Below are 72089 nucleotides of genomic sequence, written 5' to 3' on the forward strand. Positions count from 1 at the left end.
ATTTAAACAACAAGAATCGCTTGCCATTTGACTGAAATACATTAAGCAGTACAGTACAACACCATGTGACTATCTCTTGTAATTGTCAACAGATTGGCAAACTGACATATAATCCTGGCAAACCAGTATTTAATTGCTAAAATATGACTTTGTAGCAACTACAAGTAGGTCTGGCAATGTCAAGCTATCCCATACCATGTGGCTAGTCTGCTTTCGAAATGAAGTTTTATACCAGTTTGCAGCTGCCATGCTCCTCCTGAACTGCAAGTAGAGAGACATTACTAGAAGAAACATCATTAACTGGGGCCTGTGAGTTGCAGGAGATGGCATTGCACTTTCCTGTTAGTTTAGCCAGACTTTCCAAGCTACACTCCAAAATGAAGTCAGACTATTATTATTTATAGTCTCTACTGTGGTTTTATTTAATGGTAGGTTTGCCTTTGTTGAGCTCAGAAAACAAAACCTCTCACAGTTGGCAAAAGCTGGAAAACGAATCTTGTTTTCATTGGACTCACTATAAGCCAGAACTGGGGTGTTCACCTTGATATTTAAATAATTGGAGGAAGTGGTTACATCATGGGAGCCGAGAATCTTTTGTTCAATTCCCATCTCTCACACTGATTCATTATGAAGACCTTAGCCAAGTCAGTTAACTTGTGTTAGGGTATGTCTACACTGCAATAAAACACCACTCGCTGGCCAGAGTCAGCTGACTCAGGCCCATGGGGTTTGGGCTGCAGGGCTATAAAATTTCAGGGTAGACATTAGGGCTCTACATTGCAATTTTATAGCCCCTCAGCCCGAGCCCCACAAGCCCAAGTCAGCTGACACGGGTCAGCCCCTGGAGCCAGGGCTCCAGCCCAAGAGCGAACATTTACATTGAAATTTTATAACCCCAAACCTAAGTCCCATGAGCACAAGTCAGCTGACATGGGCCAGCCACAACTTAGACTTATAGACTTAGTTTCTCCACTTCTAAAAGGGGTATCACAGTGCTCATCTATCTATCAAAGGTGTTGTGGGATTTCTTTAATTATGTTTGCAAAGATGTTTTGAGGTGTCAGAGGCTACAGTGCTGAGATCTATATAAGTAACTAGATAGATCGATAGATAATAATGAAAGACACTAAAGACATACAAAGTATTCTTAGTTTCTTACTGACAGCTTTAATGGAAATCATTGTAGGTATCAAATATAAAAGGAAACAATGTAGTAGAAGTGAAAACAGTTAAAATATTAAAAAGTCATTTTTTCACATTTAAAGTGAAATATTAATTAACCAATACAAAATCTAGCATGTTATGAACTAATAAACAACTTACTCCTTTTTTAAATTGCAACACATTGTCTCACATAAAAATTGGGGTGGAGAAGGCAACCAGCACATAATATTACAATAATTTTATTTCTGTTGTACCAAAAGACTGGGGCAGACAATAATTTTGCCTGTCAGCTTGTGGTATAGAGGAATGACAGCTGCCCACTGTACTAATCGTTAAGAGATGCATCCTGGTTAGCTGTTTTACATATATAACATACCTATGTGCTTCGTACAAACAGAAAGCATATTTAATCCATAAAAACAAAAACCATTTCTGGAAGCACTTCCTTAATTTTTTGCAGAACTTCAGCAAAGTCAGGAATCAGTTAATTCTTTCATTTTTATCAATTTACAACAATGGCCAGCCATCCAACAAGCTCATTGGATGGAAAAGATCCCATGTGGACAGACATATAACACATATGGTATGAAAAAGTTATTATAACTTTTTATTACTTGTTACAGGTCGGCATGGGGAGAGAGAAATACTCATCCAGTTTAAAGTTGTCATTGGTATATCTTTTTATTTTAGTTTAATCTGTTATTTTCCAAACTAAACAAACCCTCTGGTGGATTTATTTTTGAAGAGCTACTGATACATATAAAAAGTAGGATCATTGACATTAACAGAGCACAACGAAAATATCATTAAGAACTGTCTTGTAGGTGGGTCTGCTGTTTCTCATGGAACAAATGGAGCATATATATTTGGAATTCTTATGTGTTGTTTCACTTTATGGCTCGCTTATAGTTTCCATCTCTTGGCATCAGTGGAACACTTCCCAGGATGTTTTAAGTCACAGCCTCATACTCCTCTTCAGTGAGTTGTCAGAGTTTCTCCATGTAAATTTGTAAGTTTTTCTTTTACCCGGCATTTCTCCCACTCAAGCATAACCCTGGGCTGACTTGTAATGTGTCCTAATTGTATAGAAAGCCATAGTCTCTTAATGACTAGCTATAACCTTTGCTGTGTGTGCAGGTTGTTAATCCCTTTTTAATAGCTGTATTTGTGTCAGATGAGGTCAGACATGAATTCTTATTTGCCTTTGTTCCACTTACAGAAAATCTTCTTTAAGATTCTTGGATGTTTTCATTCTAAGGAGTGGAGCCCCACACGATACAAATGTCCCTGTGATCACATCTGTGCACGTATGTGTGAATACAGGCCTATAGACTGTATGTGTAGGCATACTATATACTGTATGTGTAGGCATACTATACATTTATATATGTGTCTATCAACTGCTTGTTCTCTTAAACTGACCAGAAATAAACAACTAATTTATGAATCTAGTGAACACTAATGGCTCCATTCTGAAACTGATTTAAGAATGTCTCAATATTGTCTGCTTGGCTAGGTTATAGAAACTGCCTTTCTTGACATCAGACATGCATAACCTTGTAGGGCCCTATAACAGAGATTTTGCTGCTCATGATTAATATCAGGAATGTCCAAGATACTTTACATGGATGTGGATGTACATGGCCATGCAAAAGGATGAGAGTAAATTCCCACATACTGGGATTTACATTATGCTTTATTCCTCTACAGAGAAAAAGATAAAGAGCTGGGGACATTCTTCCACCTCATTCTCCATCTCTCCTTCATCCCTGGATTATGAAATTTATTTTGGAATCTACATTTATGTAGGTTCACAATTATCCTTGTTTAACCTGTTCCTACCATGCAGTTATCAACTCAGATTACATTACATTATGGTAAACCATAAATACAGCCAGGAGAGAGAGGAGGGGCAAGAAAAAGTTGCCCTAATCTCAAAGCACCATCAACTCTGCCTTCCAACTCCAGAGCTCAAGTCTACTCCACATTTAAAACAGAAATGGGTAAAGCCAGCAGCCATACATCGTTTCACTAAAATTAAGTAATAAACAGCAAGGCCTTAGCATAATGTTGTGTGACCTTGTGGTCTCTTTATTGGTGGAGTATCACAAACAGGCAAAGTCCCTGGAAAGCTGGATGGATGCTGGAGTGAGTTCAGTAAACAGAGCATGTATTTTATTACTGATGGGGGTACAGGGGCAGCTCCGCCCAGGCAGCTGGTACTGCTTCTTCCCCCAAAGCAGAAAGCACAGGAAACTCAGGTTACTTCTGAATCAGGGATCCTTGCCATCTGGGAGGAGCCATACCCTTTAGGTGGTGCCTAACTGCCTATGGATGTGCCACACAATAATTCTGTTACGGTAATATACAATCAAAACTCTCTATCTGCTTCCAGAGCAGGTGGGCGAGTTTATATCTGTTGCTGTTTTCATCGACTAATTGTTAATAGTAATCTTTTAACTGTTAAAATGGTGGTGTGTTTTTCAGTCACCAAACCTCAAAAAGGACAACAGCTCAGAAGGAGAAGCAGGAGCTCAGCATGCCACATGACCTTAAAATACAGTAAATTATCTTGTATCTAAATGACTAATGTATGTTTCTGATTGTGTCTAGTGCTGTGCAAGCAAAGCTTAATGTGGTGTTTCGATTACTTTAATAGCTTTTGTTAATAAGGCAGTTTTCTCTGATTTTTTTTAAATTTCATTTTAGAATGAAAAGGAGCCCAAACAATGCTGTGCGGGGACCCATTTTGCTGATATATTTCTTGAGTCTTTGATATTATTTATATATCTGTTTACTAAGAGGATTATGTAATAGTTGTATATGGTACCATAGATAGCCAATGAAACCTTATACAGAGAGTATGAACTTGAGGCCTGATTTCAGGGGCTGTCGATACATTTGAAAATCCTGCCAAAAATCCCTGTCGCAGAGAACTTACAGATGAGGTTAGGTATTTTATGACATGATGTAGGAAGAGATTACTTCGGGCAGAGGTTTAGAACTATATGAGATTTTTATGGCTGTCTGTTTGAGTTTGTGGGGTGACTGTGGTTGTATGTTTATGGTTGTGGATGACTGCTACTTTAAGTCTAGAAGAGGGACTGCTTGTGGTTACTGATTTGAAAGCCAGCAATGAATCCCAGAAGTAGAATCCTCTATAAAGTGAGGATTACATGAATTACTAAAAAATGCCTAGGGTTTATAATTTATATGGCAGGATGGGTTTTCCCACATGGCTCCACAGACCTTATGTTCTTCTTAGCTGTACAGTTCTCTGGATGTATGATGAATCCTGCTTGTGGACCTAGGAGGGGCATTCATTTACGTGGCTCTGGAGATTTCCAACAACATTGAACCTTTCCCCATGGAAACACACCATGCTGTGGGGCATCTTTCCCAACCAACTCGACTGAAGTGCATCTTGGGCTACCGTTTTATTATGCACTTTTCTGTCTCGAGAGTTGTAACAACAAAATGGATTTAAGACTCATTTTACCAACAAACAAAAATAAAATCTAAAATAAAACTAAACAACTCAAAATAGTACATAAAATGACAAGGGCCAGATAATCTTCTGATATACATGGCCTGACTAAAGCACATATTTTGGTTTGGTAGGCATAGCAACTGTGACTACTATACTGAAATAACTGTTTTAAAGTTGGTGAATTGGATTGAGAGATGGAAGATGTGAGTTCTCTTTCTAGTCTCTTTAGTGGAAATTTTAGTGGAAATTTGGATCAAGCCCAAAGCCAAAGTCAATAAGAGTCTTTACATTGAAGTCCATGGGTGTCTCTCTCCCATTGGGAGGCTTTGGTTTAGGCCTTTGGCCTCTCTTTTTTTCTGTTTCCCCATCTGTAAAAGGAGAATAATGATGCTTACTCACTTTTGTACAGTACTTTGCTACTTAGAAGTTCTATAACACTTTTCATCCACAGATCTCAATCACAAAATAATGATTTAAATTAAGACAGTGGACAAAATTGCATGAGCCCATTGCCTGGTTGTACAGACAGAGCTAAAGATGTCTCTCCCATTATGTGGCTATACAAGGACACCCCACAATAACACTCCCTGTATTCCCTGTTCTCTGGGGAGCACTGGGACTGCTCACTCTCACTCCCCCCCAAAAAGAGAATGCCAAAAAGGGGAGCAAGGAGGAGTGGAGAGGAAAGGAGGTCATGGCAAGACCCTACATGTAAATCAATGTAGAGGTAAGATCCTAAGATGATGTAAATAGCTGTAGGTCTGTTGACAGTGGAGCTAGACCAGTTTATACCAGCTGAGCATCTGCCCCAGGATAGGTAATATAAGAGATGGCAGCATGATCCAGAGAAGTTGGAAATTAGGAGTCAGGGTTCCAGGGTTTTAATCCTGGCTTGGCCACTGACTCACACAGCATGGTCTTGGGCAGGTCACAACCTCTTTTTGTCTTTGCTTCTTCTTATGTAAAAAGGGAATAATAAATGGAACATATTAAACTACTGCATGGAACAAAATGAGGATTAATTGATTAATGTTCACACAAGGCTTTGAAGGTGTAAGCAACACTATTATACATAAGTGATAAGTATCATTAAAATGTTGCCAGATACATTTGTTATATTTATGAAGCAAATTGCCTATGACAATGAAACTCTGGAGACATTTTCTGGGCTTCTTCTGCTTTGGGTAACACTGAAATAGTCTTTCTAATCCTACAGTCCTGTTGTTGACATTCCAGCCTCATGCACACCCATCGACAATCTTGGAGCATGTGTCCAGTACTTTTTTTTTTTTTTGCTCCATCTGGCTTAGTTGGCAGATATTAATATGCCTCTGGAAAGTAAAACAAACTGAATAAAAGGAATCCTAATATGTCAAAGAAAAAATTACTGACCTCAATCTGAAATAGTATCTATGTCATCTGACCTTTGGAAAGATGGATCCATAGGAACCCCAGCTACCAAGGAGTTAATACATGCAGTGTAGTATAAGTATTTGGTTAATTTGCTTATTAAAATCACGAAAAGCTTTTGGCTCTTTGACACCCAAACAAAAGGCAAGCAATTGAGTGACTTTTGACCTGAGCTTATCAGATGACTGGTGTAATGCTGTCAAACCCTCATCACTGCATTCAAGTAAGGTCACATTTTATAGGTGTTTATGACAGTTTAAGGTTCATACTGCCTATCTTTGTCAACACTAGAATGATGCAGGTCAACTGGCCAGGTTAATGAGCCAGAGCACAAGAGGAAAAACATGGGAAACAGACTAATATCTAAATTAAAAATCAAATGTAAAGAACCTGTAAAACAAACAAGTTCTAATAAAGGCTGGAAAATCACAAGTCACTGGAGCTGGATTGAATACTCTGACTTCCACTTGTGTAATTGTATGTGGGAGTTAAACAATATTTGGGCAAAGCAAAATTGTGGACAAAAATGTTACAAAATAGTTTGTGATACTTCCTGAGATTTCATTTTAGCCATGTTTGTGACCATAAAATAGTGTGCTTTCCTGAAATTTCACCATAACTGTTCTTTCACTGCAAAAAGATGAGAATTCACAAGTTGACACAAAATTGGTCCTGTTACATAGTGCAAATATTTTGTGAAAATTGAATTAGTCTCAAATTCACAGCAAAATGGGCATAGGCTCAGATTTTGAGCATTTCAAATTGAGAATATCTGTGCCACACCCAAGCACTATGGAAGTTAATAATGAACAGAAAGTGATCATATTTTCAAAATCTCTGACACTTTTTGGGTGACATTTTTAGTGTAAAAATAAGCTGTACACAAGATAAAATTATACTTAAAATGTATACAGGTGTCATTACTGACAGTTTCTGCTTAAATAGTGATATTGGTCTATTTCTCAGAGGGGAGGATTTTTACCAATAACTTAAACTTCTGAATTTATTTATCATAAAACACCAAACATCCCATTAACATTCAGTTTGAGCGAAAGAACATATTTGATAGTGGGTATACTCATATGGCTTTTTTTTTCATTCCAAACACCATTAATCATACAAAACGTTCATTCCTCTGGACTGTTTGTTCCTGGTAAATAAAGGACAAATTCTACTGGGAATAACAATATTCCATGAACTAACATTCTGGAGTTATAAAGTGAAATAATTTTTGATTGATAAAATGAAAACCAGGACATTTCAGATGTCCTAAAAGAAGTTCCACTGTCCCAATAAAAATGGGTTGAACAGTCACTTTACCCTTATAACTTGGGTCTCTTATAGACCTATCAATTTATCTTTCCCAGTGAAAATCACAGTACTATGTCATGGCTGAAAATAAAGAGATTTTTTCCCCCTTAGGTGAGTTTCTGGCTGGTTAATATGGTGGGTTTGTTTGTTTGTTTTTGTTTTTCCCTGAAGTGAAGATAATGGCCTTATTACAATGATTGTCTTAAAAGTTTAGTTCTTCCCCCACCCCTCACATTAGGACATCTTGGGTTTTTTTTAGTGTTATATAAATGATATTGAAGTGAAATATACCATCATATATAATTTTTCCATGACAGCAATCACTTAAAGTTGTAGGACTATATCCATTGTTCAGAGGAAGTAGTGTACAAAATAAAATCCTAGCTCATCATATGAATCATAAGATCCATTAATCTCTGTATAGGTTTGAATATTGTAAATCATCTCTTCCTGATTTTATTTATATACACGCACACACACACCCATACATTTAAATAATGAATGTAGTGCCACATTGGTGGCCTTGGAGACTTACATGAACCTACAGAGAATCTTACATTAAGCTCACCTAGTGTAGCTATTCAGCACATATCCCTGCACACCAATGTAGACATGCTGTGAGGCTCCATGGTGGGTGGTAGGGAAGCTCGTCGAGCAAAGAAAAAGAAGTGCCTCCATACTACTTGTGTGTCTCTCATGGGCCCACATAGTGAGGAAGGTGGAGATGGAAGTGGACCAGTGTTGGACCCATAGGAAACATATTTACATCAATCCCTATTGCAGCCCTGCACCCAAGTTGGGGTGGCCAATTTTTGCCTCCCTAACTTCTCCAGTCATCACTTGCATATAAGGTCTGATCATTTAGGGAAAACCTTTTGCAAACCTCTCTTACACATATTTTTAGTGATTTGGGCCTGAACTTAAAATCCTTAGGACCTTAACAATATTTTTGTTTTGTCTGAAATCTTTGGATTTCACTTTTGATAGAAAACAAGGTTATAATTTCATCTTCTTTTTTTTTGTAATGAATTGCATACATGTGGATTTATATGGGTTTTCTTGGAAAAATTCTAATAATAAATTATATAAAGAATATTTGAACATAAAGCTGGAAGAAATATAGAACAGTAGAAATGTATGGAAACTCACTGAGTTATTGATGAAATAGACCATATGTCCTCTGACACCTTGGTTTGATGGAATGCCTCCTTAACTGCTTCCTTAATGCATCCCGTTGTGCCTAGGTGTGGGATGACATAAGGTCTGCCTCACTCCTTTAATATGCTTTCATCTCTCTCATTTACAAGCTGTGTGTCCTTGTTTGTTTGCAAGAATATTGGAAGAGGGCAATAATGGGTAACTGTTCAAAAACTATTTTGGATGCACATACAACTCCTATGAATAGTCTTTGTTTTATGGCAACTAGTGCCAGGAGAAGGAGAAGAAAAGCCTCTCATTATTACAATAATTTTGCCAGAGATTACCATAAATTAAAGAAATCCAACTCTTCCCCTTTTCTCTTAATTGGAAGGGGGTTAAAGGATTTGCAAGTACTATTTCTATGCTAAAATATAGATTTTTTTTCCAGAAAGTTTCTTATAAACTCCCCATCTTGATATAGGTTCTATTTAACACAAAAGTTACAGGCTTCCTGGAGTCTCTGTACTTTGAATGATCTTACTTTATCGTGACAAAGTACTTTCCACTGGTATTTCCAATTATTATTGTCAGGATCCCAGTCGAGGATGGTGCCTGGGTTGGAGGGCACATGGTCTGAGTTCAGTCTAAAGGGTCAAGGCCAAAAGCAGCAGTCCACACTAGCTTCATAGGATCTGGTTAGAGTCAAGTTTGATGAACCGCACTGGGTTGGAACCAAATGAGTCAGCCAGAGTAGGGTTAGTAGTGCAGAGGCAAAATGAGACGAGCAGAGCAGGAAACCAGGAAGCAAAAGTGAGGCTAGGTATCAGGAGCTGGGCTGGGGTCAGGAACCAGGAGGAAGGCCATGTATCAGGAGTACACAACAAGACCGAAGACATTCCAGATGACTGGAAAAGGGCAATCTGGTGCCCATCTATAAAAAGGGAAATAAGGACAACCTGGGAAATTACAGACCAGTCAGCTTAACTTCTGTACCCAGAAAAATAATGGACCAAATAATTAAGAAATCAATTTGCAAACACCTGGAAGATAATGAGGTGATAAGTAACAGTCAGCATGGATTGGTCAAGAACAAATCATGTCAAACCAATTTGATAGCTTTCTTTGACAGGGTAACAAATCTTGTGGATGGGGGAAAGCAGTACATGTGGTATACCTTGACTTTAGTAGGGCTTTTGATACTGTCTCGCATGACTGTCTCATAAACAAACTAGGGAAATACAACCTAGATGGAGCTGCTATAAGGTGAGTGCATAACTGGTCGTAAAATCATTCCCAGAGAGTAGTTATCAGTGGTTCACAGTCATGCTGGAAGGGCATAATGAGTGGAGTCCTGCAGGGATCAGTTCTGGGTCTGGTTCTGTTCAATAACTTCATCAATGATTTAGAAAATGGCATAGAGAGTACACTTATAAAGTTTGTGGATGATACCAAGCTGGGAGGAGTTGCAAGTGCTTTGGAAGATAGGATTAAAATTCAAAATGATCTGGACAAACTGGAGAAATGGTCTGAAGTAAATAGGATGAAATTCAATAAGGACAAATGCAAAGTACTCCACTTAGGAAGGAACAATCAGTTGCACACATACAAAATGGGAAATGACTGCCTAGGAAGGAGTACTGCAGAAAGGGATCTGGTGTCAGTGGATCATAAGCTAAATATGAGTCAACAGTGAAACACTGTTGCAAAAAAAGCAAACATCATTCTGGGATGTATTAGTAGGAATATTGTAAATAAGACATGAGAAGTAATTCTTCCACTCTACTCTGCACTGATTAGGCTTCAAATGGAGTATTGTGTCCAGTTCCAGGTGCCACATTTCAGGAAGGATGTGGACCAACTGGAGAAAGTCCAGAGAAGAGCAACAGAAATTATTAAAGGCCTAGAAAACATGATCTATGAGGGAAGATTGAAAAAAATTGGGTTTCTTTAGTCTGGAGAAGAGAAGACAGAGGGGACATGATAACAGTTTTCAAGTACATAAAAGGTTGTTATAAGGAGGAGGGAGAAAAATTGTTCATCTTAATCTCTGAGGATAGGACAAGAAACAATGGGTTTAAATTGCAGCAAGGGCGGTTTAGGTTGGATATTAGGAAAAACTTCCTAACTGTCAGAATGGTTAAGCACTGGAATAAATTGCCTAGGGAGGTTGTAGAATCTCCATCATTGGGGATTTTTAAGAGCAGGTTGGAGAAACACCTGTCAGGGATGTTCTAGATAATACTTAGCCCTGGCATGAGTGCAGGGGACTGGACTAGATGACCTCTCGAGGTCCCTTCCAGTTCTATGATTCTATGAACAAGGTCTGTCTGAGCAGCAAGCTGGAGATGCACCTAGTTGCACAAACAGCCTCTAGGGTGTTTTATCTGGGCCTTAAATAGTATGCTTGGGTCAATCAGGGAACCTGGTAGGTTCTGCCAATCAGGACCTCTGTGGGCAGGACATCTTGTGGTACTTGAACTCATAGAGCTCATAGGCTGCTCTTCCCCACTTCACAAGAGTGTCCGGTTGTGGTGTGGACAAGGCAGCCACCCAGAAGTCTCCAGACTCATGGATCCTTCCTATTAATAAATTTATTAATTATTATTAATATTATTATTATTCCCAATCAGGATCTGACCCATTATGCTATCTTCTAAACAAGCAAGTAATATATAAGAAGATACTGTCCTGCGTTAAAGAGTTTATAATCTAATTTAAGACAAGATACAAGTGAGTTTGAAAAACGCTCAACACAAATTCAAAATGTAAACATACTATAGATAGGAAAATGGCCATAAATTCCTCTATCAAAGATAATATCTATCAATGTCTCTCTCACAGTCATGAAACATGTCAGACAGTATGTACATATTCAGTGGAATGCATGTTTTGTTGTTGTTGCTGTTGAAATTCCAAATCCCGTTTTTTTGTTGTGTAGAAGAATATATATGGACCAGGAAAAAAAGAGACAAGAAAAATGCTCCTGATTCAAAGAAATGAGGTATATGACTCCTGTGTGTTTTCTTTCTGTGATGAATCTCGCACACCTGGGGATGCTACTAATTAATAAATAGTAAAATAACACGGCCTTGGCTCAAACACCATCTTTTTCTGTATAAAGAATATAAAAATTAAATAAAACAAGCAAACACATTTTTTCTCTCCTTTTACAAGAAAATACAAGAGTGTCTCCTCTTGAGTTGATGATCACTGTAAGAGTGAAAACTGGAGGTTTTGTAATTAGGACATGAGATTGAGACTCAGGTGACCTGGATTCAAGTCCTGGCTATGTGGGACTTTGGCAAGTTACTTAATCTCTTTGTCCCTCAGTTTACTATTTGTTGAATGGGGATAACATTTCCCTTCTCTGAGTCTTTGACTTGCATATTTCGATTGTAAGCTCTTTGGGAGGGACTGCATCTTTCTGTGTGTCCATACAGCACTAATCACAATGAGGCCTCTATCTCAGATAGAGCCTCTAGGCACTATGTAACACAAATAACAATGTGTCTTGAGTCTAGATATGAGCCATTTGATGAGATAGGACTCAAAGGCCACATCCTTAACTGGTATAAACAGGCAAAGCTCCATGGGCTTCAATATAGCTACACTGGTTTACAGCAGCTGAGAATATGGTCCAAGGGTAAGGACCTTAAGTTTCAGCGTGATTCCCCTTTCAGGTATTGGAAAAGGTGGCGTGGAGTGGCATGAAGTAAATAAAATAGCCATAAATGTATCCCCTAAAAATAACACCTCTCCCAATTTCTCTTTCAGTCTTTGTAAAATGAGACATGTTGAATGCCAGAGAGGATTGCCTAGCTGTCTAAGCAGAATGGCTAAACTATCTGGACTACTTGGAACCACAGCTTGAACACGGACAGGCTTACCTCAGGCCTTCATTCTTCCAAATTAGATACACTGAGTTCCACATGGTTTACAGAGTGGAATTAACTCAGTCAATACCTTAAAAGAGCTTCTCCCGTCAACATAGTGTTGTCTACACCAGGGATTAGGTTGGTATAACTACATTGCTCAGGAGTTTTTCACACCCTTGAGCGACATGGTTCTACCGATATAAGTTTGTAGTATAGACCTGGTCTCACTCTAAAGGGAATCTGCCCATGAATAAGGGTACATGTATGTGTCTCTGCAGAATCAGATCCCCAGAGTCTTATCTTGTAGAAACTTAAGGCTGAAGTCAATGAAACCACCTGCACATTAAATTACATACATGCTTAAATCTTCGCAGGATCAGGGCCATAGTTTGTAAAATACTTTGGGATACTTCAGGATGAAAAGTGGTGTACATATAGGTAAGTTAGTTATTATCATCATCAGGAGCAACAAGAAAATCACCATTATTATTAAGTATATAACTGGATGTTCATAATGAGTCATGCTATTATTTTGTCTGTTTTTAAAACCTGTTAATACTGGAAGATTGTAAAAGAAATAAGAAAAAGAAAAGGGAATGCTACAGTATATGGAGATCTGCATTTAGTTTGTGCAAACAAATTAAAATCAGATATGGAAAGAAATAATTCCTCTAAGACAGAATTACTGAGTATACACACTCACCAAAATTCTCTCCTTAGATGAAGTCAGTCGGAAATGTGTGTGTGTGTGTGTGTGTGTGTGTGTGTGTGTGTGTGTGTGTGTGTGGCCCATTATATCTTTCCTTACAACTTATTATTAATATAAATCCAAAAACAGAGAGCATATCTATTGAAAAATCTCCAAAGACCTCTCCTGAGCAATATGAAATCTTATGGAAAATGATTTCTAATATCACAGAAAACATTCTAACACATTAAATACAGTTGGGAATGTACTATTGAAAATATTACTTATTGCACACAAATGAAGGAAATAATCCAGTTCATTCTAATGGGAAAATATTTCTTCCACTGCTATGATTTTGCCGGCTATAAAGATGATTAATGCCTCAATTCAGTAAGGTCCTTAAGCACATGCTTCTGTCTATCCCTATTCAGCAAAATGCTTAAGCTCAGGATTTAAGCACATGCTTAAAGGCCAGATCTTTAAAGGCATTTAGACCTAAAGAGGTAGGTAGGCGGCAAGTGGGATTTTCAAAAATGCCTAGGCACCTAACTCCCATTTGATTCATTGAGTTTAATGGGAGTTAGGCACCTAGGCACGCTTTAAAATCCAACTAGACTCCTATCTGCATCTTTAAGCAGTTAGAACCTTTATAAATCTGACCCTAAGTGCTTTGCTGAGCAGGGATGCACTGTCAAATCAGATGCTTAGTGTTTTAACAAAGAAGATTCCAGTCCTTTTGTTAGGGTAATATTTTTATGTGGAATTGTAACTCTTATTTTAAAGAGAAACAATAGTAAAGACAGATATTTCATGCCAAGTGACATGACAACATTTATTACCTATCCCTTCTAATTCCCTCCCTCCTTGAATACACCCTTAAATCCTAAATCACAGAAGTCCATGCTAATTTCTGTGCTAATTGTTGTGTTGGAGATGTCAGAGATAAAGGCCAGAAGGGGCCACCAAATCATGTAGTCTGACCTTGTGTATATCACAGACCACCACCACCACCCATCAGGCACAGACCAAGCAGGCAGGATGTGTGTGGTTAACAGGGAATAGGCATGGGAAGTGGGAAGCACGTGATACAAACACAGCATAAGGAAACACATTTCTCTCTCTCAACAGCAGACATGTACGAACAAATGCCTGTGGCTGAAATAACATTGTTCGGTGAGACAACATCCCTTATGGAAAGATGCTATTTGAGGAAAGAATGCTCAGCCTCAAGAGCAATGCAGGGCTTGTTGGCCCTGCAGGAGAAGAGAAACATCCACCAGTGGAGATGAAGGGAAAATGGAGGCTGAGAGGTAGAGTTGGAATGAGGACAGGTCAGACACATGCCCACTCAGAGGTCCAGAAAGGTCCAGGCCACTTCCAGCTTTTGGGGTCCCTAGCCATAATAAAAACAAAAAATGACAACACATGGTTTAATCTTGTGCCATCAGAACCAATATATTTTTATTAATATTTATGAACATTTTTAACTCTTTAATATAACAAAATCTATATCAGGTAAGAAAAAAAATTGTACCAAATCTTTTACCAAATCACATCTCTTATTTGCTTAAATGTGCAGCTTTAAGCTGAGAGAGTGTGTCACATTTTGGTCCGATAGGGATGTGCATAAAAACAAGTTGCGAAACTTAACCAATGCCAAAAAGTTCACAAGTGTCGACATTTGAGACCCCCTTTGAGCTTGAGGCCGAGGCCAAATGGCCATCCTGGACTGACCCTCTGATTGGCTCTGGTCATAGAATCATAGAATCATAGAATCATAGAATATCAGGGTTGGAAGGGACCCCAGAAGGTCATCTAGTCCAACCCCCTGCTCAAAGCAGGACCAAGTCCCAGTTAAATCATCCCAGCTAGGGCTTTGTCAAGCCTGACCTTAAAAACCTCTAAGGAAGGAGATTCTACCACCTCCCTAGGTAACGCATTCCAGTGTTTCACCACCCTCTTAGTGAAAAAGTTTTTCCTAATATCCAATCTAAACCTCCCCCATTGCAACTTGAGACCATTACTCCTCGTTCTGTCATCTGCTACCATTGAGAACAGTCTAGAGCCATCCTCTTTGAAACCCCCTTTCAGGTAGTTGAAAGCAGCTATCAAATCCCCCCTCATTCTTCTCTTCTGCAGACTAAACAATCCCAGCTCCCTCAGCCTCTCCTCATAAGTCATGTGCTCTAGACCCCTAATCATTTTCGTTGCCCTTCGTTGTACTCTTTCCAATTTATCCACATCCTTCCTGTAGTGTGGGGCCCAAAACTGGACACAGTACTCCAGATGAGGCCTCACCAGTGTCGAATAGAGGGGAACGATCACGTCCCTCGATCTGCTCGCTATGCCCCTACTTATACAACCCAAAATGCCATTGGCCTTCTTGGCAACAAGGGCACACTGCTGACACGTCCTCATTAGTCATCCAAAATCTTGGGAGCAGCCAGGAAGGGCTAGAGCTGTGGCAAATCCAACATTTTCCAAGCTGATTTATGGTGAATTCATGTTAACACTGGGCTATGCAGACAATATCATTCCCATGTCTTGCTGAATTCAAGCAAATAACCGGGTTTCACATTAGTTGTCAGTTTCTTAAATGATGATATAATCACCTTTGGGACAGAAGAATTTACAGTGAATGGGGAGGGATTTACACTTTGTATATGAAAGTGGATAGATCCAGAAAAAAAGGCAATACACTGTTTATATAAATACTTATTTTAGATAACTAGACTTTCAAAAGCAAGAGAGAGAAAGACAGATATACATGTTGGTACCAGCTGCTCTCAAAAAGTTTGTTGCTGGAAGTTTGGAAGGAGATTGAGGTTCTGCCATGTTGTTCAGATGTTTGTTGCTATTACAGCTGGGCAAATCGTTTGTAACAAAATCACTTTGTTGAGGCATTTCACCACTTTTTCACAAATTGTTCACAAACATTATTTTCTGCAAATAGTGTCCAGTATTCTCTTAAATAGTTCACACACATACCAGGCTGGCTCATTCACTAGAATATTTATGGAAAGAGATCACAAAAGGGGTGTGAATTCAGTCATAAGGAATTTGTCTAAAGTTTCAAACGAATAATCTGATTTTTTTTTTTACAGGAGTCACCCAGCTGTAGTCACAATAGATCCCGCCCATTCTGCTGTCAATAAGGATTATACGCATCATAAAAGAAGCCTAAATCCCACTTCCTCTTTGAAATGATTGGTTGAGCTTCTAATGGCCAGTCAATCCCTGAAGAAAATGCTTTTTATTTTGGCTAAAGTCCAACCCTAGCTTTGCGGTAAAAACAAATAATAGCACCCGTAGCTAACAACTAGCAACCCAAGCAAAAATGGTATGAAACCGGGAGGCACTTAACTAAGCTGTGTAGGCAAAAAAAACTAAACCATACATTGAGGCCAAAAATATGAATGCACATACAAATATTTGTCCTTGACATACTTGGTAGAGCACACGAAGCATACATAATCTCTCAATACCTGAAAAAAATCAATGTTTGTTCCTTCAAAGTTTTTAGGTAGTGCCTAGAGACTAACCAAAATCAAAACCATGTTATGTTAGGCACTGTACAAACACAGAGTAGTAGACAGTCCTTATCCTAAAGAGCTTACAATCCAAAGGAAATGAGACATACATGCCTAGTAAACAGTGTGATGGCTGCAAAAGTTCCATTATTATTTTGGTGGGTGTGGGAGTAGTTAGGGTGGGTTAGCTAAGTAAAAAGATATGGGAAGGGAGAAGCCTGAGGGAGACAGAACAGGTTAGAAGAGGGAGGAGAGGAAGGTATAAGGGGCAAGTATGGAGGTGTTGATATGAACCCTTTATAATGGGGCATATATACAAAATAAGGCTGGGTGGGAAATTTCCTGTCCTGCAAGAATTTTTGAGATTTAATTTTTTTTTCCCATCCCAAATCAGGATGAAAAGTCAAAATCTCAAATTTTTGTGACCCAACAAACAAAGAAATCAGACATTTTTGCAAGTCATTTTGAAACCCAAAAAATCAAAAATTTTTAGTTTGAAAATATTAGAACAGGATGTATTGACAATTTTTAAACAATTTATTTATTTTTATTTTATTTTTAGTCAAGAAATTTGTCAAACCCAATCCCTTTTCATGAGCCGTTTGGCTTTGATTTTTTGGTGAAAAGAGTATTCATTTTAAAAAATCCCAATCTCATTCATTTCAATTTGGGTTTAATAACCATCAAATCAGCGTTACCAGATAGTACACCCTTAAGATTTGAACTGACCCTACAGGTTTTGACACAGCTCTAGACTGTGTGTTATTGTGCTCTATTTTCAAACCAGTTTTTCTTGTGGTCAACAAAAAGTCAATTTAAAAACAATTAAAAAAAGAAGAAGAAAACAGATTGCATTTTGGGCGCCAGAATTCTATCATACAGTTGCACGCTTGAATGTTTTTATATTTCTCTGCACATATTCAAGTAATTAGGTGAAATAGTCCCTATATTAAATAATATAGATAAAGTCACGGGAACATCAAGTATTACCAAAGATTACTTTTACTGAATTTGTCTGTCTGAAATCACATAAACAAGGACATTGTTAAAGCCATTTTGTGTGGAGGAGAGCTGTAACATGGAATGTACTTATGACCACTTACTATTAGTTAAGTGGTATTAGTTAAAGAAGTATTCCAAGATCCCAGTGTTGCAAACCTAACTGCTTTCATATAGGAATTCACATACAGTTCAGGAAAACACAAAAGCACGTGCTTAAGTCTATCCTTATTCAGGGCTGCCCTTAAGCATATGCCTAAATTCTGTTTGACTTAGGCAACATTTCTTCTTCCCATACATTGGTCACCTCTTCAGGTTCATCACCATCCTTTTCCCACCAAACCTAGAGAATGCTTCCCTCTTAGTTTCAGCTACTACTACTACTATGTATTAAAGGTGCTAGTTCTCACTGGACCTTATATGTGGGGGTGGATAGCCTTCTGGATTGTCAATGCTTCGAAACTCTTGAATGCAGTTAAAGCTAGTGGAATAATTCATCATCAATAACATTGGTTGTAACTTTTGATATTTTTAATCGAGTAATTGAATACAGATATTTATGCATTGTCGACTTCCCCTAAACATGATACCTGGAGAAATACCAGAGGTTTGCTTTACCTCATGTACCAGCTACCTGAGACAACAGTGAAACACTTAAAATAAATAGCTTTTTGCCTGTATGTATTTTTCCTGTCTGCCCACCTTGCTTTCACACCTCTCAAACTTAGTACTTTTCAGTGCTTTTTCATCTTCAAAGCACTTCACTAATATTAATAATTAATCTTCAGAAAATACCCCTGTAAAGTATTATTATCTTTAATTCAGTTTCTCCATCTGTTTTTTTTTAAAAGAGACTTTCCGTTCTTCACATAATGTTACAGAGTTACAGGGCCAGGTTGTCTAGCCAGGTTAAGGCACTACTGAGGTGGCACAAAGGAACCATAACACCACCACAAATGGCCAGTGGAGAATTCTCTTGGCATAGAGGAACACCCTGATGATATATCAGCAATGCAGATTGTGTCTCTGACCCCCACTTCACCATTTAAGGGCTGGGGAGGAGCAGGCATGGCAATACTCTGCTATGCCAATCCTTCACAGTGTAGGCTTCATTGAGGACCCTAAGCCAGCGGCAGAAATTAAAGCTACCTCATGGCCAGGTCTAAATTAGGAAGCCAATTCCAGCTCCCTGAGCGGGGATTGAACTCACTTATCTGTGGTTTACTTCTGTTGCAAAAGCACTGATATTCTAAGGAATATAAAGGGAAAATTCATCTCATACCCAGATCCAGATCTGAAAAGTCACATCTGTTGGGCTAACTGAAAACAAGTTTAGCCCATTTACTAATTATAGTTGACCACACTTTATTAGAACTAATGAGGCCTCGCACCATCCAAAACAATTTTATTTTGGGGTGGGAAAACCTTTCAGAAACATAGACTTTAAAAAGGTGACAAAGATAAAACTTTGTAAGAAGGAGGGGAAATCAGCAAGGGGAAATTGCCCTATCTAGGTTAAATACATATTTTGGTATATCTGCCATTTACGCAACAAACCCTAATGGCTTCTTCAAAAGCCATTAAGGAGTATTAAGTAAATACACAATTTGGTACGTGAGCTAATTTTGAAAGCACATTATTCTGTTTACAATGCATTCTTTCAGGTCTGAAATCTATTCCTCTGAAGTGCCTAAGTAGTGACTCAGAAATGGATCCTTAATCCACAGCAAGGCAATCACCTCCTAAAACCAGACTAGATGTATATGAGTTTACCTAGATGGCTGGAAAAAAAAAAGAATCCAAATGAAATATTAACCAGCTGAGTGTTCTCCAGTGTACTGAGTCCATGAGACAAAACATACCTCCAGTGATACTCTATCCACCTAATATGGAACATGCCATTTGCAATACTGACAAATGTGAGTTCCGCATGTGGGGGCTTGCTCCCACAAATAGCAGAAAAGGGGTGAAAAGAATGCTTTTCTGCTATGGAGTCTTCCAAATGGAATGAAAAAGTGTTTTCAGGAGTGTTTGTATTAGAAAGCATGTCAATTCCTGTAATAAACAACAACAATTACTACTTACAGATGAACATGAACAAAAATCAGTAATCCAAACACAAACTTTGGAAAAAGTTTAGCGCTAAGTCTCAGCTTTGCTGCTTGTCACTTACCTAACCCACTGTCTGCTGGTCTCAAATTCTCTACAGACTTCAACTTTAATATTCACTACCTTTAATATTATAATAGATCACTAGCATGTCCTTATTTAGATTGTAATATCTTTGGGAGAGAGCCCATGTTTTCATTATATGTGTGCACATCACCTAGCACATTGGGTCCCTAATCCCAGGTTGTGTTACAAACTGAGAGAGCTAAATGAGTTGCCCAAGGTCACAAAAAATTCAGTGGCAGAGCCAAGAACAGACTCCACAACTGTTGACTCCTACTCACCTGTCCCAATCACTAGACTGCACTCCCTCTTTCCTCCATAATCCAGTGGTTATATGATGACAATGTATGCAAACTGTGCACATGTATTTGAGGGAGAATATGAACTTCTTTTTCTGTAGGGAAACAACTAAGCAGTATGGTTTAGTTAGAGGAGTATTGATGAGACATGATTATTGCAGAACAATCAGTCTGATTATAATTATTGCTTAATTGTTTAATGAGGGTTTTATGCGTGTGTGTGTGTATTTGAAAGGGTTGATTAAAACTAAAAAGAAGGGCATGATCTAACGGTCTGAGCACAGGTTTGGGAGCCAGGAAATTCTGTGTTCCAAACCCAGCAGTGACATCTGTTTCCTCAGGAAATTCACTTTACTGCTTTGAGCCTCCATTACCTTGTCTCTGACATGGCAACAACACCACTCACCTCACAAGGGTGCCATAAACATTACTTAATGTTTGTAAAGTGCTTTGAAGACTGTGTTACATATGTGTTATGCTTTTTTAACACAAAACAGTTATTAAACATATAGTATTAATGGACTGAGAATACATTTTATTTATACTCCACATTGTTCCAGGAGTATTCTACCGTACTTTCCTATCTACCTATGTATATGGTCCCCATCTATCCACCTTAGGTCTTTACTTAGCTCTCATCACTATCATATCTGAGCATGACACAATCTTTATTGTATCTATGCTCAAAATGCCCCTGTGAGATAGGGAAGTGCTAACATCTCCATTTTACAGGTGGGGAATAGAGTCACAAAGAGATTAAATTACTTGCCTAAGATTATGTAGGACGTCTGTGGCAGAGTTGGCAATCAGATGTCACTAGTTCCAATCCACTGCCTTAACCACAAGGTAATCTTTGAAAAGGCTTGATGGTAACAAACTGCATATTAAAACACCAACAACACACAAGATTAAAATAGATATAAAATGCTCCATTAATAAAAACAGATTTCTTTGTTTTAAATGCCTCGTGTTTTTCAGTCCAGGAATGGGCTGGGAGGGCTAGATCAAAGCAATCATACAAATGTTAAGCAAATGAAGTTGTAAAATCTTTATCAAGCATTGCTCAACTCTTCAAACCATATGGAGCATGACTGCTGGGCTTCATATAATGCCCTGAATGTTTTTCGTTTTCTATTTCACTGTTCACAGCAAAAGCACGGTACTGTAATCCCATCCTTCCGTTAACTACCAATTGTTTCTTTTGCCAAACTTTTCGTTAAAATATCATTTTTATGAAGGATTGCGTTATAGAGTGGAAAACTGTAAAACAAAAAAAATATATGGATATCCATTATACATTTACAGGGGTTTCTCCATTGTCTATATCTGTGTTTTATAGTTCATTCTAGACAAAAGATATTATGTTAACAGTCCTATCATTTAGAACTTTAGTTCACTATTTTGTTTTTATCTTTTGGTGGAAAGAATGACATTTTTTCCTCCCGGGTAATGGGCAATCCTAGAAAGGGGTTAGGCTTGAACAAGTGCTCTATAGTCTGAATGCTTCACTGAATCATAACTACAGATGTGAAGGTCCCAACCTCCCACACACCAGAGCTACTCAACACAACTCAACTCCCACATCATCCGGGCCCACGTGACTCTTTCTTTGCCTGGCCAATCTTTAGAAATTCTTCCAACTGCCCTGCTTCTCCAGCTTCCATGAGTCAACTCCAGCTCCTCTGCCATCTCATCTCAGAGGTGGAACAAGAAATGGGGCTCAAGTCATGTCAGGGAACCACAAACTTATCTTAAGTACCCCAATACACTGTCTCTTGACCTTCCTTCCACCAGAGCAGCTCAGTCCAGTCCACCACAAAGTGACAGTTCCTTGCTCTGCATTCCAGCCCTCCTGAATGCCAGGCTGAATCCAAGGATCTACCATGAATCCATGCTTGCTCTACGTAATCACACTTTGACCCCCCACCTGACTTTTGAATTTATGTTGTGCAGTACAGCTGACTTTGGAGCCTCTGTTTCCAAGTTTTGAGTGCTCTGCAGCATTGCCTGGGCATCTTCAATTCAAACAAGATTTCAAACTGGTGATTTTACATCCCAGTACAGAGTAGCTGGATTTATGGATAGAAGTGAGCCAGGGGACAGAACAGTAAATGGAGACCAGAGGAACTGAGGTGATAGGGGATCAGGAAGTCAGAAAAGCACTGGTGACCATGAGCAACTGTGAACCATCTGTATCCAGGGCCTCCTTAACTAACTGATCTGAGTCTTTTTAATGGTTATGGGTGGGGAACAGTCTGTTTTTACTGTATGAGAAATGGCTCACCTCTCCCTAATTTTTCTGATACCAAATCACACTCACAAGTAATTAAATACTGGACCCCGTCTGTTTTCTTCTCTCTGACTGGTGACTATAAACTGATATTTTAATAAGGCAAGAAGTATTTGCAGCAAAACACAACAACCGTTACTCTTCTTTGGTCCATTCTTTTTAGATCAATTGTGCATTGTATTTTTCAGAGGGGAAGCATGCGGGGGCAGGAAGGGTTGGCCACCCTCCCCCCCCCCGATTTGCTTGGCTTGTATTGAGCGTGATCAGAAGTACTGAGCATGCTCAGTAACACTGCTGAAGCCACTGCCCTCACTCCTCCCACCCCCACTATGGGCAGGCCCGGGTCGCTTGTGGTCTTTTGTATGTTCTAGCTATATGAGGCAAGGGAGGCTTTTGAGCTCTCAAATCAACCTTCCCTCTCCAGCAAAAAAAGAGGTGGCTCCATTCAAAGGAGTTATGGGAGACATCATCCTCAGTTTCTCTGTGGTCTCAAGGAAGGTTAAGAATTCAATGGGCATAAAGACTAGCTAAACCCTAGCATCATCCCCTCCAAAACATGGTGGAAGCACGTTGACAGGTTGCATTATCGCTGACTGTAACGTACCTGTTCCGTGGATAAAAATCTTGAACTGTTCATAATATGGTAGATGAAACCAAAGCCTTAAATAGCTGTGCAAAACTACTTTAAGTTTTTTTCCCTTGAAGGAAGTGATCTTTGTCAACCTAACGTATGAAATTTACACACAGTCTAGGCACGTAAGATACAGGGATTGGAACTAGTGGTGGGCGAGCCGAGTGAAATCTGAAATCGGGTTCTGTTGTTGATCACAAAGACAGACATATCTGCAGAACATAAACACAGCCTCCACCTTCGGCTTCCACTCTAGGGATGTGACCCTACGAGTCAGAAGAATTCTGAGCCAGAAGTATGTGATATGGCTAGCTTTGTAAATGACTAAAAGACTTGTTTCAAAATATGGTGGCTCTGTTCCACACCTCCAGAGCTTTGCTTTGAGTTTAAAGGTTCAAGCAAACCCCAACACTGAAAACGCAGCTGAAACGACTAAATTCTACCTGGTTTGAGAGTAGCAGCCGTGTTAGTCTGTATTCGCAAAAAGAAAAGGAGTACCGGTGGCACCTTAGAGACTAACAAATTTATTAGAGCATAAGCTTTCGTGAGCTACAGCTCACTTCATCGGATGCATTTGGTGGAAAAAACAGAGGAGAGATTTATATACACACACACAGAGAACATGAAACAATGGGTTTATCATACATACTGTAAGGAGAGTGATCACTTAAGATAAGCCATCACCAGCAGCAGGGGGGGGAAAGGAGGAAAACCTTTCATGGTGACAAGCAAGGTAGGCTAATTCCAGCAGTTAACAAGAATATCAGAGGAACAGTGGGGGGTGGGGTGGGAGGGAGAAATACCAGGGGGAAATAGTTTTACTTTGTGTAATGACTCATCCATTCCCAGTCTCTATTCAAGCCTAAGTTAATTGTATCCAGTTTGCAAATTAATTCCAATTCAGCAGTCTCTCGTTGGAGTCTGTTTTTGAAGCTTTTTTGTTGAAGTATAGCCACTCTAAGATCTGTGATCGAGTGACCAGAGAGATTGAAGTGTTCTCCAACTGGTTTTTGAATGTTATAATTCTTGACGTCTGATTTATGTCCATTCATTCTTTTACGTAGAGACTGTCCAGTTTGGCCAATGTACATGGCAGAGGGGCATTGCTGGCACATGATGGCATATATCACATTGGTAGATGCGCAGGTGAAGGAGCCTCTGATAGTGTGGCTGATGTGATTAGGCCCTATGATGGTATCCCCTGAATAGATATGTGGACAGAGTTGGCAACGGGCTTTGTTGCAAGGATAGGTTCCTGGGTTAGTGGTTCTGTTGTGTGGTGTGTGGTTGCTGGTGAGTATTTGCTTCAGATTGGGGGGCTGTCTGTAAGCAAGGACTGGTCTGTCTCCCAAGATCTGTGAGAGTGATGGCTCGTCCTTCAGGATAGGTTGTAGATCCTTGATGATGCGTTGGAGAGGTTTTAGTTGGGGGCTGAAGGTGATGGCTAGTGGCGTTCTGTTGTTTTCTTTGTTGGGCCTGTCCTGTAGTAGGTGACTTCTGGGTACTCTTCTGGCTCTGTCAATCTGTTTCTTCACTTCAGCAGGTGGGTATTGTAGTTGTAGGAATGCATGATAGAGATCTTGTAGGTGTTTGTCTCTGTCTGAGGGGTTGGAGCAAATGCGGTTATATCGTAGCGCTTGGCTGTAGACAATGGATCGAGTGGTATGATCTGGATGAAAGCTAGAGGCATGTAGGTAGGAATAGCGGTCAGTAGGTTTCCGATATAGGGTGGTGGTTATGTGACCATCGCTTATTAGCACCGTAGTGTCCAGGAAGTGGATCTCTTGTGTGGACTGGTCCAGGTTGATGGTGGGATGGAAATTGTTGAAATCATGGTGGAATTCCTCAAGAGCTTCTTTTCCATGGGTCCAGATGATGAAGATGTCATCAATGTAGCGCAAGTAGAGTAGGGGCATTAGGGGACGAGAGCTGAGGAAGCGTTGTTCTAAGTCAGCCATAAAAATGTTGGCATACTGTGGGGCCATGCGGGTACCCATCGCAGTGCCGCTGATTTGAAGGTATACATTGTCACCAAATGTGAAATAGTTATGGGTCAGGACAAAGTCACAAAGTTCAGCCACCAGGTTAGCCGTGACAGTATCGGGGATACTGTTCCTGACGGCTCGTAGTCCATCTTTGTGTGGAATGTTGGTGTAGAGGGCTTCTACATCCATAGTGGCTAGGATGGTGTTTTTAGGAAGATCACCAATGGACTGTAGTTTCCTCAGGAAATCGGTGGTGTCTCGAAGATAGCTGGGAGTGCTGGTAACGAAGGGCCTGAGGAGGGAGTCTACATAGCCAGACAATCCTGCTGTCAGGGTGCCAATGCCTGAGATGATGGGGCGTCCAGGATTTCCAGGTTTATGGATCTTGGGTAGCAGATAGAATACCCCAGGTCGGGGCTCCAGGGGTGTGTCTGTGCGGATTTGTTCTTGTGCTTTTTCAGGGAGTTTCTTGAGCAAATGCTGTAGTTTCTTTTGGTAACTCTCAGTGGGATCAGAGGGTAATGGCTTGTAGAAAGTGGTGTTGGAGAGCTGCCTAGTAGCCTCTTGTTCATACTCCGACCTATTCATGATGACGACAGCACCTCCTTTGTCAGCCTTTTTGATTATGATGTCAGAGTTGTTTCTGAGGCTGTGGATGGCACTGTGTTCTGCATGGCTGAGGTTATGGGGTAAGCGATGCTGCTTTTCCACAATTTCAGCTCGTGCACGTCGGCGGAAGCAGTCTATGTAGAAATCCAGGCTGCTGTTTCGACCTTCAGGAGGAGTCCACCCAGAATCCTTCTTTTTGTAGTGTTGGCAGGAAGGTCTCTGTGGGTCTACGTAAAAGAATGAATGGACATAAATCAGACGTCAAGAATTATAACATTCAAAAACCAGTTGGAGAACACTTCAATCTCTCTGGTCACTCGATCACAGATCTTAGAGTGGCTATACTTCAACAAAAAAGCTTCAAAAACAGACTCCAACGAGAGACTGCTGAATTGGAATTAATTTGCAAACTGGATACAATTAATTTAGGCTTGAATAGAGACTGGGAATGGATGAGTCATTACACAAAGTAAAACTATTTCCCCCTGGTATTTCTCCCTCCCACCCCACCCCCCACTGTTCCTCTGATATTCTTGTTAACTGCTGGAATTAGCCTACCTTGCTTGTCACCATGAAAGGTTTTCCTCCTTTCCCCCCCCTGCTGCTGGTGATGGCTTATCTTAAGTGATCACTCTCCTTACAGTATGTATGATAAACCCATTGTTTCATGTTCTCTGTGTGTGTGTGTATATAAATCTCTCCTCTGTTTTTTCCACCAAATGCATCCGATGAAGTGAGCTGTAGCTCACGAAAGCTTATGCTCTAATAAATTTGTTAGTCTCTAAGGTGCCACAAGTACTCCTTTTCTTTTTACCTGGTTTGGTGGCTTAATGTGTTATTGGGAATGATTATTTTATTAATAGTGGCACCTGATCTAAATCATGAAGCAAAAGTAGATGCAACCATCCTCGTTAAATAGCTATATGTGGGCAAGGAGAAGAAAAGGGGAAACATGAGGCAGACCTTCCTCTATCCCTCATGATCATTTCCGTGGAGATGACTTCACAATGGCTTGAAGTATAGGATGGCAGGGCGATTTTTACAATGTTGGGTTCATATTCAGTGTGTAGAATCCAAGCCCCATTTGTGCAGCTCCGTAGCTGGTATTAACAGTAGGATTGCTTGTGTAGACCTGCTGCCTTATTGAACACCATGTTATCAGACTCTGCTCAGAACAAGTGAAGGACCTGGAAGGAAGCTAATGCACTAGATGACAACTCAAAAAAACTGTGTTCAATTCCTAGCTCTGGTACATACTTTCTGTGTGATTTCTATTCCCCATTTGTAAAATGGGAATAATAATGCATCCGATGAAGTGAGCTGTAGCTCACGAAAGCTTATGCTTAAATAAATGTGTTAGTCTCTAAGAAGCCACAAGTACTCCTTTCCTTTTTGCGAATACAGACTAAAACGGCTGCTACTCTGAAATACTCCCTTGGTTTGTTTTGTCTACGTAGATTGTAAGATCTGCAGCACAGGCGCTATCTCTTACTCTGTGTACAAACTAACACTGGATCTTGGTTGGAGCCTTTATTTGCAATTTTAATACTAATAATGACAATGAACAGCAGGCAGCTTCAGCATCTGCTAGGCCTGAACAGTCATATCGGGGTTGAGCACAGAGCTGTTGGAATGCTGTTTGAGATGAGATTCCCTGTAGATTTTAGGAAGTGGGAATGCCAAGAAATTGGGACTGGAGGCAAGAATCTCAGGGTGGCTCATAACGTTGGAGAAGAGGGAGGAAAGTGGCTAGAAATGAGGTCCCAGAAGAAAATGCGGCTGGGGGGAATCAAAATAGGGAGAAAACTGGAAATAAACCTGAACCCAAACACTGATGAATAGATGTTAGGTCCAACCAAAGTGGACCATTATGATTATCTAGTTTGACCTCGTAATAAAGGCCAGAGGATCTCAGCGAGTGATTCCTGCATCTAGCCCAATAACCTGTGGTTAAATGAAGATTTCTGTGCACATACGCACATATCCTATAATTACCATAAATTGTGTGGGGTTCTGCACGGGAAGAGAAGTGGCTGTCCTAGTGCTTTAATTCCATTTTAAAATTAGGATTTCTTTCTCTCTCTCTTTTCCCCTTTCAAAATGAATCAAGAAACTATGCTGGTCAAAATCTACTAGAAAAAAGTCTGGGAATATTAATTAAAAATTCTCTGAGCGACTGTATCCACAGGTGTTACAAATTCACTTTCCATGTTTTCATCAAATGAATTTGCTGCCAAGAACACTCACCAGAAATAGTGATTTTAAAGCAAATGTGGCACACTGTTTGCAGAAGGAAAATCCTAAATTCATAATGGCAAGTATTTGTTCCAGAAAAAAGATTACACCAATCCAGTCCAGAAACACAAACATGTGATCTATGTGTATAATCAAAATAGTATGAGTTTTCAATTGTGAGTCTTTGCAACAAACTGCCCTTCAAATAATCATCTGACCAGACCTAAAATTATTCAACTAATCATTTGAAATAACAAATAGATTTGAAAAAATGACAATTTATTTGCAGACTGTTCACCAACAGTAAAAGAGGCAAATTTTGTCAGGTTAATGATTCCTTATGAATGATTTGTTATGCAGAAAGCCAGTCACATCCATTCCCTATCTCATGCTCACACTGAACATGCTCACTACAGGCCATTGTTCAGCGGGAATGCAGCAGCATTTCAGAAGGGCTTCCTCACTTACCACCCTTTTTCTAAATCTTTTTTCAAAAAATTATTCTGTCTGACCTACAAGTGAGGAGGACGACCCTTATGGAATATCAGTGCATATGTTCAATGAGCATGAACCAACAGAAAATTGGCCACCGAAATGACTTATAAAAGGGATTTTGTAAGACATGAACAGAACAGCATGCACTCCGTCTAGGCAAGGAATTCAGCATTGTAATAGAAAACACTTATTTGGCTACAGCTAAACATCCTAACACATGTTAGCATTTGCTGCCAATATGCTTCCTAATTAAGAACAACATAAAATCATAGGAAATCCTGTATCCCTGTCTTCATGCACTTTCCTTATATCTTCAGTGTCCTGGCTCCGTTTCTCAAGTACAGCCTGCACAAGAGAAAGGTTAATTCAAAAGTAATGTTTTGCCAGTCATTAACTGTGTTGTCATTAACAAGATTAATGTACATTCCACTATGCATCACCAAGTGCATTCTCCCCACCACCACCACCCTACCCGCCATCTAACAACCGCTCCTATTAAAATCTAATGAGCACAGTAAAAATTAAAAGAATAGCACCATTTCTGCCGGTAGAGGTGTCATGTGTAAACCATATAAAGGATTATTATGGATCTAATTGAAGGGCAGCTGAAAAAAATCTGTTCCTTCTTGGATGGTGAGGACTTGGCTGTGTTTGTATATTTTTATCATAATGAACAGATTTCAAGACGAAGGACAGACTAGTATCTGTTTTTCTTCCTAACTCTCTCTCTCCCTTCGATCTCCATTCTTCCTCCATCTTAAAATGTTCAGATGGACGCCCCCCCCACTAGATTCAAATCAGCATCCACCAATTACTGCATAGGTAAACATTTAATTGGATCCTTCTAAACAATCATAGGATAGAAGTTTTATAAGGTACTCTAAGAGAACCGTGATTCATCAGTTTGGAAGTGGCCTAGACCCTGCTATTTATCTAAACTTATCGGTGTCTTTCAAGTTGGGGGTGGGGAGTAGAGAAACCACTGTCAGATTACAAGCAGTATTCCTCCTACAATTTTATATTGAAACAAGGCACACAACTGATATCCAGCAACCAGGTCTGAGTACAAAAGGTTATCACTTTAAAATTTCCATTGAGTTCCTAATGGTTTTCAGAATCATCAGTTTTTGTTTTAATAAAATGCATACTCTGTCCTGTTCTTTCCCCACTTTGTTGCTTTGCATTTATTCTTTCTCTTCTTCTTCTTCTTCTTCTTTAATCTATTTATTGCTTGTTTTTCTTGGCTCTTTCTCACTTTCCATTTTTCATTATTAGTTCTTTATGATCTTCTGTTTCCTTTTTTTCTCTCTGTCATGGCTGCTATCCCATTTGTTCTCCTCTGGGGCCCGAGTTTCCCTTAGCTAATGAAACAAGAGCTGCCTACCTCCCTTGCTTTTGCAATCCAGCTGTTTCCTTTTTAAAATATAAACTCATCTTTATTCAGTGAAGTTCCTGTGCAAGGTCTGATCTTTTAAGAGGAGACTGCATTTTGTGACAGAAAAGGGGGTGGAAAATAAACTTTTCTGGGGAAAAAGCTTTTGGATAAAAATCCAACCGGGTTTCTCTTAAAACACGCTGTCTTCCCTAGTAAAATAGGGTCATTATTTTACTTAGCACCTCTTGGCACCCTGACATTGCAAAACTCTCCTTGTCAGTCTCCCCTCCTCTTTCCCAACCCCTTAAACCTCCCACCTTGAAAGATTAACGTTTCCTGGCCTCTGTGAAAGTGCAGTCTAACTAACACCACAAACCTGGGCTTTATATGATTAGTTAGTGAAAACTTGCCAACTTTAGGTGCAGCCTGCCAAGTCAAGTCAATTTACTTTGATGCTTTGACTGTGCAAGTAGGCCTTAATCCCCCTTTAATCTCCAGTGTGCCCTTGACATCATGGAAATTACTTACAAAGCTAATGTCATCAGATGAGCCATGTTAACTATTTCAGTGAATGTTCTGCTGCACAATAGGGCCAATTTACCCCATAAAGGCGCAGGCCCCTAAAATATTTTCACTTCATGAGCCCAGCAGATATCGTCTTACAAATGGGGAATGAAAAATCCTTTTTCTGCATTATAGCTTACTAGGCCTCACATGAGTTGGAATTTATATGCTATCCAAGCATCAATTCAGTGTATTTTATTTCACGTCTGATTGACTGGATAAAGAGATTTACATAGTAGCCACAACAGCTATGAGTTCCTAGAAGGGCAGTTTCTCTTCTAAAACCTGGAAGTCTCTCCTATGCCAAAACCTTTTTGCTGACATAAAATTTTCTACGTGAATCCGTTTTGATAGTCTGTTCAGATGTCAAGAGCATGAAGGAAATAGAGTGTCTCTGTTAGAAATGCTAATTTTCATCTTTGTTGCCACATACACAACATGGAATTATTTTTCTAACACTAGTATTATTTATTGATTTAATATGAACTTCCATTTATATAGTGCCTTCATCTCAAAATGACCTGAAGTGCTTTAACAACACACTGGTATACAAACTATTAAAGGGATCACTGCACCCACAACTGTAATGTAGCTGGCACTGGAAAGAGAAGGGAAATGTGGTATCTGTTTAACAGCATGCACTAAGACTACCCAAAAGGTTAAGACAGGAAGTAACGGAAAATACTGTATCCAGTGGAAACTGTATGGGAAACTTAGATAAAAAGAATGTAATGATCTGATCTGGAACTTGGCCAGGACACTGGGGTCAACTGTAAATTGTAAAGAAAACTGCTGTGGGATTTTTTTTTAAATGACCATAGTGTTCAATGCCTCTATTATATCAGAAAGATAGCACTTCCTCAGGCCTCACTCCTAGCAGAGTAAGGGGTGATTTGGTATTAGGTCCGAGACGGAAGAATGGTGTCTATCAAAGCACATTCTTGCGTTACTTGGGAGTTTCTTATGAATCTATTATCCCAGTGCTGATCTATCCCATCTCATAGAATCATAGAAAATTAGGGTTTGAAGAGATCTCAGGAGGTCATATAATCCAACCCCTACTCAAACCAGAACCAACCCCAACTAAATCATCCCAGCCAGGGCTTTGTCAAGCCAGGCCTTAAAAACGTCCAAGGATGGAAATTTCACCACCTCCCTAGGGAACCCATTCCAGTGCTTCACCACCCTCCTAGTGAAATAGTTTTTTTCTAATATCCAACCTAGACCTCCCCCGCTGCAACTTGAGGCCATTGCTCCTTGTTCTGTCATCTGACACCACTGAGAACAGCCGAGCTCCATCCTCTTTGGAACCCCCCTTCGGGTAGTTGAAGGCTACTATCAAATCCCCCCCCCCCACACACACACTTTTCTCTTCTGCAGACTAAATAACCCTAGTTCCCTCAGCCTCTCCTCATAAGTCATGTGTCTCAGCCCCCTAATCATTTTTGTTACCCTCCGCTGGACTCTCTCCAATTTGTCCACATTCTTTCTGTAGTGGGGGGCCCAAAACTAGACACAAGACTCCAGATGTGTCCTCACAGTGCTGAATAGAGGGGAATAATAATTTTCTTGATCTGCTAGCAATGATCTTACTAATGCAGCCCAATATGCCTTTAGCTTTCTTGGCAACAAGGGCACGCTGCTGACTCATATCCAGCTTCTTGTCTACTGTAATTCCCAGGTCCTTTTCTGCAGAACTACCACTTAGCCAGTCAGTCCCCAGCCTGTAGCAGTGCCTGGGAGTCTTCTGTCCTAAGTGCAGGATTCTGTACTTGTCCTTATTGAACCTCATCAGATTTCTTTTGGCCTAATCCTCCAATTTGTCTAGGTCACTCTAGACCCAATCCCTACCCTCCAGCATATCTTACCCCAGCTTAGTGTCATCCACGAACTTGCTGAGGGTGCAATCCACCCCATCATCCAGATCATTAATGAAGATGTTGAACAAAACCATCCCCAGGACCAACCCCTGGGGTACTCCACTTGATATCAGCTGCCAACAAGACATTGAGCCATTGATCACTAGCCATTGAGCCCGATGATCTAGCCATCTCATGCTTAAGGTCTGATCCTGAACTATGGAGACAAATGGGACTTTTACCATTTATTTCGGTGGGAGCCCAAGCAGAGCCTTGGCTTGTGATATCTCATGTGAGAACACTGGAAAATAGTTCAGTAGCAGAACTTTCACAAGTGCTTTGCAACTGTGCAGCACACACTTTTGAAAGAAAGGTGAAAGTCCGTGTAAAAAATATTGTATACACTATGCATCCATTTATAAACCTACTTGTGCACTTGCAGGTTCAATATTATTCTTTGCATCTACAGCTACCCTATTGGTACACAAAAAATAGAGTTTGCACATGGCATTATTTTGTGCAAGCAGAAAGCCTCAACTGTTTAAATACTTGGACCTGTGTGAATAGGGATCACTTAACTTTCCACAGAAATGCAGCCTCCGGGGTTAATGGTAGCTATTTTCACCGGTGACAGCAGGCAGTTGTTCCCCAAGTCTGGCAAATGGGATTAACAATAGATATGGATCAGATCCAAATGTAATCATATTTTAGAAGGATGTGGATCAGGAGTTCTAATTCAGGCCAGTTTCGGGTTCGGAGAAAAAGTAAGTGAAAACTAACATGCCCAATAATAAATGATAGGGAATGTAATTAAGAAGGTAAAATGCAATTACCCAAATTGGAATTTGGCTAAGACACTGAACTAATAGCCTCCTGGATTCTACAGAAAGTGACATGGAATTTTTAATAAATGTGTGCGGTCAGGTTTACAGTTTTACATCACAGTCATAACTCCTGACACTCAATCTGTGTTTCAGAACAGCTAGAGAACGAGGCCAGCCTGTGATTTCTGTGGGGCATGCCATTGGATTGCAGCACTATTCCACAGCTAGCACCTGTGCCTGTCATCTGATTTTAGAATCTGAGCACATCCTCCCTCTTCCCCTCCTCCCCAATCTCTGCCCCCTGTTCTTTCCACCAAGGAACTACCTGTGCCACGGAAGTGAAGAAGCATTCGGACAGATTATGAAGTTCAGCTATCCTGGCTCTATCAGGTCAGAAGAAACTGAACCTAATAGGAATTTCACACACTGTTCTCGTGAATCTAACGCAAGCTATCGTGGTTGGCCTGTAAGATACTTTTGCCCCGTGCTTGTCTGTGACCAAGAAACATGTGGGTCGTAAGTGCTATGATTAGGTCAAGGATAGTGGCAGAGACATCTGTTGTGCTGAAACACTGGGTCAAGGAAATGACTGAACTCTTGGAGCAGATGGCAGAGGTGTAAATTTGATCACTTACAGTTTTTATTGAGTGATTTCAGTTTAGGGAACACATACCAGAGAATTTGCTGGGAGGAAGAGTTTCCTGCAGTTTCCTGCAGTGTGACAAAACATATCGGGGGTGGAAAAAGCAAAGAGAAAAGACATTATCCTAAGTTCTGTTATGTTGCAGTATACTAAGGCTTCCTGACCGAGGGCCATTATCTCTGAGAATCCTAAGGCAAAAGTCTGAGTGTCCCTCTACTGTCTTCCTGCAGGGGCACAGACAGGAGCCTGCCAATCTGTTCAGACATCCCTCAGCTCTGCTGCTCTTGTTATAGATCTCACATCAGGCTAGGAAAGAAAGCGAATGGGGTAACTCATCAGTGTCACAAGGAGCAATGGACAAATGATGGGTCACAGGAGGTTGGATGGTTGGAAGCAAAGGACAAATAAAGGATTTTGCTTCCCCTCACTCCCATAAAGGAAAATGTTTGGCGTTCACTGTTCTCTAGCTACTCCTCCCCAAAATAGTGACCTTTTAGGCTTGTTCCCCAGAGAGATTTCTAATGTTTGTATCCCCACAATACTTGAACATTAACATTTTTAAGGAGAACATCCAATCAGTCTTGGAGTTCAGAACGCTCACTTCCATAGAGGTGCTATAAATGCTGGCATTTAATCCTGGCCTGAGTTACAACCCCAGTAGCGAAATTTGAGTCCTCTGCACAAGTTCTTCATTTATGTCTGATCCAGGATAATTCTGAGGATTACTACTCAGAATATTGGGAGAGCAGACACTGGAACAGTAACCAGGCAGACAGCATTTTAAAATAGCCAGCTAAAAGTAAATACACGCTAGGCTTTGGTGCCAAGTTAAAGGATAGGCACTGTGGTTCAATCCTATTAGCAAGGGTATTACATTCATTATGTGAACCAGTGAGTGCAATTTTAAGTAAAGGAAGGGGGAAGAGGGAAGTAGTCACCTTGCACCAGTAAGAACTACAGTATATCAGTTGGCATTCCTGACATATATCAGAGTGAGAGAGCCTTTCCCCAGTTAAACTAAGTATTTACTCGCTCTCTTCCTGCCTTGTTGCCATAGCCTAGTGGACTCCCAACAGAAGGTACTGGTGTCTCTGCTGACCAGCATCAGGCTGCATTTAATGGGAATCTGTGATCAGAAGTGTTCTTCTCCCAAGTAGTCTGTGCTCCCAGTCTAAAGGTCCCCATCTGCCCTGAGCTATCAGATGCTTTTAAAGTCATCAGATATGAACCTTATACACTTCCATCCCAACCACGATAGCCCTTCTGAGGAGGTTCAGCCCTTTTGGAAGAGGTGAAAACAATATGCCGAGGATGAATTAAGAGAACCTGGAGACGATAGCATGGCAGGAGAGGGTGGTGGGAGAGAGACCTGGGGAAAGATGAGGAAGGAACAAATGGATTGCATCAAAAAAGACGGTAAGCAAGTGGACCTTAGTGACACCTCAGATAGATGAAGATAGCAGATGCTTGCATGATAACCCAACCTAGCTGATTGGCTAAGGGGAATAAGAAGTAGGAGGAGGAAGGGGGTGGAAAGGAGATAGAGTGACATGCTCCTTAAGGCCAGGGAATTCCATGCCCATGAAATGAAATTCCATGCCCATGAAATGGCTCAGGGGTAAAGTGCAGAGCCTGTGAAACTGACCAGCAGCTCCAAAAACTGGCCATGTAAGAAATGACAATGATTTTTTCACAACAAGGCTGCAAGCTTGGTCTTGTTTGCAGCACTGTTATTTTATGTTCCCGTATGTGACCTTTAATGTTAAGGGTGCTGATAGGCTTTATGGTAATGCAAACAGAGCGTTCCACATGCTTCCGTCAAAGCATTCAAAGATTCTATTAATCTGATGTCTTAATTGTTATTGAGATTAGGAAACAGGAGCTCCTTTGTTCCTACAGTCTGGGCACGCTTCTAAAAAAGTGGCACAGATTGTTTGATTTTTGCACATTAGGCTGTTGATATGACATGAAAAGCAGCATGACTCAGTGTAGGTGATTCCAGAGGGTCATAAGCTGGAGGGGAGGTAATTCCCTTCTAAATCCCCTGACATATTACAGACCATGGGTAAAAAAGCACTAGCTAGTCATACTCCCTCCTCAGCAGCTGTTTACCCAAAGTATAGGCAGGGTCTCCTCCTTCCCAGATGCCTATTAGATGTTCTCAGACAAGAGCAGAAGTGATGTTTGCTCCCAGCTGAGTGCAACTGAAATAGGAACAAATGACTATATGTCCTATGTCCACGCTGAGTGAAGGAGAGCTTCCATATTGATCCTGGCCTTGTCATAAGAGGTTGTTAGGGGAGGGAAAAGAAGGCAGTGAGAGAAATGGAGGGAATCAGAAATAGGGTGTATGAAGGGGAAGGGCAGAAAGGGCAAAAAAGAGATTTAACAAGAGAAAAGAAATACAAATCAAAGTGAAAGAATAAAAGATAAGGCACCAGATTCTCTCCGCAATTTGACCCCTTCGGGTGGCACAAAGAGATGAGAACCTGATGGCATATCTCCTTAGCATGAGATTCCCCCACTGCAGGAGACTCTCCAGTGTGTAAAAGGCCAGTGTACCCAGCTCCTACTCTAACTCTCTTCCCAGCTCCAGTTTAGTAAGTGTGCTGGGAGCCAGAAAGGACAAGGTAACCATGCTGCTGAACTCAAGCAATTCTCAGCTGGCAACATAGCTCTTTGAGGGAAGTCACCAGCTGGGGTAGACCCTAATACAAGTAATAAATGACAATAATAATTAAAGCAGCCTCTCTCCTGCTATCGTCTATTCTGGGGCTATGTCCATTTAGAATTAGCTAGAAATTCCAGCAGCTACAATTGGCTCCCTGATATCCTCCACTCCACCCGCTATGCCTTGCAGAAACTGGGAACATCGGCGAGATGGAGAGGTGGGGGAGAATACTAAAGGCAACACATGAGAAAATTTTTAAAAAGAGGCAGAATCAGAAGGGGAAGAAGGCTATTCTTAGAAAGAGAAGAACAGAATCCTTTTAAATGTATTGAATGTGGGGGTGTCTTTCGGCATAGCTGTAATTAAGTCAACAAGGAACTGGCCCAGAGAACTCAGTTTGAGGACATGTGCACATTGGACAAGACTGAAGAAATGAGACAGCCAGACGTACAATGAAATGATCAGGTAATAACAGTAATAAACACCTAAGCCCTGATACTGCAAAGCACTTGGCCCAGATTTTTAAAAGGTATTTAGCTAAATGTCAAGATCCGCTTGACAGCCAATGAGATTTAGGCTCCAATGTGCCTAAATCCTTCAGGTAATGAGATTTAGGCTCCTAAGTCAGTTAGGTGTTGCAATGCTTAGCACAGCAATGCCTAAATAGCTTTAAACATCTGGGTCCTAAAACATGCATAATTAATCTGAGCAAGTGGCCCCCTTGACATCCGCAGAACTGCACACGTGCTTAAGTGCTTCAATAGATCAGGAACTTACAGTCCTGTGCATTTGTTGAAAAAAAACTGAATAAAATAGAGTGAAACGGGAAAGAGGGGGAAAGGCAAAAAGCAAGGGAAAGGGTTGAGTTATCAAAATGTGCCTTTGAGAAATGTTGGCTGGCTAAATTGTTATGGAACAAATAAGGTATGTCTGATGCGCATAGAGCACACCTTATGTAAATGTGTCTTCTTGAGGCTCTTTCTGTGTTAGGGACAGCTCCAATATGACAACTCCATTTGCCATGCTTATGTGAAATCAAGTGCAAAAAAATCTCAGTGTTTCACATGCAACATGGTACAAGCACGAGAATTTGAGGGCTTCACTTTCCATCCATGCACACATCAGATCCCACTTGGTTTCTTGGTAGCATCTCCCAAGACGTATCTTAGTGCTTTCATCTGCTCAGAGGAGTTATCTCTGTGTTATTATTTTAGTGAGTGAGTAAACTGTGTAGGGAATGTAACAGCTCCCTCACCCTCTTTTAAACCCTGTCAACCTTCCAATACCCAATAGATTTTTTTTCTACTAGTGACGCCTTTGAGGTTATTTACTGAGTCAATTAACAAAAGATAACCTCCCATTGTGCAATCATCAATAGATCAATTGTGTTAATACTATCTTGGAATGTCCTCCAGTATTTACTTTAATATTGTTGACTCTAGGCACTTAAGAAAGCCAGCATCCTCAAGTTTCACTTGATTATGGGTAAATGGATTTTGTAGTAGCCATTAATAAATATAAATTGTTTTGGAAAATATTTAAGTTTGTCTGAGCTTAATCACTTTCTGAGCATTAAACGCTGTTCCCCATTGACTATGTTTCATTACTGACACTCGTTCACACACAGTAATATTATTGTACATCACCTATAAATTTTGTCCTTTGACTGTTATTAATATTATTACAGTTCCTCCAAATTGTGCTTGTTTTACAGATGTCTAGAATTAGACTTATTTAACTTTCTGATTGTGCTTATTGTTTTCTTATAATGGGACAGATGCCTGCCCCAGAAAGTTTACAATCCATAGGTTAGGTGCTGACACCCTTTCTCACGCTGAGTAGCATTTTGCTCCACAAGTACTAGTCGTTTCATTGATTTCAAGCTTGTGATCATATCTAATGACATCTATTAATGTTCATCTCCACAAAGATGTCTGTTAGTCAAAGTGAGTAGTACTTTATTCTACAAGCAGTGTGATTGATATTAATGGAGTAAGATATTGCTCAACATGAGCAAGGATTGTGGAATCTTCCCTAAATAGAAAAGAAAAGACTTCAGGCAATATAGAGCCCTGGTCACACCCCAGAAAACTCCCTCCCATAGCCCTGTCCCTGTACTATGGCCACACCGTTCCTTGGAATGGCAGAAAATTAAGGTGAATGGAGCACTTTACACTTCTCAGAGCTGTTGTTTCAGGCTGTCTGCAGACTCAAGCAGACATTTTAGCTTTAGGACACATTTCCAAGTTTTTCTTCACATACATGAGAGATAAAACTTTTTTTTTTTAATGTAAGTTGAGATTCTGGTGCAGTCACGTGACTTCGGGACTGGAGGCCTTGAAAACTTTTGATGTTACTAAGCCCAAATTATCAAAAGGGAAGTCACTTTAAAAAACCCTGAACACAGTCAGTGTAAGTCTGATGCCACTTTAGCTTCAAGGTAGGGATTTAATTATTTCACCTATTATCCTTTTGTTGCCGAAGTCGGTAGCCTTGGCAGTGAATTGAACATTATACTTCTGCAGAGAGCATCTTCCTTGTCAGGCGTCTAACTCCATTCTTCTCTTGATGATGAGTGGTGATTTTAAGATGCACATGACTACTCAATAATAAATTAAAACTGTCATTGTTCAGGGAGTGTTGTTTTTTTTCTTCTTTTTGCTTTGACCTCATTGTGATGCATGGTCTACTTCAGGGTGTTTTGAAAATAGTGAGGGAAACAGACTAGAACTTTTAAAGGAAAAACAGACCTCTAATTATCTCTAACAGACCCTTCAATGACCCCGTGCAGATGGACATTAATGGATGGATTCATCTTACATGATCATAGAGCTTTCATGGACAAATTCATCCCATGTGCTGGGGCGGGGATGGACATGGAGATGGGGGAAGCTTGTGCTTCCTTTATTCAGGTGCTGGTTAGGGCTGCCCTAACTTGTCTCCTATCTGTCATGGCCTCTATGGGCCATGCAAGCAAATAGTTGGGGTGCAGGATTGCTCTGGGTACACCCGCTCCTTCCCCAGGACATACCCCTGCCTGGCCAAAACACTTCCTGCACTGAGGTTTCTTTCAAGGAAGGTGTGGCAAAGCCAGCTGTCTTGTTCTGAGCCCTTTGTGTTTTAAATCTCCCCAGTTTATTTTCCCTTTAGGGTCTTTAAGTCAGTTCAGCTCAAGAGAATGCAGTTACAAATGCTCTATAAAAGGATCCAACATAGACAGTGACAAATAGAATTCTGCTCTGCCTTATTCCGTTGCATGGAGTGTAACTCAGATTCCCACACAATTTAAATTAAAAGGGACTCACTCTCTTATTTGAAGTAGTGATGGATGAACCTCACTTGGTTCAAAGGCCCTGTTCAGAGAAGCACCCAACAGTTCAGCTATTTATCCAGATAGAACCAGTCTGAGCTGACACCAACTCTGAACACCACTGACTTTGTGGAAATTTCAAACCCAGGTCCAACCTTTGCAACAAAAATGTATTTCTCTATACAAACCCCTTGAGACTAAAATTGGGTTAGAACAAGTTTTCGGGGAGAAGAGATCAGAGTAGGATAATTGGGGAATTTAGTGTTTGTGATGGCCCATCCTTGTGTTGGAACTGGACAGAACTGCACATCAGGAGCTGGGGATGGCACACCGATTCATAGGTTAAGTACGTGCCTGAGATGTGCTGCCTCTGAAAGGGTGGGACTCTAGGAGGAACCACAGAGTGGGCTAAAATCCATAGTTTGTGAATAACCTACTGAAGGATTATCAGAACAAGCAACCTCCTTAGATTTAAAGCAGCAGTTTCCCCACCATCAGATACTACAATACTGTACCGATAACACAGTCACATTCTTAATCACACGTTTTGAGTCCAAATGATAAATGAACCCCAATAACTGGGGAATGCACTTGGTGAGCCATAGTTTCCTCCATCTTAACTTCTGTGATCGGTGATCCTGGTATGGTCACTCTAAATGACCAGAGAACCGTATGTACATCCCAGATACAGAGGAGAGCCTGTGCAGGAGAGATGACAAAGAGATAAAGTAGGGAGGAAGGACATCTGAAGGACCCCATTTCTTATTTATAGCAACACTACAATGGGTCAAACATGCATTGCATTCAGCATGTTTAAATTTCAGTCTCTGAATCTCTGTGATTTATTATAAACAGAAGATACAAAGAGAACTAAGAAGAAAGATGATCCATGTTTCCCATGATGCCAAATATGGGATTTCCAAGACTATAAACTCCTGAGAGCAGAGATAATTGTGAAATACACAAATGGTGTGAAAGGAGGTATAAGATACAAGTCATAAATGGGAGTAATTTAGTGTCAGGGGACTCTATGCTTCGGCAGCATACCAGTATCTGCCATTTATGTCAAGGGGTGTTACTCATGTCCTGAAGGAGAAAATCAGGCCCCGGGAGTTTTAAGGAGGCTAAATTGATAAAGCTTACATGCTATGGGACTCTCGCACATCATATGAACATCACCCCTGAACACGTATCTCCTCTGTGTTCCATGTAACATCAAGCATATTGTTGGCACTCAACAAATTAACAAAAGGATAGCGTACATCCCAGAGGTACAAATTCATGCTCCTGTCTTTTGCAGTTATACTTTTTTTTTCCAGAAACTATACACACACACACACACACATACACTGCAGGAACACAAAGATCATGGAAATTACTCCTGGTCTTTTGTATATGTAACAAAAACATGCCCTAACCACTCACTCCATCAGCATATAGATATTTAAGACATGTCCCACCTGCACAGCACAGAATACAGTCCTGAATAATCCACTCTCCCATTGAAGGAGACAGAAGAGCTGAAGGACACAAGACAAATAAAAAATAATCATGGAAGCCCAAAGTTCTTACCTCAGGCTATTATAGATAAATCTATAAAAGAGTCTTAGAAGTTGGTGGGACATATGGGCTAACTCCTGCTCACTTTATTTGCACAAATAGTCCTACTGGCTACAAAATGAGTAAGGCAAACAAAACCTGGCCTTATATGTATTTAAATACATTGGCATAATGGGGTGAGTGGCAGCTATGAAGGAGTTTTTCTGGTCCATTGGGTAAATATTATATTCTTTATAGTGGAAAATAAATATCCGGCTATCTATGAAGCAAATAGAGCTGTTCCAGTCTATCAAATCATAATCTGTGTTTTTTAAAATCAATTGTTAAAGGAGACACTCTGATCTATAGAGACTGTATATATAGTTAGAGGGTAAACAAACAGCTCCATGTAGGTAGTATGCATTTTAAAAATTGATTAAATATATCACTGACTCATATGTGAAAATAGATGAAGATAGAACACCGCTTCCCAGAGGAATATTACATTTGAGTCATGGCCCTTGTTTCACAAACTAAAGCATGTCAAGCCAGGTCAGTCTTAGATAGGAAACCTACAAGGAAGACCTAGTTGCTGCAATAAATGGTGCTGGATATTCTAGTTTATGCATTGTCCTCTGAGTCAGCACTGAATTCCCTGGCATTTATAGTAAGGGATGCTGAGGTATGGTCTTACAAATGAGATATTTTTAAAAAGGCCTTATCATTTTGGTTTGTTTTAGGTCCCATAGTATTTTTGTGAGAAACATGGAGTTAACCCAGTGTCCTGGAGAAGCTCCAGTACAAATAATTATGTTCTACCTAAATTCTCCCTGAAGTTTCAATCGGATATGGTAAGCTTCTTCAGTTGCAGACCTGTTGTGTAGTGTTACTGTGCGCTATTAAACCGCTGTTGTGTTTGAACCATTTCAGTGGCGTGTGAAGTGAAATCAATATATCACTTATCTAACCTCATAGGAATTTTTTGGAGGCTTAATTAAGGTGCTCTTTGAAAGTGTAAGGTATTAGTATTATTACCTTTTATGCATACATATTTAGCAAATGAACTGTGGAATTGTTTCAAAAATAAGTGGTTATAGTATAGTGGGAACACAGCATGAATTAATGCCTCAATAGCCAGTTGTTTAAGAGTCTAGGTTAATATGGATTTACCCAAGTATAGCCTTTCAATCTCTATTCTAGAAGCTTAGGACAATAATACACATTTTAGAGGGCATCTTTTTTTTTTTCTCCACAGCATGGTGATTTCAGGTCACAATGTTAGTATAGCTTTGATTTTTCTGTTTTTTCTTGGGTTTTGTCATACCATTATTTAAACATAAGCTTTTATATTTAATTTGACAATCTTTATATAGTTGCTGGCATAGTAATTGAGTCTACTTGTCTTTTTCAGGACACCAAAAGATTTAACTAAGTCAGAATGTCTCACTTCTAGTCCAGATTTCTATTTATTACCTACCACACTGAGAAAGACAAGGTGAGTTATCATTCAGATAACAGAAAACCGGAGAGGCATTTATATGCTTGAAGTACTGTATAACCATCCTGTACAGAAGCATAGTGTTTAAGGAAATTGTTACTGTCCAGCCAAATTCCTTCACAATATTGAACCCGAATGGTCTATGCAGCTCAGAGCCGAGATCTAGAAAGTTTACTTTCCACCCAGTCCCAATCCAAATCCTCAAAGATTGCAAATACAATGACTTCTGACAGATTGCTCTACAGTTTACTTTCTATAAGATAAATTCAACATGAAATGGCAGTAAGCATTCAGGGCTGTAGCTAATAACACCCCCCCCCCAAATGTTATTGAAGTTAGAACTCAACAAACGAGAAAATGTGAACATACACACAATATATCTCAAAACTGTAATCTCTGTAAATGCCACCACTCTTACTTATGGACAGGAAGATGTTAATATTTGAAAATATTTCAGTAAAAAGCCAGTTTCAAATCTACAAATTGTAAATGTTATTGCAAAGATAATATTTCAAGGGGGCTTTTCCTAGTCAAGGATGTTAGTTGACCAAGGAAGAGAAAAGTTGTATGCTTCTATAATTTCACTAACAGCTAGGGAGAGACCATCATACACAACATTTCTAGGGGGAAATGCTTTCCTTTTTGTATTTAACTGGGCTTCTGATTGTCTGTTTAAATTAGGCTAACGTAATTAGCAAAAACACAAGATACACAGTTTTGCAGTGATGGGTAAAATTAAGGTCATCCGTTGCAGCCTTAATCCAGCTGTATTGCCTAATCTAAGTTTTAGCCATTAGGAGGAGAGTGTGTGGAATAGAAATGTCTTGCCAGTGTCAGGGTTAATGTATACTGACTGCCTAACTAGAGATAAATCCTGCAGACTTATTTGAATGCGGAAGTGCTTCACAATGAAATTTTGAGAAAAATGTATTCTATTCCCCAGGACTAGGTCTTGGTCCTCTAGTGTTGATTGGGTGGCTTTTGGTTTTTAGTACAAAAGTGAGAGAATTTTATAGTGAGATTATTCTTCCAGATTTTCTCACTTAAACTCCCTTCACTTAAAATTCTGTGACTTGTAATCTTTGCAAAATGACAGTATTTACATTTTTCCATTAAATAAAAAATCTTTAAGGGGCTGGTTAGATAGTCATAAGATATGAAGCGCATTTCGATTATTTAAAAAAATGTTGACATTTACAGGCCAAGAGACTGGTACGCAGTTGCAAAGGTCATCAATGAGTAAACAGACATTAATGGTTAGCTGGATAACTAGGGTCATATTAATAATTAACACAGGAAAACTGGCAGTTTACAACAAGCTCATGAAAATAGTGGAGAGAAGTAACTTTGGGAAGGGCAAGAACCAATATTTAAAGGCATCTGGAATTAAATCTAGAGGAAACCTAATTTTAAGACATTAATTTCTCACTCGTTCTCTCCCTTGCCTTCCCAACAAATTATTTTTTAATTCAGGCAGCCACAGTAAAGTTATTTGAATCATTGATAAAAAGTGTTGCACAGCTATTTATTCTGCAATTGATTCTAACCCTGAGCTCACAATGCTCTCTGTTGACAACATCGCAGAATATGAAATAAAGAATTGATTTCATCCCCAAACTTATCTGTTTCTTTAAGTATAGCCCCTCCTTAGATCATTACTGAAAAAAATATTAAAATATATAAATGTTGGAGTTTAGTATCCTATTGATGATCATGGGAGCTGTGTATTGATTCTCAGCAAAATGTATTTAAATTTCCAACGGTAAAAGTTTTACCAAGATTTAAAAAAAAAAAAAAAAACACCTGCATTCTCAGCATTTCTCTCTCAAATATGCCTTGAGGAGTGAGATTTTTGTTCATTTATGATTAGCTCTTCAGCTCAACTGTAGCTTTTCTATCCAGCCCTATTGGGTTTTCTTCCTGGTAATAAAAATGATGCAAAACTTGAGGCATGAATACTCACAAGGGACTGAATGGTAAGCATAATACTTATATATTAGATTCTATATGTATGGGTGCACAAATATTTGTAAAGATAAATGACGTTACTTTCAAGTGTGATACAGTCACAATAAAAAAATGTGTATTTGAATCTTAAGTGCATTGTACCCAGTATGACATACTCATCTTGAAAATTACATTATTTAAGTTGGGTTATGTTATAACAGCATCAAGCATCAGCTAAAAGGTGAATTCAAAATCGAAGAATAGCGTGAAGGGAAAGAGAGAGAACAATAAAAGGGGTCAAAGCATCGAGTTAAAGTAGATGGCATGTTACATCGCCAAACAGAAAAGCTTTCTGATGGTTGGGTTGGTGAACCAGGAGTGCTGTTATATGCCAGTAATGGTTAGGGAGAAAGTAATGGCTGACAAATATAGTTGTGCTGACAAAGGAAAGTGTTGAATAAAGTGTCTTTCCCCATATTATAATCCCAAGAGACCTTATCAGAGTCCATTTGCGTAGTATGTAAAAAAATCACAGTTTGTTATAAATGGGTGTGATCAGATATTTATTTCAATTTTAAATATATAAAAAAGAATGCCAATTCCAGGCCCAAGATACCATGAAAAAAATATTAGAATCATAGAATATTAGGGTTGGAAGAGACCTCAGGAGGTCATCTAGTCCAATCCCCTGCTCAAAGCAGGACCAACACCAACTAAATCTTCCTAGCCAGGATGTTAACAATGCAATCTGTATCATTTACTTAGGGCCAGTTCTTAGCTTTTAAACCAGACCATGCTGCCTATAGGCAAATCTGCGGAGAGGGTTAGTGCCAGCTTCTGACTGCCAGCCAGTGTACATAGGGTCAGGATCTTTGACACACTCTTACTGTGCCCCTTTTGGGGATTGGCCAACAGTATGGCTCCCCAGAACCTGGCAGTCAAGGGACCTGAGCCAAAGGCTGCATAAGTCAGTGGAAATCTTTCCACTGCTTTCAATGGGCTTTGGATCAAGTCCAAGGAGGACAAGCACAGGAAAACCGATTGCCCTCTATTCAGCTGTATAGGTGTATCTGTGTGTATCTATCCAGCTCCTTTATGCACACATTCAGGGGCAGCCAGCATCTGACCTCTAGTATGTTTCTGTACTTAATTGACTTTGAGAGTGCTAATTTCAAAGATGTGTAAGATGCAATTTTGCCTAGTAGTTGGAGCAAGGGACTGCGAATCGGCGCACCTGAGTTCTCACTCTAGCTCTGCCATTGATTCCATGTGTGACCGTCAGGAAGTCATTTAATGTTTCAGTATCTCAATTTTCCCATTTCTAAAATGTAGATAATAGTTGCCTGCATTGAAGTGGTGCTGTGAAGCTTAATGAATTAATGTTTGTGATGCGCTTTTAGATCTGAGGGTATAATGTGTAATGTATTCCATTATTATTAAGTCGCTTCTAAACAAAAATGAGCCAGGATCAAATTCATGCACCTCTGAAATTTGGAAATTTGTTAAGACCTGGATCCAAATCTGAACTGTGCAGTTAAGGCCAATCCAGCAATGTCTCTAGCCATTTTGCAGGCCAGGACAGAAAATGTTTTCAACATGCCCCCCTTGCCCCCTCCCCCAGATAGTCGAGAAAGAAAAAGCTGAGCAGCACAAAAAGGCAGCACCCCCCGGCTGCTACTTCTGCTTACCCATCCATACCTAGAACCAGCTCTGGGCCCATCTGTAGCTCTAACTAGTATTGTCCCATACATTTTAAAATAAATAAATTCCTCGCAATTGGCTGATAACATCAAGGTAAAGAGTCAGTAACTTTCTGAAGTCCAACTTCAGGAGTCAGTAACAGTGAAGTATGGAACAGTATCATGCAATTAGATCATCTATAGAGATTATATCATCTATAGAAATTAGTGCATTATTCTGCTGCATTTGGTGATGACAAATATTATTTATTTTTGATGAGCCAATAAGATCACATATATAAATAATGGCATCCTAATTGGCAGCAGTTATTTGTCCCCTTGCAGGAAGTGAACAGATGTTTCTTTGTTTTTCCTGTACCGCTAAAGTACATCTCCGCATATTATGGGATGTTGGTTTCAAAGGGAAACTAGTCAGACTTTTGAAATCCATCAACCGAATGGAGATATTTACAGTAAAAACATTTACAATGACTGTTTCATAACAATACATATTGACTACTTGTTTCTGTAACTCTGAAGATTCAGTGTCCCAAAGGGTCAATAAATCTTGATATCTACCTCAAGAGAAGTCAATATTTGCTTGGTGTTTTTTATAAATAAAGCACAATGCCTTCTGTTTATTCAGAGTAATCATTGGTTTCTCAAAATATTTTTTAATGGTTATTCTTTAATACATGACCTATTCCTACATGCTTAAAGTTTTATTTCTTTACCTCTTTCTTTCCTGACTCAAGTGTTTCTTTCAGTATTAATTTAGGTACAATTTTCCATATTCATTAAACTATCCATGTTATTCATTAATACCATTCAACACCCTAATACTATTTAAATATATAGAAATATTTTACTGTTTGACACAAATAGGGTAACTGAGTACAAAATATTCTAGCTGTATTGCTTGGAATATCTTAGAAGGACATTCCACAGAGAATGGGAGAGTATACATAGTAAAATACTGACACAGATGTAAACAGTGTTACATCATATCATGATAAACAGTTCATATCTTAGCTCATGTGGGGGAGCCTTGTTCTTTGTGTTGGGGAGGCTGCACGGAAATGGGGGAGTTCTGCTGCACAAGCCAAGAGACAGCAGCAGTTGAGGCAGCAGTAGTGAGCCCACTTCTTTGATGACTCCTGGGGCAGCAAGGTGCAGAATGACTTGGGCCAAGGGAAAGGATATGCCAGAGAGGAGTAGGGGCAGCGATAGGTGATCCACCCTGAAGTCCTTCCATCTACAGATGGGGAATGCTAGAACCCTGTGAGCTAATTCCAGCCATTACGATGGAGTAACCAACACAGTGTGGCTCAGGTTTTCCTCCTAAGATCTCACTGCTCTGTTGAAATAATTGAACAGCATACTGAGGACAGCCTTTTCCTCTACACGCTTCATCCTGCAGCCCTTTCTCAGGTAATTCTCCTGAAGTTAACAAGGTTACTCTGATAAGGATCAGGCCCAACATGGAGGATCGGGTCCAAATTGTGGTCATCAGTGATCCTAATGTGGAATAAAACCACTGGCTATCGCCATCACAACTAGAAGCTCCACTACAGTGTCGAAATGTTTGAATAAAAGCTGTGTTTGTGATAATCAGAAAGAAAATTTAAGCAGATATATAAAAATTCAAAGGCATTACAAAGTGTATACGCTTAAGAATAAAATGCAATGACATGGTCATAGTTGTCTTTAAAAGCTTTGCTCCACTTGAAATGGCTTGGCTAGTAGGGATTCTTAATGCATGAGATAGTGGTTTAGAATAAATCTTTAAGTAATTCAAAACAAGGACTCTTCAGTAAATAGTTGAAATTAAAGGGGGAGTTAGAGTCATCTGGTTTCCATTAGGATGATAAAATAGTTCATTTGAAACCTTTTACAAGATGCTTTGTTACTGGGAGGTGTCTGTGCATCTCACTCCATCACTAGCCATTTGACACAACATAAAAGGCTTCAAAAGCCATGCTAGGCCTCTTAATCAAAAACTAATTGTAATAGATATTGGGGAGTGTTAACACTGTGACCGCTAGGTTGTGTCTGCGGTATATAAGCAGGAGTGAACATTAAACACAACCCTGAGTTGATAGGGCTTATCTGAATTTCAGAGTTAAGTGCTAAGTACTGTAGGCCAGTATCTCCAAGCTATTGCTTTGTACCACTTTTGGAGTTAATTGCACTGTAGGACTTCATCTTCCTAATGAAATTTATAGCATTGTCAGAGAACTTGGAAGCCCACTGAAGATACTGTTGCGGTTTACAAGAGTTCAGCAAAAACACAGAGATGCAAAGAAAATACCCCAGTCTGTATTTCAGAACCTAATGCATTTGCTTAGGGGGATCTTTTTCAAACCTTATTTGCTGCTGATCACAAAGATTATACTACTGGCAAAATAAGGGGCTCCCCAAAAGATAGACAGCTCTAAAATAGTCTCTAAATTCATGTAGCCGCCTCAAAAACAATCCCACTTGTCTCATTACAAATGTTTACATGAGTACTTACTGCGTGCATGTGAACGTTATTGATTTTACTGAATTCAGAGTAGGATTGTCACTGGTAGTTATAATTTAATTCATGTATGTTCCAGATAATGTAGGACTTAAATTTAACACATTATTATACCATTACAAACATGGGTCAAATCTGCTGCTGGTGTATATGAATTAGAGTCAATAGGAATTCAGATGCTACTGTGACGAGTGTGGTGTAAGGACCTATATAGAATCAATCTATGGCAATTTACACCACCTGAGGATCCTGCCCATTGTGTAAAATATCTTCGATACAAAATATATTAAAACTCTGCTGCTGTTATTTCTCAAAAAGAAAAGGAGTACTTGTGGCACCTTAGAGACTAACAAATTTATTTGAGCATAAGCTTTCGTGAGCTACAGCTCACTTCATCAGATGCAAAAGAAAAAGGACACTAAACTAAATAAATTTGTTAGTCTCTAAGGTGCCACAAGTACTCCTTTTCTTTTTGAGAATACAGACTAACACGGCTGCTACTCTGAAACCTGTTATTTCTCATGAGTTCATTATATATACTCTTACCTGTATACTACTAAAATCTCCAGACAGCTGTGTTCCTTTTTACTCCAATTTCAAACAATATAATTAAAAAAGGATTCGTTGAAATGTAGACACTTCTACCATTTACGCTGGAATGCTGGCACTATCCAAAATAAGCTAGTCTGTAAATACCAGATTAGTATCTGTGAAGCAAAAGCTTTTATTCTATAAAAGAACATTCGAAAGAAAATCTCAAACTTTCTTGCTGAAGAATAAGCTTTATTTGCCAAACCCATAATTATCTTAAATGTTCTGAAAAGCTGGTGAGAGCTGCAAATGTTAAAACATAACATAAGGAAACATTTTGGGACATATAAATGGAGGTAGATAAAGATAGTATTCTTTTCCCCCCTATTAGTTTACTATATAAATGGGAAGACATTACAGAGTTTGAAATTTAATTAACGTAATTGACTGAATTGCATTTTGCAGTAGTTATTGTCATTAGCAGCCTTGACCCCTCTGTCAAAAGGATGTGCTAGTGATTACTTTCAAGGGGTATTTATTATGAATATTAAGCTCTTCAATGAGTGCCATTAACATATTAAAATTCATTTTAACCACTTTTGTAGAAGACTGCAAATGCAACTAGCTGCTGGGGGAAAAAAGGGTGTCTAAATCATTTAATCTTGGTTTACATGTGGTCAAACCAGAAATAGAATGAGGGAGAATGGGGGAGGGCGGAAATAAAATAAAAGGGATACTGGATATATTGTTATGAAAATATGCTTAAAGGGCACTTGATTTTCAATGAAATCCATGCTGCAGGACCTGGAACACTGATGACTCTGCTGTTTAAAGCATGTTTTTATATAGTCTTGCCTCATATCATTGGAGAAGTCTGATTCTTCAAGCTATATGATCATTTATGTTTGGTTCTTTTTACTAACTGTTTGCAGAAAGTGTATAATTAAGGTGGGCCAGAATTCATAAAGAGTATTTGGTTCACAGGTGTTCTTACCTGTGTTACTTGTACCCACAACAAACAATTCAGGCTGGTATTTGATATCCCAAATTGTATCAGTCAAGCACCTGCCTTGGGTAGTGGGGAGAGCACACCTATTAATTACACTTCCAGGGAACATGACAGCTGTGTAGAGTTACATCATTCTCTATTATGTTGGAACAGCTTAGATGATGCAGCTTTTTCTATTCAAGATGACTCCTTCGTCTGATTGAGAAAAAGTGAAGTGTGGAGATGAGAGGGGATTGGAAACGGAAGAAAAGGGAACTTGACAAAGGAAGAAAAACCAAGAATTCCTCATCCACTCTTTACCATTCACCATGTGCTGGAGATAAAGTTTGAATATTGTCCTACCTCCTTCATGCACCCAACAAAGCATGAGCTGCAGAATATTAGTGCCAGGCCTCTTTGTCTCTAACCTCACCACTTCTTCCCTCCACTTCTCTTTGCTTTGAGCTTCTTTCTGCTGTTTGCAACAAAGCCATCCATCTGCCATGCTAAACGCAACTTGTGCTGAAAGTAAACACTTGACTAAAGATATGCCAAGAATATATAAAGCTGGAACTTAAAGGTTTGCTAAGGCTCTCAAACTCATCTTCTCTTGTCCTATTAAATTACAAGGATCTGACCCCTGAATGTCCTAACGCATTTTTGCAAGAGAAAAAAGAAAGAAAATTTTCATCATAAAAAAATGATATTTTTCTTTGTAAATTTTTTGTTACTATGTTCAGATGCAAGAACTAATCTCAGCATATCAAACCACTGAAGAATCATCCATCAGACATAACTACACATGGAAGAACAAGTGCAGGATTAAGAATCTGATTATCCGGATTTCTATTCCAGTCTCTGCCATTTTCTCAAAGAATGAGTCACTTCAGTTCTCTGCCTCAGTTTCCACATCTGTAAAATAGGGCTAATAATACTTTCCCTTTTACTTCAAAAGGGTTTTGTGAGACTAATTAGTTGATCCATACAATGTTTTGCACATGTAAAAGTACTATATGATTGCTAAGCATTATTGACACAACTGGCCCAGATTAGAACTGGTTACCTGGAAGTAAAAAAGCAGAGTCTAAATAGACTCCCGAGTAAAGTGAAAAGGAAAACCCTTTCTATTTCTGAATCCTGAGAAAATCCTTAAGGAAGCCCACTGATTACACTTCTGAGATCTGTATGAACCAACTAGGGTAAATAATTAGAACTACATTTTTAATTAATATAGCAGCGTCGGCTAACGCAATATAGTTAAATTTGTGCCACTACTGGAGCTGAATGAAAGAAACTTGTCCTATTCCTGGTGAAACTATGAACATGATCTTCTTGATTTTGATTTATGTATTACATATCCTGCTCTGTTGAAAGAGCTTTTGGTTGGGTTTGGTTTAGTCAAGTACCCTCCATCATCAAGTGCCTTATATTCATATTTTCCAGCTTGAAAACCTCACTTTAGTGACAAAAATGTCTCCAGTGAAAAGAGAACCAAGACATATATTATTTTTATTTATTTATTTGTCTAACTGTAGCAACTAGGAGCCCTAGGCATGGAGCAGGACCTCATTGTGCAATGCAAACAAGAAACAAAATGGCACAGATAAAAAATGAGGGCTAAAAAACCAGCTCAGTTAATTGAAGTATATAATTTTGCCACTTTGACGTTGATATTATGTGCAAACACCTCTGTTTCATATGAAAAAAGCCCTGTCTGTGCACACAGGAGGTCAACAATAGCTTGCTGGACCGTAGTCTCTTCCTCCAAAATTGCTGCACCATCAGTAGTGCTGCCTTTGGACAGATTCAGCTGCACCTCCCACCCTGTGAAGTGGTGCAACCAGTGAAGTCACGTATTGGCAGATGCACCAGCCACACAGTGGTCCTCAGCAGAGCTGTGTGAATAGATTTTTTAGTTCCCTAACAACTGGGGGATGGGGGGAAGAGAATTGGTTCAGGTCAAACCGAAAATGAAATTTTCCAAAAAGTCCAGCATATCAAAAAACCAAAGGAGTTTATTTTGAGACAAAAATGTCAAAACAAAACATTTTGACCTTTTTTCTCATTTTTCCCCCCAACCAAAACAATTTGGAAAAAATCCAACATGAATTCACAAAATATTCCAGTGTCACCAAATCTGCATTTTCAATGGGGAAAAAAATAGGGAGGAGGCCAAAACATTTAACCCAGCTCCAGTTCTAAGTATCCTAATGTGCATTTTAGACTTTATCAAGATGAAGGGGTAGGATTTGGACCCAGCTGTTCAGAACAGCCAGTGGGAAGCCTAAGAAGTAGTTCCTAACAGTTTCTTCTTGCAGAAGCATGAAATGGTGGGGTAATTCATCCTTTGGGGATCTACACAAATGACCATCTTTTATAAACACAAGGGCTGGTTCATATTTCAAACACAATGTTTTGTATTAAACACTGTCCATTAGAAAGGACACACCTGTGCCTGTCATACTGAACAGATTGCTGCCCTAGTGTTTCTGCAATCGATGTGGCATTCTTTAACCTTCCATCCATCGTAGAAGTCCAAGTCCAGTGTCCTTATTTTACGGTGACATCTCTGTGAGCTCCGCTCCTCTGGGGATAAATAGGCGTGAAAGAGAAAAGAGATGTGGGGGGTGTGCTTGCCAACAGAAAGATGGAATGGCATGACCCTTGAAGGCCACCGTATTGTGGTAATCTGAGAACCCTAATACTGCTGGGAATGGAGTTTAGTGCGCAAACCGTTAGACTGCATGGCAAGCTGCCAGAGCTATTCTGTTCTATTCTATTCCAGGCTGCAGTGCCATGACCATCACTGTGATATCTGAGTGCCTTATTGAATTCTAGAAGTTAGATTGAAAGGAACTCTGTTTCTTTCTTGCCTTCTCAAGGGAGAATCAGCAGCAATGCCAGCAGCTCCTGTGCAGATCAGTAATAAACAAGGAATTCCAACCAAATAGGGTCCCTCAGCTGTTCCCAGGGACTAATGTCGCAGCTCTGAAAAGAAAGTGTCATTGTGCTATCATCAAAAAACAAAAATGTCCTGGGTGTACATTTTCCAAACAGACGGGTGAATTTGGGTGCTTCCATTTTGGGGTGACCATGACCAATTTGAGACAAAAGGGTCCTATTTTCAGGAGGTGGGTACTTAGCACTTTCTGAAAATAAGACCCCTTTACGGTGTCACAACTTGGGCACTCAAAATCACTAACCACTTGGAAGATAAGGGCCACACTATTTGGTGAGTTGGACTCACATAGAGCAGACTCACAGATTTATCAAAAGCCATGATTATTTCTGCTGAGGTGTTTTTGTTTGTTTATTTGTTCGTTTTTTAAACTCTCCCAGTAGAAAGGAAGGTGTCACACTGACTGGGATTATTGCTTATCCAAATTTCTCTCACATCAGGTCTACCCAAGACCATGGGCAATCCCTCTCTTTCCTGTGTCTTACCTACAGAAAAAATGGGGAAGGGGGACATAACACACAACAGAAGTCAGACTTCGCATTAATCTTCCCAGTGGCCTCTCATTACTTTGCCAATAAGATGATCTCCCTCATACCACACTTCGATATATTTGACATCTGTCATAAAGATCAGGTCACACATATCTGTCTTCTGGTAAAATGAGTCATCTTACAGAGTCCTCGAGTCTACTGCTAGGGTCTTTCCAGAAATAATTATTGACATGTTGTCAACACATCCAGCCTACCATATTAATAAGAGTAATAAATTACTAGCTTTTTTCGTCCTCTCTCGCTAGCAAAGAAATGAGGTGACAAAACTACAACAGCAAACAGAGACTAACTACCCAGCAATGAAGTTGAGGATCCAGACATACAAAGTGTCAGCTTTCTGGAAGATAAATATATTAATTTTCTCTTTTACAATTTCTTATTTGAGTGAGTAACTAGCTCCAGGAACTATTCACAACTGGTACCGATTTCCCTCTTCCTTGAAATACCCTCACTGTTACATAAGTTACTCTATATCCTCAAGGTTTTTTTTTTTTTTTTTTTAAAAAAAAGCATTCTCCAAATACTGTAGCAGGAATTTAATTAGATAATTTTAATTTTTCTGACTAGTTATGGTTTGAAATGATCCTTGGTAAACCCATTAATGCCAGTTGAGGGATGAATTTGAGCTTTTATGGGTAGCCATACAGACCAGTATAAGGGAAATCAAACGTCATGCTTCATGACAAACTTGATGTTCTGCAGCAGTCAGGAAGAGTCCTTCCTGTAAATATTTTCTACCAGTGTCTTAGGTACATTCTAGGGTGTTTATCTATTTAGTTGTTGCTTCCTCTGAAATTTGAGGTATTACCCACTGTTGACGGCTTAGTGGACCAGTGGTCTGATCCACAATGGAAAATGTTGTGTTTTTGTTGAATTCTGAGTCAGAGTTCATGGCCAGAAGAGACCACCAGATCATCTAATCTGATATAGCACAGGTCACCAACCAACACCACCCAGTCATCTGCACATTAAACCCAACAACCCAATTTAGACAGAAGTATTACAACCCTCAGAAGACTAAAGCATTGTGTGCCACAGCCAGAGAATAGGAGGGAGGGAGTTCCACCAATGCCTTTGTCCCCTGCAATTAGGGAACTGATTAAGTGAGATATACATTGATGATCAGATAGGTGGATAGAACCATATTGGCTGAGTAGCCTCCTTCACAGCCATAATACACTATTGTATATCCAGAGATCCCAGCAAGGATATTATCTGGAGTGAACACTGGTGCACATTCTTCCCTAGATTGCTGACAAATATATTGTTTATGTGGGTATAATTCCACCTACTTGCAACTGTCACTGGCACAGGATTCTCTTGCTCCATGTGTACTTGATTGCTAACTAGAATGTAAAATAGTGTGCCAAGATCTGCAGCACTGTACTTCAGAGAGCTTCACATGTGTGCACTTTCACTGTCATGTGTAAAGTGCCTCGACATGATTGTTTCACTAGGATCTGCTGCCAGTGCAAATGGCATCTATCCGAGGAAGTATGTTCATTTTGCACTGGCAGGCACCATGTGACTGACGTGCTGTAGAACATTAAGTACTTTTTGCAAGAAGGCTTTGGCATGTGAGTACGCTGAGGGGGAAAAAATCTATTCCACTGAACGTCGTCCACAGACAGCAGATATGCTTGGAAGAAAATTCCACCTTCTTGCCAGAATCCAATGCGATGCCGCGTGCCCATCACAGGTGAGAAGTGGTATCTCTTTAATTGTGTCACTGAATAAAGTCCCAGCTTTGAAAAAAAAAACCCTTACTCATTGTGAATAACCCTTATTTACCCATCGACTTCAACTGAGGAAGGTCTGTGCACAAGAGCAAGATTTTACAGGCCCTTTGGTGGCAGAAATTCTATCCAAAATCAATGATGTTGCATTTCCAATGCTAACACTGGCATTTTCCCACAGCTTATTAATAAGCTGGTTTGTGTCCACTTACATTGTCGTCTTCCCCCCTTTGATTCACATAGGAGTGATCTGCAGAAAAGCAAAGCTTAATTTTTAAAACAAGAACTTAAGTCAGAAAGTTCAGGCTTGACACACACTCTGTCCCTTTGCTGCAATGAAAAGGGAATTATGAGGTGTCCTAACAGGGCAGCCTCTTTTCCTGGGGAATCCCAGGTGGCATAAACTTGGAATAATTGGCTGTATGCCACCCCATCTGCCCATCTTCTCCAGGCATTGTAGAATGCGATGGGCATCCTAGGGACAGAAGGAGGCATGGCCAGAATGTTGAGCAATCCTGTGCCAAAAGAATGACCTCTAGCAAGTCTTTTCAATTGGTGCAAATTAAAGCAGCTCTGAACTTGCTCTAATTTATGCCAAGGATCCAACCGATATTGGGGGTGGGGCAAAATGAAGAAAAACTATCGATGCCCCCCTCCCCCGCAGCTTGGGTGCAGAGCTCAGATACCTCTGAGGATCAGGTCTTTCACCATTAATTATAACAGTGTTTACATTAAGTAATTGCTAAGTAGCAAGGAGGGGAGTGAAGGGCCTATAGGAAGTCTGAGAATATTTCACCAAGTGATATTTTTTAAACTGCATACTATTTGGTGCATTCCAAAGGCAAAAGGTTTGCTCTTCAGAAGGAAAGATAAAAGCCATACCTGACAAGTATAGTTTAGCAGTATGTAGAAAGAGAGATGATCGTCACTGAGGCAGGGAAATCTGCTCTTCTCCCTTCCCCCACACCTTTTTCAGCTAGCATGCTTGAAACATTTCTGCTCACTTCATCCTCGAACACTGAGGACCACACACTTACAGTGTTGTTTTCAGTTTTCTAAGCCTAAATCCAGCATGTATGCATATGTCTGTGGGTGGGAATGACTGGATAATGTTACCATGATGGTGGATGATAATATTTCTACCAATTGTTAAGCTTCTTAAGTCTCCACTTTGTGAATGTTTCAGCCTATCGTTTTCTGAAAAATGTAGTTAACATGCCTAAGAAAAGGTAAGTTTTGATAATGTATTCACAGACTATCTAGGCATCTCCAGCTCACTCTATAGAAAAGTCTGTGGAAATGCAGTTTTATGAGCAGTTCAGGGATCAGTTCACTACACTTTTGTGTCAGTAAAGCTATAAAATAGTTATTGGGTTGGACAATTAAAGGTTTCTCTCTATGGAGATGCAACACATATTGCAAAACCACAGAGGTGACAAGTACAGAACTGTTTAAAAGGACTTGCTTGTGTGTAACTATTCATGGGCTGCTTTTACGAGGAGGCATTTCAAAAGCATGTGAGGATCAAATGAATGTTGTTGTTCTTCCTAAAGCTTGAGATCCTTTTTTTGGTGCGTTAGGAAAACAAGAGTGGTGAGGTGAAAGTGAGCATATTCCTGATGCTTCAAGGGACTCAAAAGACCTGATTCTCTTCCCTTACCAGGATGTAAATCATGAGTAATTCCTTCACTTTCATATTTGCACTAGTGTAAAATCGGGTTAAGAGTTCTTGAATGAATAAAAGCTGAAAGAGATGAAACAAGGAAGTTAGCAGAAGAGCCCTCCTGGACACCAGGAAAATGGCAGATAGTGTACTTTTGCATGGGACTATCTATAATATACTAATGACAATTGGAGGATACTCCTATCCTTTATTTTTTTATTTTATCTATCAAGACAACTAGATTATCATCTCATGTCCTGAGTACAGCAACCTCATCCCCCTCAACTCCATTCAAAATGCATCTTCTAAGAACATCCTGGTGATCCATCACCCTACCCACATCACCTTCCTCTTTAAGTCTCTCCAGTGGCTTCTCCTTTGCATCAGACACAAACTTCTTGTCATTCCCTTCAAAGCCAATTCACAATTTAGCCCCGTTCTGTCCATCCCGTTATGTCAGTGTGATGTCAACCCACTCCATTGCTCTGCCAACCTTGATTATCCACTTCTCCCGTAAGCACCTTCATGCTTTCATGCTGCCTGAAAACACCTCCTCAAGCTCCATAAAGCAACCACAGTAGCCTCCCTCCAGTCCCTCCTTAAAACTCCCCTCTGCCATGATGCATATAGAAATCTGCAATCCGATAACAGCTAAGCAAGCAGCATATTGTGATTCCTGCTTATTATACCTACAAATTGTGCACACAGACTATGTTGAAACAGCTGATTATTAATGTTACCCATCCTCCTATAGCCCGACTCCATTTGTTTCACCCTTTCATCTTTCAGGGCATGATCCAAAGCGCATTAAGTCAGAGGAAACAACGCCATAGGATCCGGTCCTTAGACTGTAATCTCTTTGGAGAATTTACTGCTGTCCTGATTTTAAGAAGTGATAAGCACCCACATTTTCCAATTTACTTCAAATGAAATTGTGAGTGCTCAGCACCTCTGCAAATCAAGATCTGGATCATGGATCGGCAACCTTTGACCCACGGCCCATCAGGAAAAGCTGCTGGTGGGCCAGGACAGTTTGTTTACCTGCAACATCCACACGTTTGGCCGATTGCAGCTCCCATTGGCCATGGTTCTCCATTCCAGGCCAATGGGGGCTGTGGGAAGTGGCGGCCAGCACATCCCTTGGCCCGCGCTGCTTCCTGCAGCCCCCATTGGCGTGGGACAGTGAACTGCGGCCAGTGGGAGCTGCGATCAGCCGAACCTGTGGACACTGCAGGTAAACAAACTGTCTCTTGTGGGAATGAGTTCACTAGTCTAGGTCCACCTCCTTTGAAAGTACCTTTTCCTGCTGGCACAAGCATCCCCATATTGGCTGACCATTTAATTGTTCCAGTTGAACCGTGGGTGTTTTGGGAGGTTTTGATAGATGGTTTCACCTCAACCCTTTTAGAAGGTATATGTTCATACTATGGTCAGAGACCATTTTGATCAACAGTCAACTCAAATATATACGTCTGGAGAATTGTTAAGATGAGCAAAATATTTCAAGAAGCTTCAGCCTTTTGGAATCTACAGCACTGGAATCTCATGAGTAACTTTGGCAGTTTGTGGTGTGTTGCATTTTTATTTGTTTGTTTGTTTAAAAAAATTATATTGGTTAAAAGAAGAACAACCAAAAAATTCTTATTATGGGGAGCACAGAGACTTGAAATAACTGGGTTTTGATACTTGCCATATTGCACTTTACTTTTTCCTCAGCACAGGATGCCAGCTTGTTTCTTCAAATTAAGACAATATGCTTATAGTGATGAACCTTATTGGCCATCTATCTTCCTTTTGTAATCTGGCTCTCATCAAGCTGAAATGAAGCCATTTCTTCTGACTGTGGCTGATTAAACACAGAGTAAACCTAGATCTCTAAGGAGGCTCTAATGATTCTCCACAGACCTAATGTCAGCCCGGCACCTGCAGCATTCAGCTTCCCCATTTCCATCATAAAATGAAGCATCTGTTACAGAGAAGTGTTATCTTTTTATCATTGACGGTATCTTTCTGTTTGAATTCACCTACCCCATTTGGTATAAATTACAGCCATTTCATAAGTAATGAATGGTCACACAGGATGCTCTCTGGATATTGGGGGTTAAAAGGGCATGAATGCCATTTACTAAACCTTTATTTAACTTGGTGAAAGTTAAAACTCTGTGGGGCTTATGTACAACCCTCTTTCTCACAGCAAACAAAGGTAAAATGTTATCACCGCTTAGTACTCAAGCATCTTGATATTGTTTATCTAAGTACTAGCCTTTGATGATTTTTGACAGGTTCTGGGGAAACTATTAGATGCAGAAAGAGATTCATTCAGGCCAAGGATATTTTTGTTTAAATATATTTTAGAAACTTGATTAAATATAGTCCTAACAGTTACAAGTGGATTAGACTTGTTTAATACAAGGATTAGATATAAACATAGGGCCTGATGCAAATTCCAACTGAAGTCAGTGGAAGTCTTTCCATTGATACCAATACGGTTTGGATCAGGCCATTCGAGTATCTGCAAAGACCAGTTAGGTGTTCATAATATCTGCCCCACCCACACTAATTGTCCTATAATTTGAGAGAGAGCCTTTGGAAAAGACACCTCTTTGCTTCATAAACCATTTTCTTTTGATTTGTAATTTTTCTGGCAGGCATTTCCATTCTTTTCTGACCATGAAATGGACAGTGTCATATCTGGAGCACTGGATGAAAAGAAACATTCAAAAACATTTAGATTCACAAGAAAAGCTTTGTCTATTGTTTTTAAAGTATCCATATAGCCTTTAGGAAAGACTGAATTTATATGTGGCAATACCAAATAATGCCTTCCCACTAACCTCTAGCTACAGGGATATCTGAGATGGGTTCAGTATCTTTGATAGTTGCAGAGATTTTTCATCTGGTCCATTATTATTAATTATTTGCATTATAATAGCACTTAGAGGACCAACTGAGATCAGAGCATCATGTGTTAGATGCTTCACGTATGGACAGTAGGAAAAGGTTCATTGCACAGAGGGTTAACACTGTACATAGACAAGGCTGACAAAGAACAGGAGAAAAGAAGTCTCGCTATCCCCATTTCACAAACGGGGAACTGAGGCACAGAGTGATTAAATAGCTTGCCCAAGGTCACACATGAAGTCTGTGGTACAGCCAGGAATTAGACTCAGATATCCTGACTCCCCACCCAGGGCCTTAGCTGCCAGCCCATCCTTCCTCACCCATAACTATACATTTTCTGTTGCTTTTTCCAAAAAGTCAGGATATGCGTTTAAAACAAAGAAAGGGAGAAATGTCAGTTGTTTCACTGTTTGAATGCTCTAGCTGGGCAATGCCACAGCATGTAGCTGTGTAAAACTGTGGAAAAGTACACCAGGTTATAGAGCGGTTTGTCTGATTAGCACTTCACTTGATAAGGCTGATATTACATTACTCTAACACATCACCAACTGGATTAATAGAAGTCATATCTTTAATCCAAGGGAAAGAACAACTATGTTATGTATGGTTGATTTAAGTTCTATACAGGCATGATTGGCATGCAACATGTAGCCTTAATGTAAAAGAAAAATTAAATAGATTGTTGTTTCTGGTGTTCAGAAGTTTGAATGGGGCACAACTGGATACCCACCTTCTCTTGATTTCACTAAAAACAACAAACATCTTCTGCATATAAAGTAAAAGAAAGAATGTTCTTGTGGCAATCTTACACCAGCTGGAGTCAATTCTACTGGGTTCTATTCCTGGGTGTGTCCGAATTCCTGTATTTCCATGAGTATGCAACTTAATCTCTTTGTGCCTCAATTTTCCCATTTATGAAATGGGGATGATTACATTTATCTATGCCAGAGAGGTGTCATAAAGTAGCATTCATTAATTCATTAATGAACGGAAAGTGCTATTGAAGTACAAAGTGGTAATATTCTTAATCATCATTATACTGAATTACAATATTGAAAAATCAAATACAATCAGAAGGTGTAAGCCCCCCTCCTTCCAAAGAGATAAGTCCTCCTCCCTCCCCCTCCAAAAATTGTTCTCCACAACCCTTTGTGTGGGTCATTTGACTCGAGACTCTTCATGAGGTTGTTTATTAATCAGTTGGTCAAACTATTTTAATATTTGTAATAAATATTTTACTGTGTTTTCCATATTGTCAGATTTTTCAAGTTATGACTTTTAAGAAAATACTAGTTCTTTGGGGGTAATTTATTAATGAGCAAGTGAACTACAATTAGATTTTTCTACCATTATCACCATCATAGTAGAGATGGGTAAATCAGGTTTGTGCCAGGATACAGTTTCATGATCATTTTGCAAGTCCACTTTATACTAATCACTTCTATGCCAAACAAACTCATATTGTCCTATCACAAGAGTACTCACTTGGTATTTGGAATAATTAAGAGATGAGTCACTTTATCTAGTAGTGAGCATTAGTGATACATGAGGCCAATGATTGATGAATCCAATGTACATTTGACTTGTGTAGACTCAAAATATGCCACAGAAAACCACAATTAATTCAGAAGAGACACAGTGTAGCAGTGGATAGTGTCTTGTAAAAGAAGAATCCAAGCCAAGCAGAATTGAGATAACCCTAGTGATGCAAACAGCTGGAGTTTCAGGATTTCTCATAATGATCAGTCTCAAGACAAGAGTTGGTTGAAAAATGGAAAACACAATTTCATGAAAAAAATCAAAATATTGAAGTTATTACCATTTTGTAAGGTTCAAAATGGAACATTTTTTCAAATATTTTCACAACAAAATCTAAATTTTGAATTTCACTGTTCCCCCTTTCTGTCCATTTTTTCTCTTTTTTTTTTTTTGGTATTCAGTACAATAGATATGAAGGATATCCAGAGTTTGGTGGAGTTTTTGGAAAAGTTAGAGTGGCAGAAGGAAAACTGAACCTAACTCAGCCATTCTGAAGAGTTACAGACTTTCATTTTTCTTTTTTTCCACTATGTAACTTCTCCAAATTTAAAGATTTGTAAAAGTCAGAGTGGAAAGTAGAAAAATTAATAATAAATGAAAGTTGGGGGGGAACCTACATATATCATTAATTCTGTTGCGGTTAGTGTCATAATGGAAAAAATAGTGAAAAAGGAAAAAAAACAATAATTAGATATTGCAGAATGTTTTGTTTTAAGAAAAAAGTAGAAATATTTGAAAACCTGAAAGCCTTCATAGAATCATAGAATATCAGGGTTGGAAGGGACCCCAGAAGGTCATCTAGTCCAACCCCCTGCTCAAAGCAGGACCAAGTCCCAGTTAAATCATCCTAGCCAGGGCTTTGTCAAGCCTGACCTTAAAAACCTCTAAGGAAGGAGATTCTACCACCTCCCTAGGTAACGCATTCCAGTGTTTCACCACCCTCTTAGTGAAAAAGTTTTTCCTAATATCCAATCTAAACCTCCCCCATTGCAACTTGAGACCATTACTCCTCGTTCTGTCATCTGCTACCATTGAGAACAGTCTAGAGCCATCCTCTTTGAAACCCCCTTTCAGGTAGTTGAAAGCAGCTATCAAATCCCCCCTCATTCTTCTCTTCTGCAGACTAAACAATCCCAGCTCCCTCAGCCTCACCTCATAAGTCATGTGCTCTAGACCCCTAATCATTTTTGTTGCCCTTCGCTGTACTCTTTCCAATTTATCCACATCCTTCTTGTAGTGTGGGGCCCAAAACTGGACACAGTACTCCAGATGAGGCCTCACCAGTGTCGAATAGAGGGGAACGATCACGTCCCTCGATCTGCTCGCTATGCCCCTACTTATACATCCCAAAATGCCATTGGCCTTCTTGGCAACAAGGGCACACTGCTGACTCATATCCAGCTTCTCGTCCACTGTCACCCCTAGGTCCTTTTCCGCAGAACTGCTGCCGAGCCATTCGGTCCCTAGTCTGTAGCGGTGCATTGGATTCTTCCATCCTAAGTGCAGGACCCTGCACTTATCCTTATTGAACCTCATTAGATTTCTTTTGGCCCAATCTTCCAATTTGTCTAGGTCCTTCTGTATCCTATCCCTCCCCTCCAGCGTATCTACCACTCCTCCCAGTTTAGTATCATCCGCAAATTTGCTGAGAGTGCAATCCACACCATCCTCCAGATCATTTATGAAGATATTGAACAAAACGGGCCCCAGGACCGACCCCTGGGGCACTCCACTTGACACCGGCTGCCAACTAGACATGGAGCCATTGATCACTACCCGTTGAGCCCGACAATCTAGCCAGCTTTCTACCCACCTTATAGTGCATTCATCCAGCCCATACTTCCTTAACTTGCTGACAAGAATGCTGTGGGAGACCGTGTCAAAAGCTTTGCTAAAGTCAAGAAACAATACATCCACTGCTTTCCCTTCATCCACAGAACCAGTAATCTCATCATAAAAGGCGATTAGATTAGTCAGGCATGACCTTCCCTTGGTGAATCCATGCTGACTGTTCCTGATCACTTTCCTCTCCTCTAAGTGCTTCAGGATTGATTCTTTGAGGACCTGCTCCATGATTTTTCCAGGGACTGAGGTGAGGCTGACCGGCCTGTAGTTCCCAGGATCCTCCTTCTTCCCTTTTTTAAAGATGGGCACTACATTAGCCTTTTTCCAGTCATCCGGAACTTCCCCCGTTCGCCACGAGTTTTCAAAGATAATGGCCAAGGGCTCTGCAATCACAGCCGCCAATTCCCTCAGCACTCTCGGATGCAATTCGTCCGGCCCCATGGACTTGTGCACGTCCAGCTTTTCTAAATAGTCCCTAACCACCTCTATCTCTACAGAGGGCTGGCCATCTCTTCCCCATTTTGTGATGCCCAGCACAGCAGTCTGGGAGCTGACCTTGTTAGTGAAAACAGAGGCAAAAAAAGCATTGAGTACATTAGCTTTTTCCACATCCTCTGTCACTAGCTTGCCTCCCTCATTCAGTAAGGGGCCCACACTTTCCTTGGCTTTCTTCTTGTTGCCAACATACCTGAAGAAACCCTTCTTGTTACTCTTGACATCTCTTGCTAGCTGCAGCTCCAGGTGCGATTTGGCCCTCCTGATATCTTTCCTACATGCCCGAGCAATATTTTTATACTCTTCCCTGGTCATATGTCCAACCTTCCACTTCTTGTAAGCTTCTTTTTTATGTTTAAGATCCGCTAGGATTTCACCATTAAGCCAAGCTGGTCGCCTGCCATATTTACTATTCTTTCGACTCATCGGGATGGTTTGTCCCTGTAACCTCAACAGGGATTCCTTGAAATACAGCCAGCTCTCCTGGACTCCCTTCCCTTTCATGTTAGTCCCCCAGGGGATCCTGGCCATCTGTTCCCTGAGGGAGTCAAAGTCTGCTTTCCTGAAGTCCAGGGTCCGTATCCTGCTGCTTACCTTTCTTCCCTGTGTCAGGATCCTGAACTCAACCAACTCATGGTCACTGCCTCCCAGATTCCCATCCACTTTTGCTTCCCCCACTAATTCTACCCGGTTTGTGAGCAGCAGGTCAAGAAAAGCGCTCCCCCTAGTTGGCTCCCCTAGCACTTGCACCAGGAAATTGTCCCCTACGCTTTCCAAAAACTTCCTGGATTGTCTATGCACCGCTGTATTGCTCTCCCAGCAGATATCAGGAAAATTAAAGTCACCCATGAGAATCAGGGCATGCGATCTAGTAGCTTCCATGAGTTGCCGGAAGAAAGCCTCATCCACCTCATCCCCCTGGTCCGGTGGTCTATAGCAGACTCCCACCATGACATCACTCTTGTTGCACACACTTCTAAACTTAATCCAGAGACACTCAGGTTTTTCCACAGTTTCGTACCGGAGCTCTGAGCAGTCATACTGCTCCCTTACATACAGTGCTACTCCCCCACCTTTTCTGCCCTGCCTGTCCTTCCTGAACAGTTTATAACCATCCATGACTGTACTCCAGTCATGTGAGTTATCCCACCAAGTCTCTGTTATTCCAATCACGTCATAATTCCTTGACATCACCAGGACCTCCAGTTCTCCCTGCTTGTTTCCAAGGCTTTGTGCATTTGTATATAAGCACTTGAGATAACCTGTTGATCGCCCCTCATTCCCAGTATGAGGCAGGAGCCCTCCCCTCACAGACATTCCTGCCTGTGCTTCCTCCCGGTATCCCGCTTTCCCACTTACCTCAGGGCTTTGGTCTCCTTCCCCCGGTGAACCTAGTTTAAAGCCCTCCTCACTAGGTTAGCCAGCCTGCTGGCAAAGATGTTCTTCCCTCTCTTCGTAAGATGGAGCCCGTCTCTGCCCAGCACTCCTCCTTCATGGAACACCATCCCATGGTCACCATCCCATCATGAACATTTGTGGTTTAGAAATAATTCTTTATTTATTATTATTATTAGAAATACGTTTTTAGGATGATGAGGATGATAAATTAAGTTTTTTTCCAACTTAAAGTAAAAATGCTATAATTCAGGGTTTGGTTGTGGAGGCACCATTCATAGATTCAGGTCATTCAGAGCTTTTCATAGTCATCAAAATAATTTTGAAGTTGTGGCTGGAAATGAACAACTAGAGTGAAATATCAGGAGGAGGTACCAACCTACATCATTACATCTTACTGAATGTCAGTAGCTTAAATATGTGAAAAATGTGGAATCAGCACAGGTGAGAGAACCTCAAGACAAAATTGATCTTTTATGGTAATATCAGTTCACTATATCAACAACAATGCATCTGGACAATACATCAACAAGGCCAATGATTTTCATCATTTTAAAGTCCTTTACACTCTTCGTGGCATAGTGAACAAAAGTTCTTCCCAACTCACAATTTGAGATGGTTGATTACATACATTATTGCTAAGAATGTATTAGACAAGTAGTAAGTTATTAAAAGTGTGAGCATACTAGTATAAAATCATTTACTTTGCTTGGTTATACAGTTTATCTTGTCAGATTGAATTGTGGCTGTGGTCTTTTCTGATTCAACTAAGGAGACATAGGTCAAGATGAGATCAAAATAATTGAGAATCCAAGATTAAGTGATGAAGGATCAGTTTTTGAAATGGAGAAGGCCTCTTATGGTGAGACATTTGATAATGATATTGCAGAAACATTCAAAAACATTATAGAAACAAAGATAAAACCAATCTGTGATGAGGCAAGTACATGAATTATAGTCACTAAGCCAATGAAAAGATATGAGCTGCTGTTATATATATTTTTAAACGTATTGTGGGTACAATTCACTTTGTGCAAATGGCCCCCACAATGACTATGCATGATTTAAATTCCACTTGAGCCATAGTCTGAAAGTTTCTATAGAACTTAAGTGGTACATAGGCTTTGTGATAAGCCTCTGCATAGGGTTCAATTTCCCCATCTCTGAAGTTCAGTTGTGAGCGTCATTCAGAATCCAAAATACAGTGCTACTCTTAAAAAAAAAAAAAGACTATGTAAAATAGCACCTGTATTCTCAAAAGATCTGCTTCCAGGTTTTTTCAGATTCATAGTCTTTTACAAAATATGGGGGCAAAAGTAAGTTTTTATTACTTCATACACGTGTTAGCATGGCAGAGCCAACATAGCCTTAAAAATGAGAGAAGGCAGAAACTGATCAACAGAATCTTTATTACTAGTGATGATAATGCATGAGTCAGAAAGAACACAGCTTGACTTTCAGGTCTTAAGTTGCATTTGTAGTGTGATCAGTTAGAAAAATAACAGTTTTTACTTCTAAACAGTGCACATTTGATCTGGAAGTCACTGAGCAGCAAACATGGAACACACAATGGCATTTCTTCAGAGCAGAACCACACTTTACAAAAGAATAGAGCAAAAGATCACTGTTAATTAATTCAATCACTATACTGAAAGATATTTCCATCAAATAAAGATACATATTTATTGTATTATAGAATGAGGAGATGACAGAGGCAAAGTGCTCTCCTGTCAACTCCTGTTCTCCAGCTCCCCGAGAAGAGTAAGGAGAGTAAATTGGTGGGAAAGCATTTCCCATCGACACAGTGTGGTGTAGACACTGCTTAAATCAACCTAAGTTACGTCAACTTCAGTTATGTTCAAATTACAGCTGTAGTATACAGGTGCTCCCCAACTTATACAATCAATCCGTTCCAGAACGCATTGTGTAACTCGAATTTTGCGCAAGTCGGAAACATATACCCCACCATTATGCAAAAAAACTCAAACAAACAAACCAGCCTCCTATTTCTAGCTTACTTAACTTTTTCCGTAAGTGAGGATTTGCGTAACCCGGGGAGCGTCTGTAGACAAGCCCCTGTCCATCCAGACAGTTAAATTTCTCACCAAGGTTCTTGTGTCTGAATTACTGCAACATTCGTCTCTCTTTGGCCTAGACAAATGCAATCTTGCACTGCTCAAATCCATTCAGAATGCTGCTGCAAAATCATTTTCCTATCTTGTTGCTTTGACCATAACACCTCTCTCTTTGCATCCCTCCACTAGCTTCCCCTTCTCTATTACATCAAACATGAGCTACTTGTCTTTACTTTCAGGGTCCTTCAGGTTCTCTCATCTCTCACTCAGTATCAAGAGGTCAGCTAAACCTAATCAGCCTCCACTGCCCACTTACTGCATTTTCAAACAAACACCTTCATGTTTTATCCCATGCTGCCCCTCACACTTGCAAGGAATTCCCCATAAACATCTGCAATATTAAGTCATTATGCTCCATTAAACCTGCCTTAAAACTCTCCTTTTCCAATATGTCTACAAAAACCATCACAATGTTAGGATGGTATGTCAGGATACTGGGTGTTCATACCATGGTCTATCATATTTACCAGTGTTCTCTCATTGTTTAATTGTACTCTTCCATCTATCTGACTGTATCCATCTGTAATCACTTGTTTTATACATAGATTGTAAGCTTTTGGCGGCAGGACCCATCTTTTTGTTCTGTGTTTGTACAGCATCTAGTACAATGGGATTCTGGTCCATGACTGGGGCTCCTGAGTGCTACCATAATACAAATAATAGCGAAAAATAGTACAATATTTATACACATTGGTTTGACATCAGAAAACCTTACATGAAATGTTATAGGGTATCTAAAAATTGAGATGATGTTTTTACTATAAATGGTGCATATACACACACACGCAACATAATATATGTCTTTTATTCTACAAATAACAGGCAATTTACAAATTGATGTTTGTTAAAATTAATATTTTTGTCAGTCATAATTAGTCACACGTGAAACATTATGACCTGCTAGTAGATTATCTTAATTAAAGTTTTATCAGTCCCTCAATGGAGGAATGATTATCAATTTTGATCACCCTGTGTTTCTTTCAGATAACAGTAGTATTAGATTATTCTGCATCTCTCTAAACAATATGCTAAATTTCATTTTAATTTCAAATGCATGCAGATTTTCTTTGTAATGTGTTTACTGCATCCTGGGCTTTCTCAATGGATACAATAGACCAAGCAACACAGAAAGGTGTGTAATTTGCCAGAAGCTGGGAATGGGCGACTGGGGATGGATCATTTGATGATTACCTGTTCTGTTTTCCCTCTGGAGCACCTGGCATTGGCTACTGTCGAAAGACAGGATACTGGGCTAGATGGACCTTTGGTTTGACTCAGTATGGCCATTCTTCTGTTCTTATGTTCTAAACAGACTGAACAAGCCAAATGGAAGAAAACATAATCTGCTTTTTTGTTTGTTTCCCTATATGCCAAATATTCTTATGAGTTGTACTACCTTTTATGCACAGCTGTGATTAAAACTGTATTTTTCTGGCCTTTTAGCATTTTGAAATATCCAATAACATTTTTAAATCAAAAAAGGATTCAGTAATTCCTATTAAATAATTATTCAAACACACTAGCTAGCCCAGAATGGGATCTCAATTACAATTATATAAATTTGGAGTAACAGCATTGGTTTTAGTGAAGTTAATCTGGATTTCTACATGAGTAGCTGAGATCAGCATCTGGCCAACAGGTAGCATTTTGTTCTAAATTTCAAAATTTCTTGTGGGGATATTCTTTCAGTAAAGAGTTTAAACAATTTGTAAGTGAAGTCTTAGTAGATGGATGGTCATTTTATTTCTACCTTTCAAAGGAAGTTTGTCTTTTATAATCAAGTGCATTAAAAACATTCTAGATTAAATTGATGCTAAAAGTTTCAAGCTTGATTCTGATCTCAGCTACACCAATGTGAATCAAGAGTATCTTTACCCTATTGAAGTCAATGAAGCTGCACCAACATAGAACTGGTGTGAGATCAGAATCAGAGTCATTACTCTTGAATTACATGGATTCCTTGACTTCACTGGATTTGTTCCTGATTTACAGCAGATGACAGACATGAGAACCAGACCATTCATTCACAACAAATAGATTTAGAGCCTGATTATCCTCTCACGTGTACACAAGTGTAACTCCACTGAACTCAGAGGGGTTGCTCCTGATTTACACCGTGGTAGGTAAGAGGAGAATCCAGGTCTAAATATTTTAACTAGGGAATGTGTTCATAGAACAAAATATGAATCAAGTGCTTTGTCAAAACATTTATACATCCAAAAAGGCAGAATTATGTTACATCCATGTGATGCCAGTGACATCTATGAGATTGGACAAATCAGGGACACATCCTTTTGTGCAGCTCTTTTTTGATAAATGATGTGTAGAAGCCAATCTTTTTACTGTGCTATGTAGACTTAAGTAAACACAGAATTCCACATTCTCTTTAAAGTACTCTGGTTACATGCAGTGGAGCTTTAATAGGATCAGACATTTCATGACAGGGCACAGCGCACTGACTAATAGTTTAGTTACACTTTCTAATTTCAAAGGCTTCTCCTTTCTCCTCATTTTCAAAAAGAAACCATTTTTATTTTTATTTTTTAAGTGTTGGAAAGCATGGTATTTTTGCCTGTGTTGAGTCAAGAAATGGGAAGAAAGTAATTCTGGGTAGCACTTTATTTGGAATTTAAGGACAGTATGAAGTTTGTGCAACAGTCAGCTTTCACCATTAAACCCTATTTCCCCATGTTTTCCTCCCCCACCCCCACTGTTTCTCAGACTTTCTTGTCAACTGCTGGAAATGGCCCACCTTGATTTTCACTACAAAAGGTTCCTCAGCACTCTCCTGCTGGTAATAGCTCATCTTACCTGATCACTCTCCTTACAGTGTGTATGGTAACACCCATTGTTTCATGTTCTCTATGTATATAAATCTCCCCACTGTATTTTCCACTGAATGCATCTGATGAAGTGAGCTGTAGCTCATGAAAGCTTATGCTCAAATAAATTTGTTAATCTCTAAGGTGCCACAAGTACTCCTTTTCTTCTTGCGAATACAGACTAACACGGCTGCTACTCTGAAACCAGTTAAAGTACAGTTTGTCAATATACTTACCACTGCATTTCACAAGTGGCAGAGCTATTTTAGTTCAACTAGGGAAGTACTTTGTACCTCTTAAATATTTTAAATGAAGACAAAATGGGCAGGAAAGCTAAGGAATATAACACACTTTTCCACTTCCGAATTAGCTTTCTGTCTTTAAGCCATGGAAAAATTATTTGACACAATAAAGTGCTGAGTAGTCTGGCCCTGATCCTGAAGGATGTGCTTAATTATAAGTATGTGAATAGTCCCATTGACTTCTGTGGGACCACATACATGCTGAAAGTTAAATGTATTCTCACGACTTTGCAGGAGGAGAGCCAACATGCTCAGCACCGTGTAGGATTGAACCCATTAGATGAGTCATGAAAATGGAGGGCATTGCCCTTTGGTAGAATTGCAATTCAGTTGATTCAAACTGAAGAACTGTATGCAATTTAGGGTTGGTCAATCAATCCATTGCTGCCAGCATAATAACAAGCAGCATCTTTATGCATCTTCCACACTGAATGCATCCGATGAAGTGAGCTGTAGCTCATGAAAGCTTATGCTCAAATAAATTTGTTAGTCTCTAAGGTCCACAAGTACTCCTTTTCTTTTTTGCGAATACAGACTAACACGGCTGCTACTCTGAAACCTATCGAAGTCTGTGAGCTCCTTAGTGCCTACAGTAAGATCCTGCTTTTATGATATCTCCTGAAATACTCACAGCAAAATAAACTGATGGCAGATACTCTGTAGGATATTGACTTTCGAGGTAAGAAGGGCCAAGTCATCTCTGCCAGGATTTAAACTCCAGGGGAGTCTATATCTTCCACAATTTATGCTTAGGCTACAAAACCTTCTCCACCAGAACTCATTACATGGTCAAGTTCGAGTCTAACCTTTTTTGCCAGCAGATTTTTTTCTTCCTTTCACCACTTTTCTGAAAATATAGTGCTTCCCTAGAGGACCGACTTCAGGTTATAAATAGGCAGGATATAATGGCATGACACTCTGAGCATAGCTGCTGCATGGCTGTGCTGGTCATATATGAGAGATTGTCACTAAAGAGCACAGAAGTTCATTTGCTATCCGGGGAAAAGGTAGGAGAGTAAATACATATTTATTGCTATTGGATAGGAACTTTGTTTTGTTGGGTTTATTCTCCCCGGTTTGCAGAGTGTCTGAAGTTAATGTATTCCTCTCTCCTTTCAGTGTCAGCGTTCCCTAATATTATTCATGCAACTTAACTCCTACTTTTGGCTCCTCCTTATCTTCCTTTCTGCTTTGTCTCATGCCCCTCAAAAGGAATTTCTCCAAACGGCACATCAGAAACTAAAAATCTAAGTTGCTATCCAAACCAAGCAGTTGTCAGCATTAACCCAACACAATACATTACAATATAATCCATTTATAGGGTGTGTTATCATGCAAATAACTCAAGGTGCCTCACAATAAACTAAAAGGGAGAAATGAATAAACCTCAGCCATTGGAATGCTTAGAAAGGAAACCCTGAAATTTACTTTTTTTAAACCACTAATGGGTCTTTTCTCCCAGTGAAGCATAGAG

The 72089-nt window shown here is 39.8% G+C and overlaps 2 long non-coding RNA genes across 2 annotated transcripts; one reads left to right on the forward strand and one right to left on the reverse strand.

The window, feature by feature from the left end:
* Positions 1-1147: 1147 nt before the first annotated feature.
* On the reverse strand, positions 1148-41176 carry LOC122455973. Its single transcript, XR_006274527.1, has 3 exons — positions 40832-41176; positions 20061-20187; positions 1148-5022 (listed from the first exon to the last, which is right to left on the reverse strand). It is a non-coding gene; the product is annotated as an uncharacterized LOC122455973 (long non-coding RNA).
* Positions 41177-44407: 3231 nt separating this feature from the next.
* Positions 44408-54265, forward strand: LOC122455972. The gene is made up of 2 exons (XR_006274526.1): positions 44408-44582; positions 50447-54265. It is a non-coding gene; the product is annotated as an uncharacterized LOC122455972 (long non-coding RNA).
* Positions 54266-72089: the final 17824 nt, after the last annotated feature.

The sequence above is a fragment of the Dermochelys coriacea genome, chromosome 10, assembly GCF_009764565.3.
Source record: "Dermochelys coriacea isolate rDerCor1 chromosome 10, rDerCor1.pri.v4, whole genome shotgun sequence".
Classification (NCBI taxonomy): Eukaryota; Metazoa; Chordata; order Testudines; family Dermochelyidae; genus Dermochelys; species Dermochelys coriacea.